The sequence below is a fragment of the Ochotona princeps genome, chromosome 2, assembly GCF_030435755.1.
Source record: "Ochotona princeps isolate mOchPri1 chromosome 2, mOchPri1.hap1, whole genome shotgun sequence".
In the NCBI taxonomy this organism is placed as follows: Eukaryota; Metazoa; Chordata; class Mammalia; order Lagomorpha; family Ochotonidae; genus Ochotona; species Ochotona princeps.
Window position 1 is genome coordinate 18,325,146 of NC_080833.1, and position 68,862 is coordinate 18,394,007.

General features: G+C 54.0%; 3 protein-coding genes across 3 annotated transcripts; 1 reads left to right on the forward strand and 2 right to left on the reverse strand.

Annotated features, from left to right (window-relative positions):
• The first annotated feature begins 14,360 nt into the window (after window positions 1-14,360).
• EXTL1 (exostosin like glycosyltransferase 1) lies at window positions 14,361-25,653 on the forward strand. Its single transcript, XM_004592370.2, has 11 exons — window positions 14,361-15,264; window positions 19,400-19,490; window positions 19,732-19,839; window positions 20,691-20,810; window positions 21,320-21,452; window positions 21,621-21,727; window positions 22,416-22,505; window positions 22,998-23,084; window positions 23,390-23,550; window positions 24,614-24,782; window positions 24,910-25,653. Exons 1-11 carry the CDS (start codon window positions 14,501-14,503, stop codon window positions 25,090-25,092), a joined length of 2,013 nt encoding a protein of 670 aa, XP_004592427.2. The 5' UTR covers window positions 14,361-14,500; the 3' UTR covers window positions 25,093-25,653.
• A 2,170-nt stretch (window positions 25,654-27,823) lies between these two features.
• Window positions 27,824-33,449, reverse strand: SLC30A2 (solute carrier family 30 member 2). Its single transcript, XM_058660800.1, has 8 exons — window positions 33,142-33,449; window positions 32,281-32,501; window positions 31,694-31,840; window positions 30,562-30,715; window positions 30,056-30,230; window positions 29,379-29,484; window positions 28,198-28,332; window positions 27,824-27,981 (listed from the first exon to the last, which is right to left on the reverse strand). Exons 1-8 carry the CDS (start codon window positions 33,189-33,191, stop codon window positions 27,836-27,838), a joined length of 1,134 nt encoding a protein of 377 aa, XP_058516783.1. The 5' UTR covers window positions 33,192-33,449; the 3' UTR covers window positions 27,824-27,835.
• A 5,780-nt stretch (window positions 33,450-39,229) lies between these two features.
• Window positions 39,230-49,744, reverse strand: TRIM63 (tripartite motif containing 63). Its single transcript, XM_004592368.4, has 9 exons — window positions 49,561-49,744; window positions 48,666-48,838; window positions 45,060-45,228; window positions 44,341-44,436; window positions 43,226-43,459; window positions 42,562-42,584; window positions 42,109-42,233; window positions 41,119-41,193; window positions 39,230-39,800 (listed from the first exon to the last, which is right to left on the reverse strand). The coding sequence occupies exons 1-9, from the start codon at window positions 49,717-49,719 to the stop codon at window positions 39,790-39,792; spliced, it is 1,065 nt and encodes a 354-aa protein (XP_004592425.3). The 5' UTR covers window positions 49,720-49,744; the 3' UTR covers window positions 39,230-39,789.
• Between the last annotated feature and the right edge of the window lie 19,118 nt (window positions 49,745-68,862).

A 68,862-nucleotide genomic window follows, 5' to 3' on the forward strand; every position in this document is an offset into this window, starting at 1 on the left:
CCCCTCCCGTCCTCAAGGGCCTCTGCTGGGACGCGTCTGTGTCCTTCTCCCTGGAACCTCCACCCCACGCCCTTGTGGCACCTGCTAGGTGGAGGTTTTAACTCCCCCAAACCAGGCGCACCCGAATTCTGTGCATGTTCTTCTCACCCACTTTTCCAAACCCTCCCAAATCCCAGGGGTCCAGAGCCCTGCTTTGGACGTCTTGAGGCCCACCTGTCTGTGTGTCTCCAGGCTGCCTTCGCCATTCTTCCAGGAGCCAATATAAAGTCATTAGGAGAGAGTGAGGGTGGCACTGCATTGTAATTACGCCCTGGATTTAATTAAAGCTGTGGTTGGGGGTGGTGGCCGCAGCATATTAAAAGCTGAGTGCAGTTCAGAGACCGGCTCCCTTGAGCTCATTCATTGAGCCTGTGCAGCTGTCCTGGAACCCTCAGGGCACACCCGAGTTTCCTGCCAGGTCAGCGACAGCTGGAGCCATTCCTTCCCATCTCCTGGTCTGAGGCCAGACCATGCTGCAGCCGGAGAGAGAGAGACAGAGAGAGAGAGAGGAGAGAATCTTCCAAATGCTTACAATGGCCAAGGCTGGACCACGCGGAAGTCAGGAGCCAGGAACTCTGTCTGGATCTCCCACATGGGCAGCAGGGACCCAAGGATGTGGGCCATGTTCTGGTGCCTTCCCAGGCACATAGCAGGAAGCTGGAGCAGATGTCGAGCTGGTTGATGGGGCAATGCCCACCTGCCCTGCTCTATCTTCTTTCTCTGTCAATGTTAGGCAGAGTTTACTTGAGCCCAGACTCTCCTCGGGCAAAATAAAGCCATTGAATTACATTTCCTTTTTAATTTCAATTTTATTTGTTTGAAAAGCAAGAGAGACAAAGACAGTGATCTTCCACCTGCTAGTTCACGCCCCCCCCCCCCCCAAACGCCTGTAACAGCCAGGACTGGGCCACGCCAAAGCCAGGAGCCTGGAACTCAGTCCTGGTCTCCTACATGGGTGGCAGGGGCCCAAGGACTCGAGCCATCACCTGGTATGTCTCCGTGTGTGCATTAATAGAAAGCTGGAATAGGAAGCTAATCTTCTCTGTGACACGAACCTTTAGGTTTTCAGCAACCCACTGATTTTTCCAGCCTTTTCATCACAGATCTTGTCCTCCAACACTCCAAGGTTGCCTCTAAGTCATACACCAGGCCGACGTGGTTTACTTTGCTTGCTAAGTTAATTTACGCTGGTATTTGGGTGACTAGCTTTGGGTTTTCTCTTCTTCCCTCTACCTGCCAAAGTTGGTAGAGAATAGTTTTTAGTCAAAGTGTAAAAGGTATACAATAAAGTGCACTAGTCTGAAATGTACAGCTTCGCTTGTTAAAAACATTTCTTGTAACCATCCCCCAGCTCAAAGTACAGAAATGTCTCCCGTGTTCCCTGGCACGGTGCCTCCTTGGTGTGAAGTCAGTCCCCGCCTCCTGTCCCCTGGAGGGAACTGCCACTTTCTGTCTGTCATCATCAACTAGTTTTGGGGGAACCCCATGTTGTAACCTCTGACAGTGATTTTTATGCTAAGCCATCCATCAACAGGTGACACTGGTGTTGATGTCACTGCAAGTGAAGAGTGCCAGGAACATACCTGTAATTCAACCAGTGTCTTGCCTTTACTGCTCTGCACAGTACAGGAAAGGCGGGTGTTCAGGAAACCTAGTGACCCCTTCGTAGGAGGGGACTGGAAAGCACCTCACGTAGACGATATCTAGGAGGAGGGGGGACAGGCCCAGGGTTCAGGCTGATGTTAGGAAAAATAGAGGAGGCCTCATGTTAGCCAGGCCAGGAGGAGGACCAGCCTTTTCTGTGGCTGGGACAAGGATGATGTCTCCATTCAGACAGCATGGGATGGCCCATCACTGTCGAGTGTCCTTGCACGCCCTGTCGTTCTGGGAACTGATTTCCATTCAGTGTGAGGCCACTGGGGCCAGCGAAATGCCAGGCAGAGTCTACAGGGCACAGCTGCCTCTTGCTTTCGTACTGATGGGGTGCAACGCAGTGGCAGGGAGCTAGAGTCAGGAGATGGAGCCAGGAACTGAAGCCAGACATTCCACTGAGGGATGCAGCCATCTTAACCACAGTCCCGGGCACTCTCTTGGCGTGGGGTGGGGAATCCCAAGGAGAACTTCACTGGGCAGCAACGAGCTCCTTGTCTTGCTTTCTCCCGTCCTCACCTCTGCTACTTGGAATCACCTCCCACATGTTGTGCTGGCATCCCAGCCAGGGTTGGCTGAGGAGGTCCCAAGCTAAGACAGAACCCAGTGTCTCATCCAAGGTCACCCAGCCAAGTGGCCGACCAGGTCCCCATGGATCACGTTCCCACAGTGCTACTGCCTCTGGTACCTGGGAACTCAAAGACAGAGCCCTTGCCAATTAGCCAGCCCCTAGGGCCCAAATTACCCTGATCCCACTGATCTTCATCCTTGGCCACCATGCACCCACCTTTGCCCGCATGCCCTCTCCTCTGCTGTGTTTACATGTGTTGAATTACTAATGTTGAATGCATGTGGCCAAGACCCTAACTACTTTACTCCATACCTGCCAAGCTGCAGCTGATAGGCTACTAACCTCTGTGCCCAGGTGCTGGGCACACACCATCTCACTCAACTAGCACTAATGGAGAGGTCAGGGGCAGGAAGTGGAGGTCCACTGCAGCCAGTCAGCTTCTAGTTAATGACAGCCCCCAGGGCAAGGGGAAAAGCAGGCCCACTGCACTGCTTCCTGGCCTTGATGCCAAGGACAGGAGCAAGCCCTGCTAAGGCTGTTTCTGTCTCCTGCTGTCAGGCCTAACTCTAGTGTTGGGGGAATGCCCTGGAGGCAGCCAATCCCTAGAGCTAGGGGGAGAGGGTCTCTGGAGTCCAGAAAAAGGAGGCCAGGTGGGGGCAAAGGACGGGATGAGAGCATTACTACCTGGCTCCCCCTGCCTGCCCTTCCCTCCACCCTGCCCGCCCCGGACCGGTGAGAGTTTTGCCTCAGCAAGCTCCTGCTTCCCAGAATCTCTCATCAAAAATGCTTCTCGGAGGCTGGGCTAGTTCAGGAATGCCCAGAGGCCAAGGCGGGCCTGAATTTCCACTTTCCAACTTCTCTTTCCTGGCTCCCAGCCTGGTTGTCATCCAGTCCCATCACACATCATCAGATGAATGCTTGCCAGTTACAGAGCACTGGCTGACCTGGTGAGCACTGCGCTGTGGGTAGGTTAGGGGAAATGGACATGCAGTGGAATAGGCTGGCGTAGAAGTAGTCCTTACCCCTGCTTGAAGTCCCTCTAGGGGCTAGCACTGTGGCACCATGGGTAAAATCACAGCTCATAATGGTAACATCCCATATTCATCAGAGTACTGCTTCGAGTCCCCAGAACTCCATTTTTTTTTAAAGATTTATTCATTTTATTACAGCCAGATATACACAGAGGAGAGACAGAGAGGAAGATCTTCCATCCGATGATTCACTCCCCAAGTGAGCCGCAACGGGCTGATGCGCGCCGATCCGATGCCGGGAACCTGGAACCTCTTCCGGGTCTTCCACACGGGTGCAGTGTCCCAATGCATTGGGCCGTCCTCAACTGCTTTCCCAGGCCACAAGCAGGGAGCTGGATGGGAAGTGGAGCTGCTGGGATTAGAACCGGCGCCCATATGGGATCCCGGGGCTTTCAAGGCGAGGACTTTAGCCGCTAGGCCACGCCGCCGGGCCCCCCAGAACTCCATTTTTAAAAAGATTTATTTATTTATACTGCAAAGTCAGATAAATACAGAGAGGAGGAGAGACTGAGAGGAAGATCTTCCGTCTGATGGTTCACTCCCCAAGCGGCCACAACAGCCAGAGCTGAGCCAATTGGAAGTCAGAAGCCCAGAGCTTCCTCCAGGTCTCCCACATGGGTCCAGGGTCCCAAGGCATTGGACCATCCTCGACAGGCCAAAAGCAGCGAGTGGATGGGAAGTGGGGTCTCCAGGATTAGAACTGGTACCCATATGGGATCCTGGCACGTTCAGGGACTTTAGCCTCTAGGCCACCACGCTGGGCCCACAACTCCATTTTTACTCCAGCGTGCTACTAATGTAGGAAAGCAGCAGCAGAAGGCTCAAGTGCTTGGGCCCCTGTGTCCACTTCAACCTGAATGGAGTTCCTGGCTGCTTAATTTAGACCTGGACCATGGCAGCCATTTGAGGAGTAAGCCAGCAGATGGGGGAAATCTCTTTCTCTTTCTTTTTCTCTCTCTCCCTCTCTTTCTCTATAGTTCTGTGTAAGGAGTTAGACTGAATAGTAGGCAGTTAGGGCATTCTGGGTCCCCGAGCCATTTTCTTCTCAAAGATAAAATGGCATTTTCCCCACCATGTCTTAGATACACCAGAGTTTCTTCCAAGGGACAAGGGCAACATTAACATACCAATTTCCCACCTGAAGCATCAGCCATTGTCTCCGGCCATTGTGGGGAGAACCTCAGACTGGTCTCCTTATCATTGAAAAGGGACCAAGGAAGTCTCAAAGCCAGGCACCATGGGAACCAGCAACTTCCTTTAGTCTTTGGAGAAACCCCTTTGAAGTAGAGCTTTAAAAGATCCCGACACCCTGTATGTGCGGGTCTTTTCTCCACTTTTCCTGCTGCCACTATGGCAGGGGACTAGGGTCTTTTTACTTTTCCTCCTGCCACTATGGCAGGGGGTAAGGGTCTTTTCTATCTCAGAGCCCCCTCCTGTCACTAGGACGGGAGTCTCCTTTTTCAGCTTTTCTAAGAAATCTTGCTTTAAAACTAAACTATGTCCGCATGAAAATTCTTCTTTCCTGCAAGACAAGAATTGAGGTTGCTGCCATGTTCGGGGTTCAAAAACCCTACAACAGTTCTACGTTCCAAAATAAATGAACGAATCTAGGGCTGCTTGCAGTCTCCACAGCAGAGGCCATCCTCATGGGAGACCCTCCAACGGGGGGCACGCCCCACAGCCAGCTGCACTCCAGACCCCCTCACACCTGTGTGACCAGCCTGTCCCCAGTGTACACACACTTGCTACCCTTGCGCTTGCTTATGCAGCTCCCACTACTTTTTTGCTGTGTGTTTCCCATCTGCCCAGTCTCTCTATCCTGGGAAGGATGCCACTTTCTTTGGGAGATCCTCCCTGGCTCTTGGGCGCTCACCTAACATTCAGAGACGTCTCTGTGACAGTATAGGCGATGGGATAGGTAAGCTCCCTGCATGTACAGTTAACCCTTCTGCCCCAACCCTTGTCCAGGGCAAAATGGTCTCACTCCTCTCCATGAGCCTAGCAAAGGGCCGAATGGGTGCAGCAAGAGTGAGTGAGTCAGGCACCATCATATGCAAGCATGAGTACCTGCAGGGTCCAGGCAAGTGTGTTAAGTTGGTGCAAGACAGTGGGGAGCAGCAGAGACCTCGGCAAACTAGACAGTGAATGACTTTCCAGCAGTTGTGAAAACTGTGAGATTCAGAGAGAAAATCCAAGAAATTCAGGCAATGGTACAAACAACAGTAATGATGTTGGTGAATGTCGACGGTGAACAACCTCCTCTCCACTGGGAAATGCACTGCTGGGCACAGGTTCTGGCTGTGGCTCTGTTGTAGGGTTTTTGAACCCCGAATACTGCAGCAACCTCAATTCTTGCCTCTCAGGAAAGAAGAATTTTCATGCGGACACAGTTTAGTTTTAAAGTAAGATTTATTAGAAAAGCTGAGAAAGGAGACTCCCGTCCTAGTGATGGGAGGGGGCTCTGAGATAGAAAAGACCCTTACCCCCTGCCATAGTGGCAGGAGGAAAAGCTAAAAGAGAAGAAAAACCCGTATTAATGGTGGGGAAAGTATCTTTTAAAGGTTCCCCTCAAAGATGTTTCTCCATAAACAAAGGAAATTCCTGGTTTCCATGGTACCTGGCCTTGGGACAAAAGGCCAGAAAGGTGTCACTGGCCAACTTCCTTGGTCCCTTTCTAATGATAAAGAGGCCAGTCTGAAGCCCTCCCCCTTGGCAATGGCTGGAGACAGAATTGGGCGGAGGCTTCAGGTGGGGAATAGATATGTTAATGTCACCCTTGTCTTTGGAGAGACGTGCTCTAGTGAATCCAAGACATGGTGGGGAAAATACCCCTTTATATTTGGGAAGAAAAATGACTTAGGGACCCAGAAAACCCTAACTGCCTACTACCCAGTCTAACTCCTCTCACAGCTCTCCGTTTAAGATTCATTGATTCATGTGCAGTGCAAGGTGGATTGATAGAGAGAGAGGGAAAGGAAGGGGGAGGGAGAGAGAAATCTTCCATCTGCTGGTTCACTCCCCAAATGCTTGCAACAGCTGGGGTGGGTCAGGTCTAAGTCAGGATCCAGGAACTCCAGCTGGGTCTCCCATGTGGCTGATGGGGCCCAAGGACTTGAGCCGTCATCTGCTGCCTTCCCAGGCACGTTAGCAGGGAGTTAGAGTAGAGCAGTCGGAACTCACACGGGTGCTCCAATATAGGATGCAGGCTTTGCAATCAGAGGCTTAATATGCTGCACCATAATGAGGCAGCTGGGGCTGGGGCAAAGGCACTCAGAGGGAGCATGCCCCTCTGGAATTGGCCGGATGGACAGGGCCATCCCTTCAGGGTTGGCAAGGACCTGGTGACAAAGCACTTACAGCACGGAAAGTCAGAGGACGTGCTGAAACGTGAGGCCCTCAGCCTCTCACATGGGAGTCCCTGGCTGTGGTCCCAGCTCCTCCACTGCCCATTCCACTTCCTGTACCTGTGTACCCAGAGCAGCAGATGGTGACTTCAGGACTCCGTCCCTGATGCCCAGGTGGGGAACCCCTGTAGGCCCCGGTCTCCCAAGGGTTAACTCCACAGCTTAGCTTGTTTCTAAAGGGTAACAGGATGGGCAATCTTGGCCAAATGCATTTTAGCCCCTGGCTTGACTGCAAGTTACTCTTCCCTGCTTCCTCTTTGTTAAGATGCCCCCAGGGGAGCTTAGGAGTTGATTGAGCATTGGGATAATACTGGGAGGAACTAGGAAGACTATAAAACATGCAGGCTGACCCCAAATAAATGGCATTCTGTTTACAAGAGTGACCCACTGCATGTTGTCTTGTGTTGTCTTGTGTGTTGTCTGTTTGTAACCCTAGTCCCTCCGCTCAGCGTTGCCGACAAACCCCCGCTGAGTCGTGAGCTCCTGGCTTCGACATTTGAGAGGGTAGATGGACAATCTCTCTCTCCCTTTAATAATAATAATAATATTAAAGACATGGTCAATCCAGAACTAAAGTGAAGTGGGGAGCAAGTGTTATGTTCTAACAGGATGCTACCCTGCTGTGTGGGGAAAGTGCTTTAGTGAGATTAGAAGAAAGCAGAGACCAGAGGCCAACATTGGGACATTGAGGGTGACTTGGCCGGTTTAGGGGCTTGTTTGCTGGGATGGGGGGACCTGGTGAATATGACTGGGCCTGATAAGACCCAGTGGGGACACAGTTTGGATGACCAGGGATGACATCCTTATTTCTGGATCTTATTTCAATTCAGTGCCTCGCCCTCCAATTACCGACTCTACAAGGGAATTTCAAAGAGTTCTTGGATCATGAAAAATGCTATGCATGGACTTCCAGAAATTTTTTTTTTTTGCATCAAAATGAACTTGCGTTTGAATTCCCTTCCCCCAGGACCTTGGTGAAGTGCCCTCAGCTGCCTTATTCTCCTCTGCAGCTAATGGTTTAGTGAAGGGTTTCTGGGGAAAGACGCCCTGAGAGTTAAAACTCAACGAAGCACAAACTAGGTGTTCAACCAGTCACGTGCATTTTCTTCCCTAGGAGAGAGCTGAGAGCCCTTTTAGTCCAGTATCAGGCAGATCATGGCTGAGGTCCCCTGAGTGGACAAGCCTCGGTTACCCCTAAACACTCTCCCTCCCTAATCTCGAGTCAGGTGAGCTAGCCCAGCTGCCTCATGGTGCTGAAAATTCCATAAGAGCAGGTCTGCAGGGGCGGGCCCAACTTTTGCAGAGGTTTAAGCAGTTACCATCCAGCAGGCAGGAGGGATCGAGACTCCTGGAAGCCCAGCTTTCCCCTACTGCCCCCAGACCTGCTCTCTGCTGCTGCTCCCAGCCAGCACGTGCTCAGAGAATCTTCACTCTGCCCAGAGGCAATGATGGGGAGAAGCAGAGATGTGAATTTTCCTGCCTGGGCTTGGAAAAGCACACCTTCAGTCACCTATCAGCTTGCTAGGCAAACACTTGCCAAGCTGGTTCCTTTAACTCCTAGTTGCCCCCAGGGAGAAGTGGATGTCTGAGTGTGGTCTGCTCCAGGACCCAGCAACTAACTTACTGGAGGCTGAACACGGCTTCTAGAACATTCTGAGAGGGTCAAATTCCAGTGAAGCATCTGTTACCAGAAATGCCCGGTGGGTTCTTTCCTCAGCTTAGTATAGAAATAAAAAGCCAGGAATCTGTTGTAAACAGAAAAGTTTATTTGTGAAGGGACCAGGTGAGCAGGGAAGGGAGAGGAAGGGGAAAGCACCTCCCAAGAGCCAGAGGTGGGGTGCCTCTCGAAAGGGGAGGGAGAGAGAGACACCAAAGGTTTGAGAAAGGGTCTTGGGGTTTTATGCCTTCCCTGACCCCTCCTTGTTGGGCGGGGAACCTACAGGTAAGATGTTCCCCATTGGTGGTCTCTTAATTAATCAGAAAATGGGTGGGCAATGCTGGTGCCGCCCATCTGAAGGCGTGGCCAAGACTTCAGAAGACCTGGATGGTCTCAGCATCCAGTAGAGGTGAATGGCCCCCAAAAAGCTTTGGAACCCTGCACTCACGTGCGAGACCTAGAAGAAGCCCCTGCCGGCTGGTTTTGGCGGGTCCTTATCATTGTCGTTTGGAGAGTGGACCAGGAGGTAGAAGGTTGGCTCAATTCTGGCCATTGTGGCCACTGAGGGGATGGAGAAGGAGAGAGAAGCCAGCAGATGAACGCTCTTTCTCTCTGTTCTTCTCTCTGTAAATCTGATCTGCCTTTTCAATAAAAATAAAGAAATATTTAAAAAAAATAAAAAGATGCCTTGATCCTAAAACCTCAGGAATAAAAGTCAAACAAATGAGCCCTCAGGAAGTCTCAGGGTTTAGAGAGCCCTCGTGGCTGCTGGAGGTCACCGTCTCCTGGGTCCCTCACTTCTGAATTTAGTATGCTTTCCCAGCTAAGCCAGGTGTTGGGGGTCAGTGGTAGTGCATCTGATTAAGCCACCATCTGCGTTGCTGACTTCCTGTAGCAGAGCAATGGCTGGAATCCTGGTGACTCAGCTTCCAATCCAGCTCCCTGCTGGTGCACCTGGGAAAAAGCAGCAGGGGATGGTGTGAGTGCATGGGTTCCTGCACCCACACGGGAGTCCCAGACAGAGTTCCTGGCTCCTGGCTCTGGCTTGGTCCAGCCCTGGTGTTGCTGCCATTTAGGGGGTGAACCAGAGGATGGAAGATTTTTCTCTCTGGCTTTCAAATGAATCAATACGTCATAGATAGATAGATAGATAGATAGATAGATAGATGAAGCCAAGTGTTGACAGGATGGGAAATCAAAGGAGGACTGACCTCCCACCTGTCAGCATCCTGGTCTTGATGCTCTAGAAAGCTTATCCCTGGAGCCAGCTCAACTACCTAATCCTCCACCTGCAAGTGCTGACATCCCATATGGGCACCAGTTTGTGTCCTGGCTGCTCCGCTTCCCATCCACTCGCTGCTTGTGGCCTGGGAAAGCAGTAAAAGATGGCCCAAAACCTTGGGACCCTGCACCCATGTGGGAGACCCAGAAGAAGCTCCTGGTTTAGGATTGACTCAGCTCTGGCCATTGTGACTATTTGGGGAGTGAACCAAAAGATGGAAGATCTTTTTCTCTGTGTTTCCTTCTCTCTGTAAGTAAATTTGCCTTTCCAATAAAATAAATGAATTAATTAGAAAGAAAGAGAGAAAGAGAGAGAAAGAGAGAGAAAGGCCTAGTTCTGCTACATGTCAGGCTGATTCCAAGCAAAGGAAGGCTCAGAAAAAGGGGTGACCTGTTGGAGGTCACATAGCCATGCCAGGAGATGAGCAGTGGCACAGAGTCTGACTCCCCTGCCCACCCTGCGTGGTACGCCCCTGGGCTGCCTCCCTGGCTCTGTACCCAGTGGGTGAAGGTTGTGTCCCTCGTACCTCACACATGAACCACACCATGAACAGAAACTGCTCTGTGTGGTGCAGGTGGGAGCAACTGGTTCCGCTGGAGCTGGTCAGCACAGCAGAGTCACATGAAAAACACACGTGTTCTGGGATTATCTGCATCACACAAGTATGAGGGCTTAGGCCCCAGAGCCTTCAAACCCCTTAAACCTGCAGGGAGCCCCCAGAGTTGGGGGAAAGCTGGCAGCTTCCGGGATGATGGTCTCTCTGTGCTTTCTTTCATGCTGAAGAAGGTGGGGGTGCAAGAGGAAAATGGACAAAGGTGAAGAAACCCCCGAGTCCTGGTCCTTCCCGCCAGGGTGGAGAACATGGTGCCCCTGGGGCAAATCATTGCTTCCTGGGGTAGCACTTGCTAGATGCTGTTCACCGCCTTACTGCACCTTCTTCCCAACATGCCCTGAGAAAGGTGCCACCACCTGCACCCTGCCCTACAGACAGAAGCCCAGGGCCACGAAACCACCTGCTCTGGCACGCAAGGCTTGTTCAGAGCTGGGCTGTGCTCTTGGCCCAGCACCCTGCAGAGCTCCAGGCCCCTTCCCCTTGAAGACTGGGAAGGAGGGGAAGGCCCAGGCAGGGTGCAGAGAGGATGCCTCAGGCGGGAAGCAACCCTGGTGCAGGCAGCCCAGGACCCTGAAATAAACAAGGTCCCTTCAACCCTGTCCTGCAGGAAATAAGGCCTTGCCTCCTCCTGAAAGCCTCCCATGCTTCCAGGGGGCTGCCTCCTCCTGCTCCTCTGCTGCCTCCCATCCCTCACAGTGGTGGCATCTGTCCTGCCCATCGGAGCCCAGTTACAGCCCAAAGACTCCTGGTGGCTATGATGCTGACAGAAGAGCCTGCTAGAGGCCTTGGAGCACTGGGCAGGGCCCAGAGACCTATTTATAGAATGAGCAGGGCTGCCAGGATGCCCGTCTTCTTTGCTTTCATGCAAGCCCCAGGGGCAGCCATGTGAAGCCCAGCACAGACAGGCCTGGGCCTGCAGGCTCGAGCTCCCCTGCAGGGAGAAGGCGGAAGAAGCTTACATTTATGCCCAAATGTGGGCATGTACTGAAGCCAGCCCAGGTGCCTAGGGCTGGGGTTGGGGAGCTGCAGCAGGATCAGGGCCTCCCACCCCAATACCCCAGTCTGTACCCAGTCGCCTACCCCTCCTCTCCCTCCTCAGGCACTGTTGGACTCTGACTATCTTATACTAGGGATAAGAAGGACAAGGGGACCCAGCCCCTTGCCTCTCGTGACCTTCCCCAAGCTGTCCCCCTCCATCTCTGTCCCACCTGTGGCTCATAGCCAACCCCCCTGCAAATCTGTCCTTCTGCCCCAGAGCAGAAAACTCTGGGGCTCAACGCCTTCTTATGCCTTCCATATACACCCACCCCAGATGTTTTCTCCCCTGCCCCAAAGCCCCACACCTGCAGGCTCCCTGCTTTGTCTTCCTTGGGGCCTGAGAGATGCTGAGCCCTGAAGCCAAGTATTGCCTGTCATCTGCTCCTGCCCACAACTCATGTCCTGGCTGCCTCCTGGCCGGACTCCTCTCCCCCAACATTCACTCTGAGCCCCTCCATGGCAGGCTTTGCTCAAATGCTGACAGCCAGGGAGGCTGGTGCCCTGTGACATTGTAACCTGTCCTCCGCTCCAGGGTGACGACTGCCAAACAGTTCAGTGGCACTTCATCTGTCTGCTGCTTTCTCCTTGTTGGACTGGGAGCTCTGAAGGCAAGGGCAAGGATGAGAGCGTTGGAGCTGCTGTTTGTTGCCTCACTCAGGGGTTAACAGGTGGGCTGTATCCAAACCCTAGCTTAGTTGTGGGAATGGAGACAGGTGGTTTAAGCTCCCTGATACTCAGTTTCTTTATCTGTAGAATGGGATGATTGGATTATCCCTCTTCAAAGACGGAATTATCCTATTAGCCCTGAGAGCACACCTGCCGCATAGGAAAGTTAGCCATTCCCTTCCCCCGGGGTTGTGTCCCTCGAACCTCACACAGAACCTGGCTCAGTTCTTAAAAGTATTTAGGGTCTTAAAGAATATATTTATTTGAGAGTCAGAGAGCTTTCATTTCCCCCAAATGCTGCGGCAGATCAAGAAGCCAGGAGCCTTGCTCTCCATCAGGATCCTCCATAAGAGGGAGTGGCAGAGACTCAAGTACTGGTCCATCCCCTGCCCCTTAGGGTTCAGACGTGCAGGACGCTGGACTCAGAGGCAGAGCCAGGCCTGAAACCCACACACTCCGACATGGGACCTGAGAGTCCCAAGCCATATCTCCCAATGTCCAGCCCCATACTCTGAAGGATTTGCCACAGAAATGAATGAATGGATGGATGGATGGGCACAGGGATGAAGATGAGCCATGAGAACCTAGAGAAACCCAGTGTGGGAGCTGGGGCAGCTTCTTGCAGACTGGAGCCTCCCTGGACTGCTTTGGGAGGAGGAGGAAGTGGCCAGGAGCAAGGAAGGGACTGAGCCTGGTGGCACAGGCTCCTTCAAAGCCCTCTTTAGCTTGAGAGGGTCTGATGCAGGCAGGGACACCATCTGCGCTTCTGTGACCCGCTGTCAGTGCCACAACACCGTTTTCCCTTCATTCATCTTCTGGTGCTTTCCTACCCTCAGACTGGCTGCTCATGGGGGCAACATGGTCCAGCACAGGAAGGGAGCAGCTCCCCATCCTGAACCCAGGGGCCAGGCCAGGGAGTCAGCTCGCTTCCTAGGTCTAGGGCCAGAGGCCCAGCAGCCCCCAGCAGCTGCCAGATGGAGGCAGCGCTCTGTTCCAGGTCTTCTGAATCCCTGTGTGCCTCCCTCATCAGACTGGGGCTCTTGGCAGCCAGAATCTGTCTCCCCCATGAGAGGGGTCCTCAGTAAGGACAGTCCTATTCCCTACTTCCTGACTCTCCCCACAAAGCACACTTTGAGGAATTCACTGGGGGAATCCTCACTGGGACGTGGACTGGTGGAGTCAAGTTGAGGGAGAACCCACAAGGTCTGAAACAAAAGGCTGGGGCTGGGACACTGAAAGAAGGTGGGACCAATCTTGTGGGACATTGTCTGACTCACATTCTCCTATCCCTCACTCCTAGCTCTTCTGTAGGCAACCCCCCAACTCTGTGCTCAGACATCCAGCCCAGGGTGCAAATTCTGAACTGTCACTTCTTTGTTGGGCCACCGCAGCAAGGCTTCATTCCTCTTGGAGCTCCACTTCCTTGGGACCTGAGAGATGACAGCGCTCTGTCTCAGAGGGTGGCCGGAGGAATGTGGGAGCCAGAGGCTGCCAGGGCTTGCAGCCAGCAAGGAGGTGTGGTACTGGTCAGTTCTTATCCCAGCATCTTATGAAGCTGGTTTGGAAGGGGTTAAATTTGAGACCCTGCCTCCTAGCTGGGAACCAATCAGCGCTGGCTAGGGAGGAGCTGCAGCTGCTTGGAGAAAGATTGAGACTAGTTCCAACGCTGCCTAGAGAGGGAACAGAATACTTCTGGGACGCCGCTGGAGCTTGGGGCTGCATGGGACAGGAGTTTGGCATGGTGGCAGCCTTAGCTTCTGCATGGTGACAGCCAGGGGATGCCGGGAAGCTGCCAGGCTGGGCACAGGGGCGGCTGTACTGTCTGAACTGGGACAGTAGCAGACTGAAGAGAAGAGGACTTCAAATCCTCCCAGCACCACCTGCACCCCCTCCACCAGCCAGTTTGGGGGGGCAGCACTGGCTACACCCCAGCCCTGACCTCAGTTGACCCTGATGGCCTACATGGGATGTGGGGTCTAATTTAAGCTCCAGGCACAGAGCCACAGTTTGGGAGTGCCTGCTAGAAGGGACAGGGGTGGCTGGGTCTACCAGGACCCTGCTTACCACCAGCCCTGCCCCTAGCCAGTCATCCATTGGGGGAGCTCTGACCAATATCCCATGGCCTGGCTGACAGCCATCCTCTGGGTCAAGGGCGAGGTCAGGGAGTGTGGCCAGGAGGGTAGAGAGACGTGGTGTGGCCTTGCAGTCTGGATAGGGGTTGCATCAGCCTTAGCCGTGCTCAGAGGGCAGGGACCCTTCTTGGAGAGCCAAGCTGGCTTGGGTATCCAGAAGTGGAGAAGGCAGAGTCCTGAGTGAGCGCAGGAGGGCCAGGCCGGGCAGCTGGGGCTTCCTTCCACCTGGCCCATAACTTGCTTTTCAGCCTTACACAGAAAACCTGCCTCATGGACCTCATCTTTCCATCTGTACCGTGAGCGTGCTAGCCTAGGACGCTGACCCCAGCTCTGGGTGCCCACACTTGCTGCTCACTGCTTGCTGCTTGCTGGCAAGGGACCCCCAGCTCCCCTGAGCCATAGCTGGGGGTGCCCCATATGCAGTCCTTGGGTCGAAAGCCCCTGTGGCTGGCACTGTCAGCCTCCTGTCTCCTCCTCATTCTTTTGGAGATCTTCCCGCTTCTGCGCCCAGCAGTGCACCCCGGGCATGGCCCGGGATCCTCCCATGGCCGGCCCCGCTGGCAGGATGCTGAACTCTTGCAGAGTTTCTTCCAGCCCGAGGAACTCCTGGAAACCACCCTTCCACCTCAAGCCCCCACCGGAGGCAGCTGCTACCGGGGAGCCTGCTTTGATGCCCACAAGTGCAGGGCAGATGGGTTCAAGGTGTTTGCGTACCCAGCGGCGGGATCCACCTCGGAGGCTCATCGCAAGATCCTGGCTTCCCTGGAGGTCTTGCCCTACCACACACGGAGCCCGGCCGAGGCCTGCCTTCTCCTTCTCCTCCCAGGCCCTGACGGGTGCAGCCAGGTGCCTCTGCAGTGGAATGAGGGTAAGAACCACATGGTTCTAACTCTCCACCCAGCCCCCTGCCCACGCAGCTTCCAGCTGGGACAGGCAATGGTGGCGGAGGCCAGCCCCACAGTGGACACCTTTCGACCTGGCTTCGATGTGGCCCTCCCACGCCTCCCTGAAGCCCACCCATTGCGAGGTGGGGCTCCTGGGCAGCTGCGGCAGCACAGCCCCCACCCTGGGGCTGCCCTGTTAGCCCTGGCTGGGGAGAGGGGCAGGTGGTGCGCAGCAACGGCCAACTCCTCTGCCCGTTCCTGGAATGGGAACTGTGATCAGGACCCTGGAGGCGAGCAGTAAGTGACTCTCTCCCCTTGGGGGCTGAGTGGGAGGGGAGCTGACCTAGGAGTGTCAAGGGTTAAGAGGGAGAAACTGCCGGTCCTGTCTATATGCAGGTTTTATTCTTCTGTCTCAGGAAACTCCTTCCCTTGCCTTCTTAACTCCCTCTCCAGTAGTTCAGTCCCCTGTGCCCTGGCATTTTCTGAAACTGCTACCGTATGGCATCTCCTTGATACTTATTGCTTTGGTGATAATGATTGTGATAGTGCTAGTTGCTAACCCTGAGTATCTCTATCAGACATGACTGCTCAGGGAGGTTAAGTAGCTGGGTCAGAAGGGACACAGCTGGTGTTTTAGTCCAAAACTGCCTGTGTTTAAAGCCAGTGGTAGGAAAGTTGTGAGTTTCAAGCGAGAGTTCATGATCAAGCCTGTGGCATGCTTCAGAGAAGCCATGGAGATAAGCGGTAGGTCATAGCTGGAGGCTGCTCCTGCACCTGCCATGGGGAACGGCCCCTCCAAGGAAGCCACAGGCTTCCCTTCTAGCTGATGGGACCCAGACCCAGGTGGGATGGGAGGAAGAACTTGGTGCTAGAGGAAGTGCCTGATAATGTACAGGAGCTGGGGTTGTGCCACCTGGGGACTTTATGGGCTGCTCCAAGTGACACACTCAGGTGAGATGGTGGCCCTGGTCCCTCTGTGTTCCCAGAGGTGGTAGCTCTAATGGCTTGCTGGGCAGGCCAGGATAGAGGTCCCTCCGAGGTTGTCCCAGCGCCTAGGACAGACCTGAGCTGGAGACTGTCATGCGACTGTGTTCCCTTGGTCCCTCTCTGATCTCTACTGGAACAACAACAGCTATTCTAAGCACTATTTCCCTCCTGGGGAATTCTACCTGCCACTGAGCTCTGTTTCTGCCTTGGCTTGGGGCTCCTGTGGGAACGGGGTTCCTGTGTCTCCTGTGAGGCAGGGAGCCCTCACAGCCAGGGTCACCCCATGTAGCCCTGCAGTCCTTCTGCCAGGATCCACACATGGTGCAGATTCTCAGCTGACCCTCAAAATGTCAGGGCTCCGTCTGAAGCTCACCTTTGGTGACCAGGTGCTCCGTTCAGCATGCCCTACTCCCCTGTTCCCTTCATGAGGCACTCAACTCTGCTTGCTTGCAGGAAGTCCCTCTCTCAGCTAATTTGAACTATCACTATGTGCAGTTAGTCACAGGTGAATCTGACAGCTATGCAGAAAATTGAATTAAGAGATGTTTAGTTTGCTGCAACAAATTTGCCATTTGTGCGTAGTTTTGCCATCATGTGCATAATCCATGAATTTTTGAAGATCTTTCATATGCATGGATAAAATATTTTATACCAAAGCAAAGTTATCTTGATTTTTAAAAAAATATACTTAAAGGTCACAGAGCCGGCCACACACCTATAAGCCCCTCAGGCACCCTTTTAGTGGGATCCTTTATTCTCCATCTCAGGATTGGGAAGTTGACGTTCAGATGGAGGACATGTTGCCATCACAGGGGGCCCTTGTCCTCTGCTGCCTCTCACCTTTCAGATCGGGCACTCTGCAGCAGTGCCCCCTATGTCTCGCTTCAAACCTCGTATTTTCTTGTTGCTTTGGAATAAGACACCCATTGAAAATGGTTATTTATTCATCTGTATGAATAGGTAATTCATTCACAGCCCACAAAATTTCGAAGGTACAAAAGGGTACACAGACCAAAACCTCCTCCCTCTCCTTGCCTCCTGACCACCCACCAGCGTCCCTTGCTGGAGCCACTGCCAACTGCTTGTGCTTCTGCTTGGAGTGGCTGTGCCGCGGGCAGCCTGGTGCAACCAGGCCAGCCCTGGCCTGCTTTCCCCGCGAGGCATGCGTCTTGTCAGCCCCCTCTAACCTTAGCCTGTCTGGGGCCTGTGACATTTTTAGGACGCCAAGAAAATGTTTTGGATTCTTTCCTACACAGAAGCACACAATGAACTTTTAGATCCAAGAAAATCTTTTAATATAAAATACTAGTTTTTATGCCAACACAGTACTTTTTAAAAAGATTTATTCATTTTTCTTTTTACTTGAAAGTTGGAGTTAGAGAGAAAGAGGGAGAGAGAGAGATTTCCCACCTGCTAGTTCATTCCTCAGATGGCCACAATGGCCAGAGCTGAGCTGATCCGAGGGCTGGAAGCCAGGGTCTTCAAAGTGTCCCACATGGGTCCCACAAGGTGTCCCACTGCTTTCCCTGGCCATACGCAGGGAGCTGGATGGGAAGTGGAGCAGCCAGGACTCAAACCGGTGCCCGTATGAGATGCTGGTTGCAGAAAGAGAGGATTAGCGTGCTACATCATCACACCTGCTGCTGCTATTTTGCAATTGCAGAAAGAGCTGTCTAGGTCAAAGTGCCTTGGCCATGTGGAAGCCCATCATGCGGTGCTGCCCATGGCCAGGCCCCAGAAAAATCCTACAGTGGGAGAAGGGCCACATGACCCCATGAGTCCAGAGATCCTGAGTTTGTGTCAGACCCCTCCTGAGGGCAGTGAGTGCCACACGGCTCCCTCTATAGCACCCTCCCTCTGCCCCCTACACAGGGGTTTCCTTTATTTCCTCCTCTGACTCACAGCTTAGCACCACCTGAGAACACACTAAGTTGCGTCTCTAGGACCTGTGCAGAAACCGAACTCCCAGACCCTGGGTCCGCTGGCCTCAGACCCGTCCTTTAGGGCCGCACAGGGCAGGCATGCACTCAGTACCCAGTGAGTGCCCATTCTCCACCAGGCACCCTGCCAGGCTCTGGAGAGACTGAGACAAGGGCGGCATAGCCTCCTGAGGAGTTCAGCCTCTCAGGAGACAGACAAGTCAGGGGTTGGACACACTCTGCAGAGCAGGGAGAGGCTGTGTGAGCTGCAGAGTGGTGGGACACCTTTGGCCTCCGTTTCCTTGTCTGTGAAATGGGATATTAACAGTAACATTGCACAGCTCATGGAGCTGCCATGAGGCTGAGGCAAGCACTTAGCAGTGGAGCAGAACTACATGCTCACCAAGGGTTAGCCAGGATCAGGATGACCGCAGCATATGAAGGTGGATGCAGAGAGAGAAACAAAAAGGGCTTCCCAGAGGTGACTTCTGCACTTTTGAAAAGGGGCACTCCAGGATGAGCAAAAGGGCGTGCAAGGGTCCAGGGAGGCAGGGATCCCAGGGTTGAGCAGCGCTGCTCTCTGGTCTCCTTCAAACCTTAACTTAGGGCTTTGTAGCACTTATGGTTTGTGGCCTGTGCCTGGTTTTGGCTGGGGCAGATGCAACAGCTTTACACGAGCAGGGGGCCTGCTGTTTGATTTGATGTGGCTTCCTCCAGGAGAAAGAGGAGAAAGAAGGTTGGGGTCCAATGGGCATCAGGCAGCGGCTCTGCGGTGGTTCAGGTAGCCTGGGGTCAGGGGTAGGCTCAACCAATTCCTGGGACCATTGGCCAGTCTCTAGGTCTTTCCATCTCCCTATCCTTCAACTGGGGTTGGTGCAGAGGTTGACCCTCTGGGCCTGATGCCCCTGTGGCCCCCACTCCATACCTGCCCGGTGTGATCAGCAGCAGTGTTTCCTGCCACACCCCCGGGAGGCAGCGTTGACTCCTCTCCCACACACACACAGCCCGAGTGTGGCCCGGGGCTGGAGGAGGTGGGAGGAACAGAGTAGGCCTGTCCTCCACTCAGGGCCTCCGGGCAGCGGCTTCCTGTGCGGTTCTAGGCTTGCAGCCCAGTCGCCACCTCCGGACAGAGCAGCCTTTCATGGGCTGGGGGAGGGCCAGGCACCAGGCCTCTCAGGTGAGGCCCCCACCCAGAGCGTGTGTGCAGGGCAGTGGGAAGACAGACGTGTGCCCGTCTGAGCCACACACGGCTTTGGGGGATCAGGGCTTTCCCTGCTTCCCATTTTGCAGCTCAGGAAACAGGGAAGGGAAGGAGGTATTGGAGGCCATGCTGGGCTTCTACCTCCATAGCAGAAGAGAGGTGGTGCGTGGCTTGTGGTTACGGTGGTGCATCCACGCATGCGCACTGGTGTCGCTTACGTGGGTGGGCAATCACGCTGCTGTGGCTGCACCCGGGAGTGTTGGTGGTGGGGGCCTGGCAGGGGTAGGGGCAAGGGAGCACTGTCTCAAGTGTAGATGTCTCTTAGGAGCCAGCCTGGGGAGATGCTGCCCAACGCCACCTTCTGCCTCATCCCTGGCCAACTTCCTGACGCCTGGCGCTTTCTCCAAGCTCTACAGGTACAACCCAATGGGGGCAGCCCTCGTTGCCAGTGGCCCCTCACTCCTGAGCTGGAACTGGGTGCAGGGAACTAGGGAGGAGGCCGGGAGTCACCCACATCTTTACTCTGGGGCCCAGGGTGCACCTGTGGCCACATACACTGCCCCCTGTACCACCGCTTCCAGAGTCACTGTCCCCTAGAACTGGAAGAGGCAGGTCTGTGCAGGGTGGGCCTGGTTCCTCTTATGACTCCCCTGCCAGGCTGGCTGTATCCCTGTGCTGCTCAGCCCACGCTGGGAGCTGCCCTTCTCTGAGGTCATCGACTGGACGAAGGCATCCATCGTAGTGGATGAAAGGCAAGCCCTACAGGTAACTCAGGCAGCAGCCCGCAATGGACCCCAAGAATGCCGGGGCCCAGGCTGGCCTCAGCCCTCAGCCCTCCCCGCTTCTGATGCCTGGTGACGAGTCTCTCAGCCTTCCCACCCCACCCCTGACACCCCTAAAATCCCATGAGGACAGATACTCCTAGTGGTTCTGAGAACAAGTCCCAGTCCTCCTCCAGGTCCATTTGCCCTGGTTCTTCACTTAGACCAGATGATGGCCATGTACCCAGCTCCCATGGTTCATGGCCACCTCAGTACCCATCTGCTTGTCACTCCCCAAATGGCTGCAACAACCTGAGCTGGGCCAGCTTAAAGCCAGAAGCCAGGAGCTTCTTTCATGTCTCTCACTTGAGCAAAGACCCAAGCACTTTAGTTATCTTCTGCTGCTTTCCCAGGCACATTAGAAGGGAGCAGGATAGAAAGTGAGCCGGGACTTGAACTGGTACCCTTTTGGGATACCAATGCTACAGGAAGAGGTTTAACTTGCTATGCCATGGTGCCAGCTTTGTTACTGTCTATTTATTGGGCCTCTTCCGTGTGCCAGACACTGCACACATGTTATCCACTTTGTCTCATACCCACCCTATGAGGGCAGACCCTCCACATTGATGACGAAACTGAGATGGGGAGGTTGGGCGATCCGATGACAATCGCCTGGCTGCCATGTTACCCCAGCTCTGGTGGGCCCTGACCCCTTGGCTCTTCCATTCCCTGGGGCCTGGGCAGGGGTGGCTGCTGCTACCCACTTGAGATCATGGGGTTCCCCTGCAAGTTGCCCCACCAGTGAAACCAGGCTGGCTGAGGTTCCTCTGTACCTCCCCTGTCTGTGTCCTACAGGTCCTGGCTGCCCTCCGGGAGATGCCCCCTGCACGGGTCCTCGCCCTGCGGCAGCAGACCCAGTTTCTGTGGGCTGCCTACTTTGCCTCCGTGGAAAAGGTCATGCACACAGCTCTGGAGGTGAGAGACACTCCCCAGAGCCGGGCCTGGGCCCTGAACTCCTGCTTCATCCTCATCCCCACTCTATTCTCTCTTCCTGGGCTTCTCCTTTGAAAATGCTTCCGGAGTGGATCTGGGACTTGGCTGTGAGACGCTGGGTGGGTTTCCGCTCCTGTCTTGCCCTTGCTCTCCCTGGCTGTGGCAGGTCGATTTCCCAGCAGGTGCCCACTTGGTCAGTCAGCAGTCACTCTTCCTTGGCCAAGTGTTGGTCTCAGGGGAGGCATCCCAGGTCAGGAAAGAAGGTCCTGACCCACCAGTGAGGAAGGAAATGGGATGGGGAGGGGGAGTGGGGATGGCCAGCCTGTCCCCGTCTGCCACCTCTGCATCCTCATCTCATGGGTCTCCATGCTGGACCGCAGTTTCCCAGTGCTGAGGCCTGGCCATGCAGCTGCTGCCTCCCCGGAAACGCCAAGGGTCTGCGGCCACCACCAGACTGGCCACTTCCTCTGCACGGCCACCTGTCATTTCAGATTCTGCGGGCTCGCATCTTTGGAGCTTCTGTGCATGACTGGTTGCTGTGGAACAACCCTCCAGGGGCACTCTTGGCCCTGCCCACCTTTTCCATGAACCCCCAGGACTTCCCCTTCTACCACCTGCAGCAGGGTATGTGCTTGGGTGAAGGATAGCCTAAAGTCTCCCCATGTTTGCCCCATGGAGCTCCAAGCCTCCAGCACCTCTCCCGGCCCCCACCCCTACCCTCTTCCCAACTTTGATCACTCTCCAAGGAGTTCTGTCCCCTTCCTCCCTGATACCCACGTCTCCTCTGCCCAGGTTCCCGCCCTGAGAGCAGCTTCAGTGCCCTGATCTGGGTTGGATCCCTCAGCCAGCCACCCCTGAAGCTCATTCACACAGTGGCAGAGTCCCAGCACTGCGCCCAGGTCTGCCTCCTTGCCAGCCAGGGTCCTGGGATCCAGGGTGGGGGCAAGGGATGGGAGTGGGCCCTTGGATACCCGGAGGGCCCCAGGTTGGCCATACACCCAGGTTGGGGTGGGGGGGTAGGGACCCTGGCTGCCTTCCCAAGTCCCAAGCTCTTGTTCTTCCCTTCCCCACCCCCGACTCTCCTGGAATGTGGTGAAACCCATTAAAAAGCAGTTGCCTTTTCCGTGGGTGGGACTAAAAAAAAATAAGCCATTCATTCATTCACTCATCAGTCCAATTCTGAGGTCAGGGACTGGACCAGAAACAGATGGGAAAGGATTCTGTGCAGGGTGCCAATGCAGTTAGCCATCGCCTGGCATGCTGTCAGATCTCAGTCCCGGAGAAGTCTGAGAGAAGCCAGCTGGGGGCGGAGGGTACTTTCGAGCAGGTTTGGAGAGGAGAGCTCAGACAGCAAGTGGGGGTGGAGCACGGAGTCAGGCCTAGCAGGTGCCTTCCTGTCTCCAGAAGTGTCACCTTCCAGAAGCCCAGCCCTATGGAAGAACCTGGAGTCCAGCTAAGCCACCCTCCCATATGCAGCTGCTCTCCCACTCTTGTTCTGTCCTGGGAAGGATTCCTCCTGGGCTCCCCACTTCTGCCTGAGGCCCCAGACTTCAGTAACCACCCACCTCACCCCCATCTCCCTGCTAGATCTTGATTCTCTGGAACAGTGCGAGGCCATTGCCAACAAGGTGGCCAGACACAGCAGTGCCTGTGACCGTCATTGATGGGCTTAGGAAGGTGAGGAATGGAAGGGGTGGGCTCATGCTGGCAGCCGGGAGGATGCCCATGGGGTGTGTCCCAGGGTCCTGAGTCCACACTCATGTCAGGTTACACCAGGGGAAATCAGGCTGTGATTTTAGCTGTGGTTCTAGCAGAAATGATTCCCTGGTCTGCTTGGCCCTTGTGAACCTGGGGCTGGCCAAGGTTGGCGCCTGCCACCTGCTGGCCATAGACTCTTGGTCACATCTTTTCGCTCTGTAGCCCTGTTTTCCTTCAAAGCCCCGTCCAGGGTTGATATGAGTATCCATAAGCTGATGCTGGAAGAATCCTGAGATTCAAAGCTGGAAGGACCCCCAGAGACCAAACATCCCATTTTTCCCAAGGGGACCTGAAATCCACACAGGTCCAGAGTGGGTTCTGGGCAGGACTATGGATTCCTGCCCTTCCTTCTGGACTGGCGCGGGGGAGGGTGTTTCCCAGCTGAGTCAGGTCCACCCCCTCCCATTGCAGGCCAGCGCCCGCTTCCTCCCGTACAGCACCATCAGCACTGACGCTGTCCTCAGCCTGGATGCCCAGAGCAGCCTCTCCACAAGTGAGGTGAGGGCCCTGGCAGCACCCCCTCTACCCCAATTCCCAGAGCTGGCAGGGCCACACATGGCGGGTCCAGCTGCTTGGTTTTGACACCCCCTCTCTCATCCTCAGCAAGCCATGTCAGCTTGCTCTTGAGAAGTCAGAAGTTTGTCCTAGTCTTGAGAATATTGTTTTTCTAGACAATTCCAGCTCCTGTCCCCGGGAGCTTCATGCCCTAAGCCCTCAGCCAGGCAGGCTTCCTCTCCCTGTCTCTGGCTGTTGCAAGGTGTTTGGTAAGTCCTTTCTCATAGCTCACCTAAATTCCCCTGCAGGTGGACTTTGCCTTCGGGGTGTGGCAGAGCTTTCCAGAGCGGATGGTGGGCTTTGTGACACACAGCCACTTCTGGAACGAAGCTGGGGGTGGCTGGAGCCACACTGCTGAGAGGGCTAATGAGTTTTCCATGGTTCTCACCACAGCCACCTTCTACCACCGGTACCAACCCAACCCTGTCCCAGGGGTCAGAGCCGGGGGCACCAGGTCCTTAAGCACAGAGTCCAGGTGCAAGGCCTGCAGCGGCCCCTTCCAACCATGTGGCCCTGGGCAAGTCTCCTCTCCCTTGAAGTTTTCTGGTTTTTCATCTATAAAATGGGACATCCCCACCCCACAGTGCTGGTATGATCAGAACCTGGAACACCTGGTACATGATGTCCCCCAAATCCCAGCTGGTACTTTTGTAGGTAGAATCATAGCATGAGTTGGGCCAGCAGGCAGGTTGAAAGTTGGTGGTCACAGGACAAGATCATTGTTTTTAAAAAGATTATTTATTTGAAAGGGAGAGGCAGAGCTTCCATCCACCGGTTCACTCACCAGACAGCCACAGTGGCCAGCATTGGGAGCCTGGAACTCCAGCCACGTCTCCCATGTGGGTCACAAGGGTCCATACTTGGGCCATCTTTAGCTGCTGTCTTGGGTGCAGGGCTAGAAGTGGATCAGCTGGGACTCTGTCACCCTGATATGGGGTACCAGTGTTGGCAGGTAGCTGCCTAACTCACCGTGCCACCATATTGGTGCTGATGCTCCATAAATGTGGGTGTGATGAGTTTGAGGGACCGTCTCAGGCCTGTGGTGCCCCAGCCTTGCGGCAGTTCTGAACTCTGGAGGACTGCTTTGGAGGGGCTCCTTGCACAGGTTTAAACCGGGCGTGTATCTCACCTGGAGACCCCTGCGCACTGACCCAGAACCTCAGCAGGGAATTTTCTGGAGAGTGACCCAAATGCCTGAGGACTGTCCTCAGGCAGCCAGGCAGCCCGGGCTCAGGCTTTAGCTCTTTGAACTTGTGCTTATTGTGCCTGCTAGGTGGCTTTGAAATAAGCTGACCTCCCCCAACCCCAAGTCTGTCTGTGAGCTCAGAGCCCCAAGAAGCTGTGAGGGAGAGAGTGGAAATGCACAGTTGGCTGCACATGGGCCCAAGATAGGGGGAGCTGCTTGTCCCAGGGATGGGGCCCCTGGGGGACACCTTCTTTCTGCTGCAGTCTGTCCCTCCCACCCGGCCCAGGTACTACCACACCCTCTTCACTCACTCCCTGCCCGAGTCACTGAGGACCCTGGCAGATGAGTCACCTGTGTGCCTGGACATCCTGATGAATTTCCTAGTAGCAGCTGTCACCAAGCTGCCCCCGATCAAAGTGCCCCATGCCAGGTGGCACCAGGAAGCCGAGCTGTCGGTGAGTGAGCTAGGGGAACCAGCTGCCCTAGGAGTGGTTGAACCTGATTATTTTCTGTTTGGGGGCGGGGCAGAAGGTGTGTAAGGACAGAGAAGCCAATCAAGACATTTCTGCCTCCCTCTCTCAGGCACCCGGGGGCTCAGGGCCTGGACCAGAGTCGCAGCCTTCAGCCCAGGACTGCATCAACCAGGTGGTTGAGGGGTTCGGCTACATGCCCCTGGTGTCATCTCGCCTGCGGCTAGACCCGGTGCTGTTCAAAGACCCAGTGTCGGTGCAACGCAAGAAGTACCGCAGCCTGGAGAAGTCCTAGTGGGGCACCTGCCTGCAAGAAGGTGGAGAACCAACCCCGGGTGGCCAGGTAGCCAAGCCAAGCATCAGAGCCGAGCCAGTCGATCACAGCCGGGACGCCTACTCCCACGCTGACACCTGCTTGCAGCCTGGGTCCTTGACTGCTCCTACAGCCTTGTGTAACCCTCGCCCCCATCCGCTGGGGGAGTCGGGCTCCTTGGCGCTCTTGCAGCCCTAGCAAACTCTAGACTGTCAGGTTCCAAATGGCCAGAGAGCCCTGGAGGATGGATCCTGTCAGCTTCTCTCCAGCCTGGCAGGGGCACCGGCTGGCCACTATCTGGGGAACTGGTAGAGAGAGATGTTACCTGTGTGTTGGTCACAAATGAGTCTGAGACAGGGTGCACCGAGACAAAAACTGGTTCCCCAGTCCTGGGACTGCTAGGCATGGAGCGAGAGGCAGCTATCCACAGGTGCCTGGGTGAAGCCAGCGAGGAAGCCAGTAGTGTAGGCGCTCCCGCCCTCCCTGCGCTACCGGACCGGGCCACTAGAGGCCAGCGCCGCGCCGCACTGCCTCCGCCTAGTATCCGAGCAGAGTGCCCAGCCCCTAAGTGGTCGGGGCGTCCGCAGCCCCAGGCCTGGAAACCCACAGCGCAGAAGAAACGCAGAAGGCCAGCTCCGCCCCTGTGGCCTGTACACCTGCGGTTCAGCAAAGGGCCATGTCTAGGGGTGCTGCGCGGGAGTGGAGACGGCTGGAGGGGGAGGGGACCCAAGGTTCTCCAAAACTCACCCACCTGGAACTGGAATTATCACTTCCGAAATAAAGCTCATGTCCTTGCCCCCTCACGCCCAGGCTATAAATACCCTTGCAGCAGCTGCGCGGGGGCGGGAGGAGACTCAGGACTCGCCCTGGAGCGAGGGCGACTTTGGGAGGGTGGGGGTGTTGGGTGTGTTCTCGCTTTGATAGCCTCGTGGCTCTGGAAACTCCCGTGACTGGCCCGTTGGCTGGGCATGCCGTCCCCTAAGCCTTCAGCCTAGGGTGACTCAGGCTGTCTCTGGGGCCTGTCACAGCTGGGCTTACAGAGTGGGCTCTCCGTGGTGGAGTTGTGGGGCATGCAGCAATAGGTGCAGGGGCGTTGCAATGAAAGGCAGGTGAGATCTGGCTCAGAGTCAAGGCCAAGGAGGGTGGGTGTGCAGACACACAGCTGCAGCACCCGAGGCCTTCCCAGGGCCAGTGGCTCCAGGTGCCAGGCCCAGCCAGGAGATGGGCATCTTTCCAGTCACAGCTGCCCCACACATGGGGCCTGACTGCTTAGCCTGCAACAGCCCACAGCTTCCAGCCCTGACAGGAGCAGAAGGCCCTCTTGGTGGGTGAGGCAGAAACCCCAGACCTGCCTCCTGCTTGTTGTGTGACTTGAGGCAGTGAACTCAGCATCTCTGAGCCTTGTTTGAAATGTGGAGGACAACTGTGGCCATCTCTTCAGAGAGGGGTAAGGACTTGGCACACAGCAAAACTTAGGATCCTGGAGTCTACAGGCCCCATTCCAGGCCAACCCTAATGACTTCCTGCAGGCCGAGCTCATGGCACAGAGAGGCCATTTTACAGATGCAAAGGGAAAGGTAGATGGCCTGCCCCTCCTCCCTCTGCCCCTTGCAAGGACAGAGCCAGACTTGGAGCTGCCAAGGGCCCAGCCGCTCAGCAAGGCAGCCTCAGGCCGTGAGGTCCTAGCTTTCCAGGCCAATGATCAAAGCAGACAACCACTCTAGGTCCGTGACTGAGTTGACTTCTGTCCTCACCACAGCTCTGTGAGGTAGGCGCTGACCTCTGTCTGCAGGTGAGACGGAGGCACAGAAAGGCTTAGCAATGGCCAGGAATAGACCTTGGACCTGGGGCTCAGGTATGTGACCTCTGAGACGCTGGTTTTCCTTCTTGTGAACACACACACACACTCTCTCTCCCCCTCTCAGCCCAGGAGTCAGCGTCTTCCCTTGCAGATGGCTCTCTGGTCCCTGGGCTGTGTCCGGTACAGCAACCCCATCAGACCGTACAGGCAGTACAGCTGGCTCAGCCCGGTCAGAGTTCAGGTTTTGCAACTGGATAGGGAAGCGGCCCAGGGAGAGGCTGTATGTGGAGGATCCCGGGTGAACCCTGGATGTGCTCACACCATCCCGGGCAACTTTGAGGAAGAGCAAGCAAAGAGGCAAAAGGCGAGGTCCTTAGCCAGGCAGCTCCTGCAGCCCCTCAAGAAAGGGATGTGTCTGACCCCCACCCAAAGAGACTAAGGCTCAGCCAGGACTCAGACACCTGGTTCCCTGGCTCAGGGGGATTCTGAGGAGGATGTGGGTGTCTCACAGCTCTGCACCCCCTTAGGCTGGCTTCAACTTGACTGTTCCTGCAGAAGGAGGGACTCGGTCCCAGGGCTTCCTCCCAGCTGTGTGAGGGAATGTGAGGTGCCAGCTGGAGGACGCTGTGGTCTGCCTGCCCTATACTCCCACTCATGCTGTTGGGGAGGACAGCGCTGGCTGCGGGCACAACCAGTACACAGCCCTGCAGGGAGCTGTAGGCCTGGATCCCATCAGCTGTACATCTGTTGAGGAACCCCCAGGGCTGGCTGCAGTCGGATGGAAGAGGCCAGGAAGAGCTCCATTCATAGAGTCAGGCTGAAGTCCGGAGGAGGGCTGGTTTATAACATGGCCCGGGCAGGCACAGTCCTGGCTGAGCCTGGGGACAGTCAGGCTGGTTCCCTGCAGGGCCCTGGGCTAGGAGGTCAGTCTGAGGGGCCTTGGCATGCCTGGCAGTCCCTCATGTCCTCAGAGTAGTCCTCGATCTGGATGGTCATGGTGTGGAAGTGGAACTTCCCCTGGAGGCGGGCACTGGCCATCTTCAGCACAGCCTGGGCATCTGCATTCTCCGCTAGGGCATCAGAGAAGGTTTACTTACTCTTGGTCTCTGGTGACAATCAGGAGCCCAAGCCGTGCACCCATCCCTCCCCACCCCTCCCCAACAGAATAGGACGGGGGCCCGTGGCACACGGGTGTGCCAGTGACCTGGGCCAGGCTTGATGCATGGATGCCTCCTACAGCTGAGGTTATCGGGACTCGCCCCATCCTAGGTGTCCCACCCACTCACCAATGGCGATGTGGACGGAGAGCACAGGCTGGGCCATGGTCAGCGCCCAGATGTGCAGACTGTGCAAGGCTTGCACCCCTTCCACCGACAGCAGCAGATCCCGCACAGCTGTGAAGTCCATGCCTTTGGGGGTCCCTGAAGACGGCAGGGACCAAGGTAGAGCCAACAGCTCCCCTAACTCTGGCCAAGTGGCAGGGCTGGCTCCTCTTGCTTTTCCTCCTCCTCACTGGTCCCACTGGCCAGCAGAATTGTGTCTCCTAATCCCTACATGGGATCAGCCTGTCCCATGAACCCCGAAATGTCCATGGTGCTTCTTTACTACCCCCTCTTGAACACAGGGCAGTCTATAGTTCACCACTGTATTCTCCATTCCCAGAACATGACCCAAGGCCTAGCAGGTGCTATGTAAATGCTGATGTTTAACAGAAGGCAGAAAGGAAGGACAAGACAGAACCTGTGAAGCCCTGAACCCCTGGGGCATGATCATCATTGCCACTGTCAGCTGGGTCCCCCTTCTTTGGAGAGACAGCTCTAAGCTGCACCCCAGGCAGCAGCTGACTTCACTCCAACCTAAACCTGACTCCATAGAGGCCCACGACCCTGACCTACAATGCAAGGCCCAAGCGCCCCAGAAAGCCCAGGTGAGAGGTTATTGAGCCCCTCCCTAGGCAGCCAGGGCCTCCTGAGGCACAGTTTAGTCCCCAAGAGGTTTGAGAAAGGCCTGAAGTATAGAACACTCAGCAGTCTTGGTCAGGGCCTGCAGACTCAGTCGACCTCTCTGTGCAATGGGAAGCATGATCCTGGTGCCCCCTCTCTTTCCTGAGAGAACACAGCTGGAGGCAGAAAGTATATGGGGTACAGCTGGAGTGCCTGGTGCCAGACCCCAGAGGTAGCCACCGGACTTGCCAGGTGGATGCCTCAGCAGAGGGGAGGCATGAGCCGGGAGACTCAGGCGAGGGAAGGCATGGGCCGAGGAGACAGTTTCAGGAATAGTTTCAGCTATAGGCCAAAGTCATCCAAGGTTGGTCCAAGGTTTTCCAGCCATTGCCAAGTCCCAGATCATGGCTCCCCACCAACGGACTGGGATCTTTCAACACATGCATCTACATCCACACGTACACTTCTTTTGAGGCCTAGAGCTCGAGGGCCAAGCACCAAAGGGAGGCCCTGAGGCCTGTTACCTTCCATCAGCACCAGGATCACGTCTCTCAGGATGGTCAAGGTTGTCCCCAGGACCAGGATGGAGAAGAGGAAGGTGCAGATGGGATCTATGTACTTGTACTCCGGCTGCAAGAAGAGGGGAAGGCAGACTGCCTGACTCTCCCTAACTTCCTTCTCTGCTCCCACCCAGGCCGGGGTTGGTGAGAGGTGCATAAGCCCCCTGCAGGGTTGATGGGAGCCTCCCTCTGACCCTGCCTCCCAGCTTCTCCCAGCCAGAATCTGAACAGACAGGACAGGGCACAGTTCAGGAAACAGTATTGGCTGCTTCCCACGCTTCCTGGCCTGTGGGGCTGAGACATGGGCAGAGCTAACAAGAATCCTAGATACCTTGTGGGCCGCCAGCCCATTTTCTAGATGGAGAAATTGAGACGCACCCAGAGCATACACCTCACTCAACATCAAATGGCTGGCCGGGGGACAGCCAAGCTTCTGGACAAAGGTCTGATTCCTTCCATCACCCCAATACAGTAGGTCATGCCCAGGCTTCAGCCACACAGTCCTAGGTGACACATGCAAGTCACAGAACCTTTCTGAACTGTGGAAAACACTGTGGACTATGTGTGGACCAGGTGGGATCAAGAATCTGGGAAGGGTCTTGTGTCCCGCCTCCACCCCCTCCCACTGTCCCGGATCTGACCTTGAAATATAAAATATAGGCTGCCACCAGCACACCCAAGCTCTGCAGAAAGTCTCCGATCACGTGGACAAAAGCAGCTCGGACGCTGGGGTTCTCCTGTGATTGGCCAGCGTCATGGCTGTGCCCATGGCCATGGCTGTGCCCATGGCTGGACTGGTGAAGGATCAACCCCATGCTACAAAAGCAGAGACAAAGTTCAAGAGCTCTCATAGGTAAGCAAGGAGAGACTACCTGTCAGGGCTGGCCTCCCTGTGGGCCAAAATATCAAACCCCACATGCTGAGTGACCCCTGAGGCTCCCTAAGGAGCCAAGCTCTATAGTCTCAGGAACAAGGGCCCAGTTCCAAAGCCAGGACTTAAGCTTCTGACATCCTTGGCCTAAGCTTAAGGTGCACCCCAGGATTTCCAGGTGCCACAGCTTGGGCCTGTCACTGTGGCCCATGAAGGTTGTGGCCTAGCCTCCTTCCTGGGGATGCCTGGCACAGGTGGGAACCCAGTCACACTCACATGATGTTCACAGCCACAGCACAGCCGGATGTGATCAGCATGGTGCCCCCCTCGATTTCGTACTCCCCGGAGATCAGCCGCTGCACGGCCAGGTACACCAGCACTCCGGTCACCACCCAGATGGACAGCACGGACAACAGAGCTCCCAGGATCTCTGGGGAGGAACCAGACCACAGGACCAACCTCAGCACGGACCCTAAGGCTCCTCCTCCGCGAGCCACCCTCCCTCTGCCAAGTCGGGGCCTCCCTCTGCTGAAGCCAGGGCTGCCATCTCATCCGTGTCTGAGAAGGGGCTGAAAGGAACCTGGAAGGCATCCAGGTCAAACCTTTGTGCTTCACATGGAGAGAAACTGGCTTATTGAACAAATGAGGTACGGTAGGTAAAGCAGCCACCTACAACACCTGCTGTGTGTGCTCGAGTCCCCGACTCTCTACTTCTGATCCAGCTCCCTGCTAATGCACCTGGGAAAGCCATAAAAGATGGCCCAAGTGCTTAGGCCCCTCAACTACATGGAAGACCCGGATAGAATCCCAGGCTCCCAGCTTCAGCCTGACCCAGTCCCTGCTGTTGTTGCCCTTTGGGGCGTAAACCAGCATATGGAAGATCTCTCTCTTTGTCTTTCCCTCTCAATCTGTAACTCTGCCTTTCAATAAATACATCTTTAAAAAATAAGTAAATAATGTTCTTTGCTCAGCTGGCAACCCAAGGTGACCCAGGAGGAGTGGTTGGGTTATGTCCCACATACAGGACAATGACGGCGCAGTCCAGGGCACGGAGGAGTTTAAAGCCTGTCACTCTCACTAACCTTTCCCTCCCCCAGAGCTGACCTGTGTAGTTCTGAGCAATGTGAATGCCACTGTCATTTGTTGAAACCAGTCTGTTCCTCAGGATGATGAACTTGGCTTCCCTGCAGACTGGGAGCTCCTGAATGGCTCCCAGGCCCTGGGATCCCCCAACAGACTTGGGGGGACAAGGCCAAAGCTGACATCCCTTTCCTGGACTCAAGCCACCCTCCTATCATCACTTGGGGATCCACTGGCTAGAGCCCTTTAAGAGCCCCTGTCCAGCCCCTTCCCCCCACCCCATGTCCCCTCTCTTAGCTCCATCTCCAATGCCTGCAGGGACCCTCACCCGCTCGCTGCCAGCCGAAGTTCATGGTCTTGGTGGCAGGTCGGGAGGACATCCAGAGGGAGAAGAGGCTGACAAGCATGCTGGCAAAGTCGGTGAGCAGGTGGGCTGCATCGGTCATGATGGCCAGGCTGTGCGCCAGGTACCCACCTGCAGGGACAGGACCAGCAAAGTAGAGGATCCTTAGCAGCCTCCCAGAAAGCATGCACTTCTTGCTAGATCTCTCTCAACCCATTATCAGTACAACTATGAGTAAGTGACCTATTCTGAGTCTCGACTTTCACACTTTCTGAAAGGGCCCAACAACGTCCACTGTGAGAGGAAAGGTGAAAATCAAGTTGAATTAGGGCCTGGAGAGCCCATGCAGGGCCTTCCTTCCCTGATACTAACATGCCATTTAACCTGGACATGCCTCAATCTCATCAGAAACTAAGGAGAATGACAGTACAAGGCTGGTCAGAGAACTGGCACGCTCATGTGTCTGTAACGAGCACAGCACATGCTCAGTGGATGGGGCTGTTAGAACAGCTTTCACTGGGACACCCAGATGGTGGACGCACCAACTCCTCTACCGGGCACAAAGTCCTTACCAATGATTTCTCCAATCATGAACACCAGGCAGATGGCAGAGGCCGCATAGAGTTGGTGCCGGGCCTGCTCCCGCTTGAGGTCATGGTGACTGCGTGCACCCCTCTGGGCGTGGCAGTAGTGGTTGCTCTGGGCAGTCAGCTCCATGGCCTGCATGTCCGGGCCAGGCCCTGGCCGGGGGATCCAGCCCATCCCCTCCTGCCACAGAGACCCCATGTATGACCTGGCCAGGGAGGAAGGAGGGAAGAGGAAGCTTAGTTCTCTGATAGGGGCAGGAAGTACTGAAGGACCGGGAGGGTCTCGATGTTCCCACAAGTCCAAAATAGTCCCTTTGGAGCCACTGGAAGGTGAGAAGTTTGTGCGTGAAAGGAGTGGGGTGGGAGTTGGGGGGAATGAATGTCGTGGGGCTCTGGCCCTGGGTGTCCACCCTTCCCCCACCCTTCCCAAGGCATAGAGTTAGCAGAGACCTTGGGAAAGGGCCAAGGGACAGGCTGATTAGTGGAGCAGGGAGAAGGAGTGCAGGGCTCTGCTCCAAAGAGACAGAACCCCTTCCTGTGCGCAATCGGTGGTAGCCGCCTGGAGGCCAAACGCTGGGAAGCAAACAAGGTGGGTGGAGGAAGCCAAGCATCGGAGTCCCTTCCCCGCCTCCCCACCCCGCCAGCAGGAATCAGACTCAGCGTTGGGCCCAGGGGCAGAGATGATCCCTGGTCAGGTGGCTAGGCTCACTTTTCTCTTACCTAACCTTGCCCCACCCATTCGGCCTGGAGCTACTTCCAGCCGCTGCCAAAACTAACCACAGCCTGGACCGCAAAACAGGAGGTGCGGCCGCTCAAATTCCCACCCTCCCCGGGCTGTCCCTTTACCGGACTCCAGTCTTGCTGTCCAACAGGTGCCGCTTCTCGGTGACCTCCATGCAGGTCCTCGTGTCCTGCGCCGCGGCCCCTCCGAATGTGCGCTACAAGTTGCGCACCGGTCTCTCTGCAGCGCGCACCACCTGCGCCCAGGGCCCGCGCACTGTGCCTGTCCGCTCCAGCTCTGGGGCCCCCCAGGCCGCCCGCCGCTGCTCCGGTTCTCGTTCAGACTCGGACTCTGGCTCCGGCTCTGACTCTGGTTCCGCTCCGAGAGCTCCCACGTGTCACCGCCGCCGCTGCGCCCGCGCCCGCTCATTTTATCCAGCTCTCGCTACCTCGTGTGAAGCGGCCCGCGGCGCGTCGTGTGCAAAAGCCGGCGGAGAAAGGGCGGGGGGTGGCCGGCTGCAGAGACGTCCGGGCGCTGGCCTCGCGCACCGGACCTCTGCGCCGGTCCAGGGTCGAAGGAGCCGAGCTGCTCGCTTCGGGGACCGCTCCGGGGTTGTTGGGTTGGGGCAGCAGGTGGCTGTGCTGGCGTCTCCAGCACGGGATTCCTGCGTTGCACTGCGAAGTCCCAGGCCCTTGCTTTGTTGGTCCCAGAACGGGAAGGTGTCTCCTGCCTCGGGCTGCAGCAGGATCCTCTCGGCGGTGATGGACCCATCCTCATCCCGCCGTCTAGCGAATTCTGTGCAGCAGCAGCTGTGGCTTTGTCCCCACTCCTACTACCACCTGGGTGGCGCGACAGCGTTCGCCGACTCCCTCAGGGCAGCCCCTCCCCCCTGTTCTCCGCTGCCAGTAGGTTCTTTCCGGGTCCAGGAAACGTGAGAAAAACACAAAGGTCTAAGGACATTGTCACCACCAGGAGAAACTGATTTGGCCCTTATCCCACTTGGGGTCACAGTCACTTGCAGTGGCTCCGCACTTGCACACGTGCGCACCCGCACACACACACCCCACCTCCAACAGATGCCACTGTATAGAAAGCATTTGGGGCTGGCAACTGCCCTGGCTACACACTCCATCACTTTTTAAAAAGTGTGTCACACCTCTCTTATTCCCTTTAATGCAAATCACATTGTAAATTCTCAATTTACCACCATTAAGGTAGGATAGTGGTTAAGTTGTCACTTGTAACAAGGCATTCTGTATGAGCACTGGTTCACTGGTCCAGATCCTTGCTAATGAACCTAAGAAGGCAACAGAAGATGACCAAAGTACTTGGGCCCTTGCCACCTATGTGGGAGACTCAAATGGAATTCCAGGCTCCTTGGCATCAGGCTGACCCAGCCCTGGCTGTTGCAGCCACTTGGGGGTTGAACCAGCAGATGAAACATCTCTGTCATTCCCCTTCTTTCTGTAGCTGTATTTTTAACCAACATTTTCTTGTAATGCCTGTGATATTATGAACTTTTAAAAAAGGATTTAGGGCCCGACGCGATAGCATAGTGGTTAAAGTCCTCACCTTGCACCTCTGTCTTAGACACTGTGGCTTAGCGTTCCTGGCTCATGCAGACCAGTAGGTGTAAGAGCCTAGCTCGGCATGACCTGTGCTCCATCCTGGTCTCTAGTTTCACTTGTGAGCTAAGGTTTGCTCAGTCCTGCTCGGTCCACCCTGTTCCATTACCAATTGACACATTACCCAACTGCTGGAGCTACTTTGCCCAGCTTGTCCGACCCCCAGGTCTGGATCACATGTTCACCAGCGGGAGCTATGACTCGCCAAGGGAGTTTCTCAAGTTCCTCCACTTGATCCACTCCCAGACCCAGTTCCCATACATGCCATTGGGTTTAGGCCAGGTTCTAGCGCAGTCTGGCCTTCCATTTGGCATTGTATGAGCTGGTGAACGTTGCAGCCCGGCCCACCTCACACCCTAGTCAGGATGCACATTTGGGTGCTGCTGACTTGACCAGTCCAGACTGTTGCGGGTTCCTTTACCTGTGAATGATGGCAGGCTCCTTGGTCACACCTAGCTTAGTCCATCACCACCCCGACTCTCGAGCTAACCATTGGGGCTAGAATTTCCACAGGGTTTAGCCCACACATCCCTCACAGAATCTACCCCCAGATATGGTTCTCTAGTTTTAGAAAATGTAATGGCCCTGCTTAATGTGACCCTTCTCCTGATCCATCATCATGTCAGGTAACAGGATATGATTCTGCTGGACAAGCCCCGAGCCATAGCTTTTGCATGGACTGGTATTTGGTCGTCAGCATTGTTCAGTAATTACAAGTTTTTCAAAGGATGAGTTACTGTCATTGGGAATCTTTATGATTGATTTACATCCTAGAAGCTCAGTGGGTTCAACCTGGAGCTACCTAAGCAGCGATTCAAAGACTGAAAACCCCAGAGCTGCCCGGTCGGGCGGCCAGCAGGTGGCACCAAATGGCACACTGTCCGCCCAAGGACAGCTCACCACGTGCACGTGGTGGCTGGAGTCAGGGATCCAGGCATGAGACGCCCTGTCCTGAGACCCACCAGCAGCCAAGAGGCTGCTGGAAGTTTAAACTCTGTTTTTTTTTTTTTTTTTTTAAGATTTATTTATTTTTATTCGATAGGCAGATTTACAGAAAAAAAGACAAAAAAAGAGAGCTCTTCCATCCACTGGTTCACTCCCCAAATGGCTGCCATGGCGGAGCTGAACTAATTCCAAGTCAGGAACCAGGAGCCTCTTCTGAGTCTCTCACTTGGGCTGTCCTCTGCTGTTTTCCCAGACCATAAGTAGGGAGCTGGATTGGAAGTGGAGCAGCTGGAACATGAACTGAAGCCGATGTGGGATGAGGACACCCCCGGGGAGGGGGGAGGATTAGCCTTTTGAGCCACCACACAGGCCCCCCTGGGTTTCTATTTCTATTGTGAGAATAGCAAGGAGGCAGTGAGTGCACCATTCTGAGATTTTAGCTTATTGTGAGAATAAGCAAGTTATCAAGCACACCCTTCTAATGGCTAGATGGGATTGTTACTCCAGCCCTTTGAGCTTTGTCCCCACCCTTAGACAGGGGTCTCATGCCACAGCAGTCAGGAGTGGGCTCCTAGAGAGAAGAGACCCGAAAAAATGGTCCAAGATTTGTGTGTGTGTGTGAAGCTTCTCAAGGGTAAGTAAGCCTTTTCTGTGATTTGGGTGCATAGCCTCTGCAGTGTCCCCAAGACTCACTGGGAAAACCCTGGAGACCCGTTTTTCTCTCTCTCTTGCAGCACCAGCAGTATGTTCTCCAAGGCAGCTGGCGGCCCCAGAACTACACACACACACTAAAAGTGTGGCAGTTTGCAAGGACAGCAAAGTTGAGTCCCTCATGTGTAACCACCAGCTGTCTTCCTGGAATTTGATTGTTGAACTGACTGTGAAGACTTACTGTGACCCTCCCTCTTTCCCTCCCCAGAGGGACACATCTGTGAAATGCACTTTTTTCCATGTAATCAGTAACCTAGAGACATGAGTCCGGGGGTCGGGGGATTGAGTCCTGCGATGACTTACACCTGCTGGAACCTCTGTCTTTTCTAGCCTCAGATCCCTGAGGAGTTAAAACTGTCCAGGCCAGCGAGGATGGGATCACCAACAGACCAGATGGGGGCCTTCCAGAGATGGGGGCCTTCCAGAGATGGGGGTGGGCGGAACTGGGCCGGAGAGCTCGCCGGCAGGATGGAGAGCTGCAGAGGCCCACCATGTGTTTTTCTTGACCTGAGAGGTTGTGCCACAGGACTTCATCCTAACAATAATTTGTTGTTTACATTCTATGCAATTTTATAAAAATTAAAATGCTTCAGACATTGAGAAGCGGCTGGAAGTAAGCAGTCTTTTTTTTTTTTTTAAGATTTATTTATTATCATTTGAATGTCAGATACACAGAGAGGAGGAGTGACAGAGAAGATCTTCTGTCCATTGATTCACTCCCCAAGTGGCCACAACAACCAGAGCTGTACCAATCCAAAGCCAAGAACCAGGAGCCATCTCCCAGGTCTCCTACACTGGTGCAGGATCCCAAGGCTTTAGGCTGTCCTCAACTGCTTTCCCAGGCCACAAGCAGGGAGCTGGATGGGAAGTGGGGCTGTCAGGATTAGATGGTTCCCATATTGGATCCCAGTACTTTCAAGGCAAGGACTTTACCTGCTAGGCCACTGCACCGGGCCCTAAATTAAATAGATTTTTAAAAACTCAAAGTTAGGTACTGACCTAATCTTAGAAAAAACTCCCAGAAGTGGAGGAAACTTGGGGAAGGGGACTAGAAGTCCCAGAACCTATGGAACCATATCATAAAACAATAATAATAAAAAATAATAATTAAAAAAATCCTAGAAGTGAAAGCCAACCAAAGTGGGAAGGTGTGGAGCACGTATGCAGAGTGAATTTCACAGTGCGTTAGCTCTGGAGGATGCTCACTAAATAGGTACAGCACTCGGAGGGTCAGGCAGTGTTCTAGGCACTGTGGGTTGCATGGTCTTTGTCTGGGGTCCTTCTCTGGGCATGAATTGGCCTTTGCTATGTCTGGACTGCTCGCAGCCTGAAACCTTTCCGGCATGTCCTGCAGGTTGGCACAGAGGACAGGCTTGGCAGTGCTCCCTGGAGTTCAAGGCCACACTGTGTCAGCCTTTGCTTCTCGCCTCTCTGGCAGGTCCCTGGCCCTTTGCCCACTGAGAGCCCGCTGCCACTGTGGCCTCGCTATGGTGCCATCCCTAATGTTGGTGCCTGCCTTGGCCTTCCCTGAGCCAGTCTGGTTCCAGCACACCTGACATGAGGTGTGATAAGACCACGCAGGCCCTGGCTCCTTCTACCACTGCCAGCAGCCTCTGGGGTACCTTGCGGGCTGGGGATAGGGGAGTCATCAACTTCCCCACCCAAGGGGCCAAGTGACCCCACCTGGGAATGCCAGAGCAGTTAATGCTCTGGGAGACAAACTCACTACTGAGAGCTGGGACACAGGGAGGGCCCAGTAGGCAAACTTATGTCTTTGCCTCTCTCTTGAACTGTTCAGAATTTGTGTGTGTATGTGTGTGTACTTTAAAGATTTATTTGAAGGGCTAGTGCAATGGCTCAAGTGGCCAATCCTCTGCCTGCAAGAGTAAGCATCGTATGTAGTTGCCAATTCATATCCCAGCTGTTCTGCTTCCCTTCCAGCTCAGTTCTTATGGCCTGAAAAGAGCAGTCGAAGTCTGCCCAAAGCCTTGGGACCCTGTACCCACATGGGAGATCTAGAAAAAGCTCCTGGCTCCTGACTTCAAATCAGCTCAGCTTTGGCCATTGTGGCCATTTGGGGAGTGAACCAATGGATGGAAAAATCTTTCTTTCCTTCTCTCTGGATATCTGATTTATCTTTCCATTAAAAATAAATAAAGCTTATATATGTATATGAAAGACAGAGTTAAAAAAAAGAAGAAAGGTAGGAAAGGAAGGAAGGAAGAGAGAAAGAGAGAAAGAGAAAGAAAGAAAGAAAGAAAGGAAGGAAGGAAGGAAGGAAGGAAGGAAGGAAGGAAGGAAGGAAGGAAGAAAGAAAGAAAGAAAGAAAGAAAGAAAGAAAGAAAGAAAGAAAGAAAGAAAGAAAGAAAGAGAGAAAGAAAGAAAGAAAGAAAGAGAGAGAAAGAGAGTCATTCCCCAGATGGCTACAGGCCAAGCTGAAGCCTGGAACCTGGAACTCCATCTGGGTCTCCCCGGGCACTCTTCTGCTGTCTTCCATGTGCTTTAGCACGGAGCTGGATCATAAGTAGAGTTGCCAGGACTCATCTGGAATACTGCCAGCTTTGTAGGTAGGCAACTCAACCCAAGGCCCCCCAACATGGGCCCCTACGTGTATATTTGATGACTGGCTGGGACCCTCTCAGGAGAGAGCCACTGGTTATCAGCTCAATCTTGCAACACTTTGCACCAGCTCCTTGCTTCCTTCCACCTGCCCAAGGACTGCAGCTGCAGCCAAAGCCTCGCTACTTGGCCTGAGGCTCTGTCTCCCAGTGACCGCTGAGCACATCTCACACGCTGGGAAAATGTTGGGGGTAAAGGGCATCCCCGCTAGGCTGGAACCCTGGCCCTCACCTGACCCTTCTCCTGCCTGTTGGGCTTCTGTTCAAGCACCCTGGATTCTCTCCTCCAGGAAGACAAGTAGAATAAGCCACGATTAATTCTTCTGTGGTAACAGGAAGAGAGCATTGTGCATTTATTGAAACAACAGATAGCACAGAGCCAGGGGTCTCCCCGGGGCTGGGGATGGCCCTGACCTAGGGTACACGTTTCCATCTAGGCTTGCAGGTGCTTCCCAGTCCTCCCGCCAGGGAGAGGAAGTGGGCAGCTCTATCAACCTGGCTTCCCTCCCCGCTCTCTGACATGGCCAGTCACACAATGACCAGGCATTATCGTACAAAAGTTTCCATACAAAAGCACCAAATTGGCATACATATACAAGTATATACAAAAAAAAGTCACATTTGAAAAATGTACAAAATATTCCATTTTGCACTGACATAGAAAAGTGGCCTGTGTGGTGGTGTCAGCATGGTTCCAGTCGGGGTTCAACAGCTGCCGGACACAGTGGCGGGATGCTACCGAGGCCCTGCTTTCCCAGCAGAGAGAAGACCTGCTCGTCGCCCCTCCCACCCCAGTCCTGTCTTGAAGGCAGCCGGCCCTGCCCCACCCACCCGAGTCTCAGCATCTAGAGGGTCGGCCTTCTCCTCCAGCTCCTTATTGATGTCCTGCAAGAAAGAAAAAGACACAGAGGCCTATGGTGAGGCAGGGGACGTGGGGACCCCCACCCCGGGGGCAGTTTCTGCCTGGCCTCCTCCTCTTAAAATCACCAGAGTTCAGCTGTTCAAATACTCAAGCCTTTTAAGAGGCAGGCTGTCTGCATTTCAGTGGGTCTGAAATTTAATTTTGACAATGATGGAGTCAAAAATGACATCAGCTAACACATACTTTCTATGCACCAGACACGGGGCCAACTGATGACCTAGTTGCTGCCCACTACAACCTTGAGAAGCCAATTTCTTTAGGCCCTCACACACACATGGGAGTGTAGCCTTAGCAGAGTTACAAACAGCTCAAGGGCACAGATGCAATGCAGAATCTGACTTTCAACAAACTGCCAGGCTGGCAAACTCAGGGTGCAGGAAGAGGTGGAAGGGGAGCCAGCAGCCTTGGCATGGAGGACAGGATGCAGTAGCAAGGGCTGTTTTCATTTAAAGGGAATAGACAGGGCCAGTGTGGTGCCTTAACAGGCTGATCCTCTACATGTGGTCCCCACATCCCACTCAGGCACCAGTTTGAGTCCCAGTTGCTTAACTTCAGATCCAGCTCTCAGCTAAAGACCTGAGAAAGCAGCAGAGCCTGACCCAAGGCTCTGGGCCCCTGCACCCAGGTGAGAGACCTGGAAGAAGCTCTTACCTCTCTGCTTGGCCAGACCCAGCTCTGGCTGTTGTGACTTTTTGGGGAGTAAACCAGCAGATGGAAGGTCTCCCTGTTTCTGCCACTTTCTCTGCAATGCTTTTAAATAAATATTTTTTTTGTATTTTAAAAAAAATTTGTTTATTGTTTTTATTGGAAAGGCTGATCTACAGAGAGGAGAGACACAGATTTTCTGTCTGCTGGTTCACTTCCAGGATGACTGCAATGACTAAGGCTGGGCAGACCAAAGCTAGGAGTCTCTCCCAGGTCTCCCACGTTGGTGCAGGGGCTTGAAGACTTTGGCCATCTCCTTTTGCTTTCCCAGGCACATTAACGGGGAGCTGTGTTAGAAGTGGAGTACTGAGGATTAGAACTGGTCCCCATAGGGGATGCTGATGATACAGGCAGCGGCTTAACCCACTGTCTTTGACCTCTGTTTGTGTGACTCTCCATTAGGAAGCTCAATTAGTTGTGAAATGGGATGTTTTTAGTATGCATAGATGGGAGAGAGAAGATGTGCTGGGAGCCGCACAACAGCTTTCTCACAGTGGGCATCTCATCTTGTTATGAGATGAGTGAAGAAATGAATGAATGAATGAATGAACTACTGAAGGCGAATGGATTCCCTACCTTCTTCCTTCCCTGTTGAAGTCGCTTCCTCTTCCTGATCATCTTCTTCGTCCAGGAACTCCTCCTCATCATCATCTGTGACAAAGAACACGCAGGTAAGGGTGGGCTGGCTCCTCAGCCCCAGCACCCATTCCCCTAGTGCAGCCCGCAGGTGCGGGGGTGAGGACTGGCTAAGGTCACACTGCCTCTCCCCGCTGTAGGGTGAGAGACGCTGCACTCCTTTGTGTCCTGGCAGCTGCAGCGCCTGCCTGTTACCCCATGCGTGAACAGGACTAAGAGGCACACCTTCTCTGCTCCATGCATCTCCCAGGTAAACAAACAGTCCCTGGGAAAAGCGGGACAAAGCATCTCCTTGCACAACGGCAGGGGCAAAGTCTGTCCTGGAGGAATTCGTTCAGCTCTGGAAGGCTGCTTGCTCAGCACCCCTGCCCCGCCAGCTTCCTCATTCCTTCCCCACCTGTGGTGGGAAGCAGGCTGGAGCCATCTCTTCTCCATTATTCCCTGAAGCTGAGCAACAGGGAGGAGTGACTAGGGACACGGGTCCCCCCAGTTTTCTGTCCTGAGAAGTGGCCTGTAAGTTCTACTGCCAGAGACAATGGCCTATCCCCAACCCCCTTCCCCAGCCTCCTCCTTAGGCCTGTGGTCAGGGCTGGAGGTCACCAGAGTCACAGCTGTGTCTCCTCAACAAGGGCCCTCGTCCTTCTGCAGCTGGACCTCACCTCTCTGACCAATACATCACCTCGCCAAATCCCATACACCCATAAACCCTGTGAAATTCAGCAAATTAACATGTGGGCTCCTTTGAGGGTTTCCCTAAATCTCCTCCTTCCTTACTGCTCTGGTTACATTGTCACATGCGCTCCAGGGAAGAGAAGTGAGAATGAGACAGGAGGACGCTATGTGCGCAACTCCAGCTATCCAAATAGCAAGGCTCATGTTGGCTTTGGGACATCCAGCAAGAAAACCAGGCCAATGGCTCTGCCACTTTACCTGTGCCAAAGTCGATGGCCCTCAGGGTGTCTGCTATGTGCTCCAAGTCCAATGTGAAATAGTCCATGTTTTCAAAGCCCTGCTCTGTCTTGCCCAGCTGGCAGCCCTTGGAAGCTTCCACAATGCTGTGGGGAGAAGGTTAGAGGGGCTAGAGAGCAGGGTAAGGTTTCAGGGTTCAGGGTGGGAAGAAGGGTCTTCACTCTAATTCCATGAGTGCACGTGCTTTGCCCGCACCCCATTGCCACCCAGAGAACCCCGGCAGTGAGGCAGTGTTCCCTCTAGGCTCAAGCGGAAAAGATGGTCCAGGAAAATAGGGATGCCACAGCCAGGAAAGACAGGCTGGGGTGAGACCCTTCTTGAGGATGGTGTGCAATAGGACGGGGAGCAGGGCATTGGGCAGAGGCCCTGACAGGAGCCGGAGGCTTGGGCCACAGCCCTGGCAGACATACTGACCTTTTGATGAGCTGCTTGGCACTCTGTGGGAGAGGAGAGAGAGCAAGGGGTTAGGACTGCAGAAGACATACTGGCAGAAATGCCACCAGAGTGGCTGGGTACCCGCTTGTGCCCTCATCCTCCAGGCTGGCACACATTGGATCTTTCCCATCTGTCTGCAACCTGAACAGGTCCTGGTCATCACCCTGGAATCCCCCTGGCCCATTGTCTGGGTAGGAGCTTGACTTCTAAAGGCCTCAGTTAAAACTGCAGCCAAACCCTGAAACAGCCGAGCTGAGAATCATGTACCCCAGATACCCACTGTACCCACTGTCTGGGGCAAAGTGTGGCTCACAAGCGCTTTAAATGAGCTGAACTCAGTCTCACACAACCAGGCCCTCTCTGTTCTTCCCAGCAAGCCCTTGTGGAGTACAGTTGGCCTACAGGAGGGATCCTCACCCCCTCACTTACAGAAGGAATCCAGTTAAGAGTCTCCAGAAGGGGCATATGGTGGCTGAGAAGGGCATAACATTAGCATCTCTTTCATCTTCATAGGTTCAGTAAGAGAAGGGTAGCAATTGCTGCATGCCCATTCTACAGATGGGACACTGAGGCAGCTGCATGTCCCAGGATGCGTGAGCAGCCTGTGGAGGAACACAAGCTGGATTCTGCTGGTGTGACTCACCAGGAGAAAAGTGGCGCCGCCAGGCTCATCCAGGGACTGGATGGCCGTCTCCACCAGCTTAGTGGATTTGTCAAGCTGCTCCCGGTACTGCTGGATGAGGGCCTCGAGGAAGCTGAGTTTGCCCTCCTGCTCCTGCGTGATGCGCTGCAGCAGCTCGCTCTTCTTCTCATCCAGGATGGCGTAGAGCTCATCGAACTTGCGGCTCAGCTCCTCCTTCACCTGGTGGCTGTTCTCCTGTGGGCACAGACGTCACTGTCACATCCTGCAGGCCTGTCTCCTGCCTGCTTTGACAGGTGTGCCCAGGAGAAAACCCTAGGAGCCCCATCTTACAGAACTGGAGAGGCAGGCTTCCCAAGACAGCAACGGCCGAGGCGTCCCAGCTGCTCACAAGGCACACATGCACCCAGATGCTGCACCCTGACTGCCATGAGCCCCACATCACATTCGTCCCCACTCTAGGAACAAGCCTAGGTGCAGGGAGCTACGCGCTGTGGGACCCCCAAGGAGGTGGGCAGGCATCTTTCATGCAGCACAAATGTTCTGTTTAGTTTTTCTTTTCTGTGAAATGGACACAACCCTAGCAGATCTCCATCCGGGGGCCCCTACTGCCTCCCCCCAATGCACCTGCACATCCTCTTCCTTTACATCCCTCCTCCACATGACAGAGGAAGTCTCTGGGGCTGGAAAACTCCCCTTCCTGGACCCCACAGCTGGGCAAGCCCTGGGAGCTCATGTGGAGTGCACAGCTTGAGCCTGCGGTTGTTTTACATGCCCTAAAGAAGGGTCCACAGCACCCTGGGGAGCAGAGGTCTGTGGGCCGTTAGTGCTGTGTGCACACTGGAAACAGCCAGTCAGACGGTCCCTGGGGACCAAGTCTGTCTGGATCACTTCCCATCCCCAGAGCCTAGGCCAGGGCCTGACACCCAGTTGTGCAGCGGAAGCATTTGTTGAGGGCACGAATGGACCAGCCTGTGACTCCCTCATTGCCATCCCTGCTCATCCAGCCTGGGCTCCAGGCCCCAGCCTTCAGTCCCAATCTGTGAGTGTGTGTGTCCCATAGACCAGGCTGCAGTAGGAGGCCTCAACCCCAAGGTGAGGCCATTCTGTCCTCTCACCTTGGTTACTCGACAGGAGTCCTCCAGCTGCGTGATGATGGTCTGCATGCGGTCATTCCCTGCCACCAGCATGGAGATGCAGTTACTCAGCTCTGTCTACACAGCAGGGGAGAGAAATAGACTCAGGGCACTGCTCACCCCACCCCCACCCTGAGGAGTGTGGCCCCTCTTTCTGGGGTGCAACTCTCATCCAGAGCAGAGAATGTCAAGGAACTGCTGTTGTCTATTTCACAGACCCCTCTCATGTTACAAGACAAGGCCCAGAGAGGGGAGATGAGCTGCCCAAGACACACAGCAAGGTACCAGCCAAGGAGGGGTTTGTTCTAAGACGGAGCCAAGACAAGAAGTACATTTGGAGAGTGGGAGAAGAACGAACAGGCAGAGCAGCAGCTGGCAGTCTGAACAGGATGGTGGGGTGTCTGCCACAGTCTGGGGCCCAGGGACAGCACTCCCAGCTGCCTCCTGCTGCAGGCCAGTGTGAAAATTGAGTCCCAGTGCATGCTGGAGGCCAAAGTGTGGCCTGGCCCTGGGGTCTGACCTCGAGCCTGTGGCCACACCCAGGTGCTTCTAAGTATAACCATGAGCTCAGCCTGCTTCCCAGGCAGTCTCTTCCCCAGGGGTTATTCCTGAAAGGCAGGCTCAGCAGATCTGTCTCCTGAATCATCAGGTGTGGCTCAGCAGGCCCCGGGCTGGGGGGCCAACACAGTTGGAACCCATACCTTCTGGCCCTGGAAGACACTCTGCAGCGGGGCCACCTCGCAGGCCTGGTGGGCCCCGAACACCTTGCACATGGAGCACGTGGGCATCTCACACGTGAGGCAGTAGATGTTGATTTTCTCATCTTCGTGCTCTTTGCACATGGGATGGCTGTCCTTCTGCAGGGGCCGGCTGAAAAGAGAAGGGTCACAGGTCACAGGGTCCCTGGCTCCAGTGACCCCCCTTTTACAGCTGAACTCTCGGTAGTGAGCTGCCCCACACGTTTTTCCCCCAAGGTTTGAAAAGCAGAGTGATAGAGAGACAAGGAGAGACAAAGAATGAGACCTATTTGCTGGTTTACTCCCCAAATGACCACAATGGCTGACTGGGGCTGATTGAAGCCAAAAGCAGGAGCAGGTGCTCCATCTGGGTCTCCCTCATGGGTGCAGGGGCCCGAGCACGTGGGCCATCTTCTGCTGCCTTCCCCAGTGCATTAGCAGGGAGCTGGATCGGAAGTGGAACAGCCAGGTCTCGAACTGGCACTTCCTTATGGGCTTGCTGGCCTCACAGGCAGTTGTACCAGAGGGGCTGCCCCAAACCTTTTTTTTTTTTCTCAATCCTCTAAGAATTCCAACCCAGAGAAGCTAGTGGCATTGCAATTGTCCCCTCATCCTGGGACCCACATGTCTAGTGGGCTCTGCCAGGACTGAGAGTGTAGGGGAGGAGCCACAGGTCTGAGAGTAGGCATGCAGAAGTGTTAAGTGAGAAGAAGCTGGGACCCTCACCTCTCCCAACCTGGGAAACTGAATTGATTCAACCAAGGTCATCCTGCAGGTCAGGCCAGGGGAACTAGGAGTTGGTTGCTCTAATTATAGTCCCTCTGGCTCCTGGTGACTCCTGCTTACTGGGGGCTGGGCTGTTTACACGGATGGTGTCGCTCAGTTCTGCACTGAACCCAGCAGGCCATAACCCCCGTAAGCATAAGGAAACTTGCCCGCTGTCTTCCTCGCTGCATTGATGGTGCCTGGTGCCACAGGAGGTGGTAACAGAATACAAGAAGGACTTGGCCAGTAACCACACCACGAGGGTAGCCCCAGCCAGGCTTCAGAAGGTGGGAAGCCCAGCCCAGGCCTTGGCACCTCACCTGCAGATTCTCTTCCAGATCCGCTGCCCCCTTGCTGCTCCTAACACCTGTTTTTTTTTTTTTTAATAATTTATTCATTAATTACATTGTATTATGTGACACAGTTTCACAGATTCTGGGATTCTCCCCTCCCCTCTCCAAACCCTCCCCCTATGGTGGATTCCTCCACCTTGTTGCATAACCACAGTTCAAATTCAGTTAAGATTCCCTCACTGCAAGCATATACCAAACTAACACCTGTTCTTAAGGTGCCTTTTCCTCTATCTGTTTTCTCCACTGACGGCCTCTGGCGTGTCAAGGCCCTTTCCTAGCCTAGGTTCAATGTTCTTTAAGATTTGTCCTTTTATTTATTTCACGGGTTAGAGCAACAGAGATTCCATTACTGGTTCACTCCCTCACATGGCCCACAACAACCACATCTGGACCAAACCAAAGTCAGAAGCCTGGAATTCCATCCAAGCTTCCCACATGGGTGACAGGGGCCCGAATACTCAGGCCGTCTTCTTCTGTCTTCCCAGGCTCATGAGCAGGGAGCTGGATTGGAAGCGGAGCAGCCAGGACTCAAACAGAACTGATGCATGCTGGCATTGCAAGTGGTGGCTTAACTTAAAGCACTACAATGATGGCACAAAGATGAGATTTTTTTAAAAAACTAAGTCTCTCCATGCCAGCTGGACCACCCACTCATGTAGAGCCAGCAGTGAGTCCACAGTGACACCCACTCATGTAGAGCCAGCAGTGACTCCAACCCCTGACATCACCATTACGGAATCTCACAATGTTGGCAATGACTGGTTCCCAGCAAGCGTCAGGGGCGACCTCTGACTACCTTGAATGATTGCTTACTGGCCATTATTCAACCAGTCCCTGGCCACACTTGTCCTCTTACATGTTAGAGTCCAGGGACTGCCTGCTGACAAGGGCCTCCATATGCCACCTGTCTCCTCCCCTAAGGAAGGGAGCCCCTGGCCAGGCAGTGGTGCAGACAGACAAGCTGTCAAGGTCTGGTGCCTGTGTCCGCTGCCCTGCCCAGGCTTCCCTCTGGCTTTGAGTCCAGACCACTAGAACGAGTTCTTTGGTTTATTGCAGCTTTGTTCTCTGCTGTGGTGTCAGGTGCCCAGTACTGAGCAGGGGCCCAGCCAAGCACGGCTCCTGGGCTGAGTCCCTGATATGCAGAACCCCCACAGGTTCAAACACAACCTACTCTGCAGAGAGGACTAATATTTCAGCTCAGTTACAGATTTTGCTAACATCTAGAACATTCCACAGTCTGTCAACATTTCTGTGTGTGCTGTCCATAGGCCCTCTAGACTGGTGGCCCAGAACAGTCACCAGGGGACCTCTCAGCCGAGACACATGTACCCCAAAATCCAAGTGCTCAGCTTGATTCTCAGCTCCAGCTCGATTTGGGCTGCCTATGATGCAACTACTGGGAGGCAGCAGTGACGGCTCAAAGAACAGGGCTCCTGTCATCCACGAACACCTGGATTACATTCCACGCTCCTACCTTCAGCACCAACCCAGGCCCAGCTGTTGCAGACTTTTAGAGAAAAAAACCCAGCATACGGGAGCATGTATTCTTCCACCCTCCCTCTCTCTCTCAAATAAATAAGTAATATCACTTCAAAAATTAAAAAAAAATATTCACCACGCAGGCAGACTTACCTTTTCTCTCAGCTTCCCCCATTGTTAGCTGTGTGAACTTGGAAAAACCTCCCACCCTCTCTGAGCCTCCGCTTCCTTACGGTTAAGTGGGCTGAGCCAGGGAGGGGCATGGGAGGCACTCCAAACAGTGCCAGCACATGGCAGGTGCTTCTGTGACATTTCCCGTCACTACCCCAGTCACAGTGACACATCTTACCATCCATCCCCTTTGTGGCCATCAGACCTGAAGCCTCGGCAGAGCTGGGGCAGGGCAGCACTGGCAGGCCCCCAGCCAGGGTTTTTCCTCCGCAGGCCTGGGCTGGCAGTGCCACTGGGCAAGACGCTGCCCGCGGCCACGTGCTCGGGGAGGGTTTGAAACCAACAAGGCCGTGAGGTCAACAGCTGGGAGTGGTGTCAGGGTGTCCTCATGTGTACTGCCCTTCCCCCAGCTGCGTCTGGCCCCAGACTGAGTCTCAGCGTGGACGTCCCCACGGCTCACAGATTCTGCCTCTCCTATTGGAGAATACAGCTGGGCTCATCTCCTACTTCTTAGGGAGCCTGTGTTTCCTCATCTGTGAGATGTGGGCACCGTGAAGCATTCCCAGCGTGGGCTCCTGACTGCCCCAGGCATGGGAAGGAGTGTGGCTGTATTCTCATGGGTGCCAGTCCTGTCTCTTTCTCTCTCATCTCATTGCCCTGATCTGTGTCAGGATCTCCCAACAGAGCAGTCCCAGAGGCCAGCCTGGGGGAGGAAGGGGCTCTGCACTGGCTTACAGGGGGTGGGAGGGAGAGCTGGCCCTGAGCAGGGGGCAAGGGAAGGGGGAGGGGTGGGCCAGCTGACCTGGAGCACTCCTGCTTGTAGATGTCAATGATGTTCTCCACCAGCAGGTTCCGCTGCAGCCCGTACACGCCGTGGCGGTCCATGATCACCTCGTGGCGACAGGAAGGGCAGCGGAAACGGCCTCCGGACATGGACACCGAGCCGCCCCGGTTGGTCCAATAGGGATTGGCGGCCTGTGGGGGCCAAACGTAGAGGTGAGGTCTGCACTACCCACCCCCAGCCTTTTCCCTTACCAGCCCCCTGTTATTGAGGGTGAGAGCAGAGACCCCGAGCTATGGGACCCCCAGACAAGCAGCTGCACGGTCAGCAGACCTGGCTTCCATCTCTGGGTAGCAACCTTCTCTCTCCAAGCCTCAGTTTGCCCACTCATAAATGAGTGTTACAACCTGGGCAAGCTCCTCGGGGGCTACATGGAAGAGGAAATAGTGGAAGGACATTTGGGAAGGTGGCCCTGGAGGGCAGCTGAGTGCCAAATTCCGTCCCTGGTCTGCCCTCTGGTACCCTTCTTGAAGGCTCGGGGTGGGGGCTTTGGGGGCCTATGCCTGGCGTGCCTGCCTACTTCCCTCTGAATCTGAAGCTCTGGGTCCTATGCCACTGTGGCGCTGGCTGGCCTCTAGGGGTCTGGTTTCTGTTCCCTCTGCGCCCAATTCTCCCTTATCGCTGAGGCATTTGACTCTCCCAGCCGCCACGAGCTCGGGGCAGGTGGGGAAGCTGAGCTGGGGGCAGGGTGGGATCGACACATGCGTCATGGAGAGGCCCGAGGCAGGAGGGGCCCAGAGTCTCCTCCCCAGCCCTCACCCAGACCAGAGGCCTCTCTGCAGGGGAGCTCCAGGGAGCAGAAAGAGCCAGTCCCAGATGTGGGAGGGCCCAGGAGCAGACCATTCCCGGCACCCACCTGGAAGATGTCATTGGCACACTTGCGGCAGAGGTTATGCTGGCACGGCAGGATGACGACTGGCTTGGTGAACACCTCCAGGCAGATGGGGCAGATGAGCTGCTTCTCCAGGTTCTCCATTGGGTTCCCGTCTGGGATCAGGCCCGGCTTGTAATCCATATCTTTGTGGGGGATGGTCTGGCTCTAAAGACCGGGCTCTGCCCTTGCACAAACACCAGCTCCGAACCTCTCTGTCTCCTCCTGGCGCTGGAACTCTGTCTGGGTCTGGGGCCCCTTTGATATTTATAGCTGGGCCTCTGTCACATGAGCCCAGGGAGGGGCCCAACTCGGCATTCCGATGCCAAGCGCCTGGTGGGGCTTGAGTTTCCTCCAGGCCTGGGAGCCCAAGCCTCTCAGATCACATGCAAGGGTGAGCAAGCGCTGTTCCACAGGCATGAGGGCATGGGGAAGCAAAAACAAGAACAGCCTGTTCAGAGGCAGCCTGGTGGGGCGACTTGGGTACCTAGAGTTCCCTCCAGAAGTCAGGCCCCCATCGCGGTCAGGTCAGTGGGCCAGCAGTAGGGACCTGGACCTTGCGAGGTTCAGGGGTCCATAGCTGTTGTCCTCTCACTGACCTGACACTCCTTTGGGCTCCTGGGCAGCTCCCACGACAAGGGTCAGGGCTACCCATTTCTTTGCTCCACCCTCTGTGTCACCCTTGGGCCCAGCCCCTTACAAAGGCAGTGGAAGGACCCTCTCTGGAGCACCCAGTCCCATCTATGTCCACTTCTCCCCCTTCAGGTGAAAAGGGCTCTCTGGAGGTTAGGACCCTCATTTTGTAGATTTTGAACTGGGCCTAGGCAAGGGGAAGAATTGGTTCTTGTCAGGAGCCTTGTCCACTCAGCAGGCTGCCTTCCACATGTCAGGGCCAGCGGACAGAAAGAGGAGTGCTCTGTGTCCCTGCCCCAAGAAGTGCCCAGCCCAGGAAGCGAGGCAAATGGAAGTAACTCTTTTTTTTTTTTAAGATTTATTTATTTTATTGGAAAGGCAGATGTAGAGAGAGGAGGGGAGACACAGAGGAAGATCTTCCGTCCGATGATTCACTCCCCAAGTGGCTGCAAAGGCCGGTGCTGCGCCGACCCGAAGCCAGGAGCCAGAAACTTTTTTCCGGGGCTCCCGCACAGGTGCAGGGTCCCAAAGCTTTGGGCCGTCCTCGACTGCTTTCCCAGGCCACAAGCAGGGAGCTGGATGGGAAGTGGAACTGCCGGGATTAGAACCGGTGCCCATATGGGATCCCAACACATTCAAGGCGAGGACCTTAACCATTACTTCCGGACCCAGAAGTAACTCTTGCATAAGCCCAGCCTGGATGCAGCACCAGCCAGAAGCTGCAGGACACACATTTTTAATTTTCCTCCACTTGTTATCTTTTTAAAGATGTATTGATTTATCTGAAAGGTAGAGTAAGAGAGAGAAAGAGATCTTCCATCCACAGATTGCTGCAATGGCCAGGACTGGGTCAGGCCAAAGCCAGGAGCCAGGAGTTTCATCAGTCTCCCTGATGGGTAGAGGGACCCAAGCACTTGGGCCATTTCCCACTGCTTTCCCAGGTGCATTAGCAGAGAGCTGGATCAGAAGTAGAGTAGCCAGGACTCGAACTGGCACCTATGTGGGACGCCAGTATTGCAGGAGGGTTCTTAACCCATTGTGCCAAGCACTAGTTGCTTGTTCCACCTTTTTAAGAACATGTCTCCTGTTGGCAGATAGAAGTTCTCTGAGAAGGCCCAACAGATGTCTTTAAAGCAAAATCATACACAAAGAACTTAGGGTCACCTGACCCAAGGCTCTGGTGTAGAAGGCTGGTCTTAGGGCTTTGGTTAAGCTATAGAGCAGGGTTAACTGTGGTCCTGAGACTCCATGAATAGCTGGAATAAGAGGGTCAACTTGAGGACAGGGTGGAAACTAGAGAAAAAGAAGGGGGGCACTGGCAGAAAGAGGAGGCAGCCTTGGAAACAAGGGTGGGCAACATGGAGAAGGAGGTCTCCTGGTCCCAATGCCCTCCACTCGCTTGCTGAGCAGTGACTATGTGCGGACACTGTGTTCAGTACTTGGCAGGAGTCATTTCATCATCTTAGCAGCAGCGGGTGTGAGCCATGCTATCCTCATGCCCCAGGCAACAGAGGGAACAGAGAGGCAACAAAACTCAGTGCTGGTCACACAGCAAGCAAGACGTGACTCCAGGGCATGAACCTGGATTTGCCTGAGTCAGAAATCCCAGGTCCCCATGTATCTGCCAAACCCTATTTAGATCACTCTGACATTGCCTAGAGAAGCAGGAGTCCCCGGAAGAGGGAAATCGAAGAGAAGTCCTCACCCCTTCATTGCAACTGTTTCATTGGTGCATCAGGTAGCCTCATGGTCTGGGTGCTCTCCGCTGCCACAGGAGAGAAATAGCAAGGGATGGAGAAGGGGTGGTGTGAGATGGGGGTGGTCTTTCTTACTGATCCAATGCCTTTTGGCCGAATATACAGTTGTGGCCCATAAGGCCCAAGGGCAAGTGTGATCTCTGGGATTAAAGTTGATGCACAAGGAGACAGCTTTGGTCCCTCCTCAGAAGGCAGTGGGAGAACCCAGCACCTGAACCCTCCGTGCCATCTCTGTGCCTCTGGTGAATCCAACCCCCGACTGACAGAGGCATGGGACAACAGATGCCTTCGCTATGTCTACTACCAGGTCCTTGCAGCAGGGAACATTCTGGAAACATCTGTGACACCAGGACTCTCAAGTCTCTGGTTCCACTCCCAGCTTCTCTCTGCTTTGAGTTGAAGGGTCATTGGAGAATTCTCTTGAGACCCTCCATGGCATCCCTAAACTCACCACATCCCACCCAGAACACACTCAGCTAGCTCCCCATTCCATCTTCCCAACCCAGTGTGTGTCTCTGGGCACGTCATCACAGTCACTCCACTCAGGAGTCTATGTCAAGAGAGGCCGGGCATCCCCCCAGAGGTCCTCCATCTCTGCCACCCCACAGCCTCACTGATCATAACACACCATCACCCAGGTGTGGTCTGTCTGTCTCCCCATGGACTTTGAAGACTCCAAGGGCCTATAATGTGTCTGTCCTTGTGTGTGCCCCTGGCAGCTGGCACCCAGGTCCTCGGTAAATACGGCTGGGATGAATGGCTGAGTGCCAGAGTGTGGCAGATGAAGAAGCAGTCAGGCTGCTGGTTGACTCGGGGAAGACTGAGGTACTTGGGCAAAAGCTTTTGGTAAAGATGGTATAGCTGGTAGAAAGTACTAGAAGATGGGGATTGGGACATGGTTACATCTACAGCCTTGGGAAGGCATTGGAAGCACAAGAGAATGGGATGTGCTAGAGGGGAGGGCCAAGAAGTACCGGGAGGCGGAGAGAAAGGTGTGCAATTCGCAGTCAAAATCAACTTCCAAAGCTTATGCAGCTGGAAGGGTGGCCTGCGGGGTGGGGACATGGCCCCGCCAGTCAGTGCGCTACACAGCAGGGCGTGCCATAGAGGGAGACGCAAGACTGTCTGGATACAGAAATACTGGCCAATGTGACCCAACACCGATGTGTCACTTGCAAGGGGCCATCCACGTGGGCCTGTTGACTGTCCCCAGTCACAACGCTTGGCCAACACTTGGCAGTATAGGTACAGAAGCTGAGCAAATGGACAGTGGGCTGGAGTCCAACCCCTGGGATTGGCAAGGCCAGTCCTGCTGAAAGGCGAGGGCTGAGGAAGGGAAATTCCCACATGGGCCGTGCCGGACATCAACACTCGGTTTGTCATCTGACCCCTACAGCAGCCCTGCTTGGAGGCAGTGTGATCTATGCTGTTGCCCAGGAGGAAATGGGGCCCAGAGAGCTCACGGGCCTGGGCAAAATCACACAGCCATAAATGGCAAAGCTGATGTCCACGTCCGCAGAACCTGCGCTCTGCTCACAGGAGCCATTACTGAGGGCTTGCTCCATGCCGGTCACTGTCCGACCTTCCATCCTCCAGGTGAGGCAGGCCTTGGGATTTCCCCTTTTCAGCTGAGCCACAGCATCTCAGAGAGGTGAAGTCACTTGGCCAGGGTCCTCCAACAGTGAGGGCCAGCAGGGTGAGCAGCTGTTAGAATTGACCGTCTGGCTGTGGCACCATGGTGGGGTGCAGCGGGTGTCTGTGCCCAGAACTCTCAGCCGTGTTCCAGTGTTTCTCTTTGCCTTCCAGCTTGGTCACTCTTTTTGACTGTTTATTGACAAAAACATCCAGCCCTCTGAAGTACATGAAAGACTCATGAAACCCAGCCTCTCCTCTGACACTCCCCATATCCGATTTTTTTTCAAGATGTATTTATTTGAAAGGATAGAACGAGAAAGAAGGGAGATCTTCCACATGCTGGCTCACACCCCAAATAGCTGCACCACCAGAGCTGAGTCAGGCTGAAGCCTGGCATCAGGAGCTCCTTCTGTACCCTCCACACAGGTGACAGGGCTCAAGCACTTGGACTGCACTTCACTCCCTTCCCAAGTGAACTAGCAGGAAGCCAGATGGAAAGCTGAGCATCCAACACTTGAACTGGTTCTGCAGTGTGTGATGTTAGCATTCCAAGCGGCAGCTTGGCGAGCTGTGCCACAATGTTGGCTCCCTCTTTTCCCGACTTTGTTTTCTCTATGCCCCCCCAACGTGCTTACTTTTTTTTTAAGATACAAAATATTTTAAGATTTATTTATTTGTATTGGAAAAGCAGATTTACAAAAAGGAGGAAAGCCAGAGAGAAAGAACTATCACCTGCTGGTTCACTCCCCAAACAGTCACAATGGCTGGAGCTGAACTGATCTGAAGCCAGGAGCCAGGCACTTCTTCCGGGTCTCCCATGCTGGTGCAGGGTCCCAAGGCTTTGGGCCGTCCTTGGATGCTTTCCCAGGCCACAAGCAGGGAGCTGGATGGGAAGTGAAGCATCCAGGATAAGAAGTGGTGTCTATTAGGGTGTCGGCACTTGAAGGTGGAGGATTAGCCAATTGAGCCACTGCACCAACCCCAAAATGTTTTATTTTTATTTAAGAGATGAAGAACACCCATCTTCTGGTTTACTTCCTAAATGTCCACAGCAACTCCCAGCCACAGCCAAAGCCAAGAGTCAGGACCTCAAGCCAGGTCTCTCTCCCCCAAGGGAGGCAGGAGCCCAGGTTACCTGAGCCATTCACTGCTCCCTCCCAGGGTCTGTACTGACAGGAAGCTGGAGTCAGGAGCCAGGGCTGGGAGTCAAACCCAAGTACTATGATGCAGAGGATTTGTGTCTAGTTGCTAGTCTAAACTGACTGTCCCTTTTCTGAGATATTTTAAACCAAGTCTTAGACACTGAATTGTTTTACCCACCTACATTCCAGTATCTTGCCAAGGAGACTTTATGTTATCATCTGCCATGATCACACTTAACAAAAATGACAATCAATAACTTCTTTTTTTAAAAAGAAATATTTTATTTTTGGGCCCAGCTCGGTACCTTAACGGCTGGAGTCCCTACTTTGCATGCACTGGGATCCGATATGGGTGTCGGTTCTAATCCCGGCGGCCCCACTTCCCATCCAGCTCCCTGCTGGTGGCCTGGGAAGGCAGTCAAGGACGGCCCAAAGCCATGGGACCCTGCATCTGCGTGAGAGACCAGGAAGAAGCTCCTGGCTCCTGACTTTGGATCAGCACAGTTCTAGCCATTGTGACCGCTTGGGGAGTGAATCAATGGATGGAGGCTCTTCCTCTGTGTCTCCCCTCCTCTCTGTATATCTGACTTTCCAATAAAAATAAAATTAAATAAATCTTGGGCCTGAAGCCGTGGCCTAGCAGCTAAGTCCTCACATTGAATGTGATGGAATCCCATGTGGGCGCCGTTCTAATACCGGTGGCCTCGCTTCCCATCCAGCTCCCTGCTTGTGGCCTGGGAAAGCAGTCAAGAACAGCCCAAAACCCTGGGGACCCTGCGTCTGTGTGGGAAACTAGGAAGAAGCTCCTGGCTCCTGGCTCTGGATTGTCTCAGCTCCAGCCTGTTGCGGCCGTTTGGTAAGTGAATCAAGGGACGGAAGATCTTCCTCTCTGTCTCTCCTCCTCTCTGTATATCTGATTTTGCAATAATTTTTTTAAAAAAATTAAATAAATCTTGGGCCCGGCGGCATGGCCTAGCGGCTGGGGTCCCCGCCTTGAACATGCCGGGATCCCATGCGGTCGCCGATTCTAGTCCCTGCGGCCCTGCTTCCCATCCAGCTCCCTGCTTGTGGCCTGGGAGGGCAGTTGAGGACAACCCAAAGCTTTGGGACCCCACGCCCCGCATGGGAGACCCAGAAGAGGTCCCCAGCTTCGGATCAGCACAGCACCGGCCATTGCAGTCACTTGGGCAGTGAGTCATTGGACAGAAGATCTTCCTCTCTGTCTCTCCTCCTCTCTGTATATCTGACTTTGTAATAAAAATAAATAAATCTTTAAAAAAATTTAAATAAATCTTAAAAAAAAAAAAGTGGAGCAGCCAGGACTCGAACTAGAGTTCTGATGTGGAATGTCACCATTGTAGATAGCAGTTTAGCTTGCTGCACTACAGCACAGTTCTATGAAAACATTTTTTAGTTGATGAATCAAAATGTATATATTTATTGGATGCAGCATAATGTTTGCAGATGTATGTACCCTGCAAGGGTTCAATATAGCTATCTGACATGTACATTCCCACACATACTTGTGCCATGAGAACACATACAATCTCTCCTAGCCTCTTTCAAGCATATAGACCAGGCTTATTATGTCCGTTTTACAGATGGGGAAACTGAGGCACCAATCAGTGCAGGGAGTTGTTCCCATCCCACAGTCAGTGTCTGCAGAACTGGAGTGGGTGTGTTTAGCTCCCAGGTCGGGTTGCCTTTCTCGGTCACTAGAAAGGGAACTTTGTGGAGACCTGAGCATTTAACACCTCTCAATTTAGGAGGGAGTGTGCTGGGCTGGTGCCCAAGCCCTTGCAATCTGTCTCCATCTCTGCCTAGCACTGGCGACATGAGGCAAGTACAGCCAGTGGTCATTTAGAGTCCTCCTATGTCCCTAGTGGCCTGGTTCTCCAAGGTCCATGTCCAAGAGATGACCCCAGAGCCTGGAGGGGCTGTCAGGCTAGGAAACTGTCCCCTGGTTCCCCTGTCACTGCGCCCGACCTGGATTTCTTTAAATGCTTCCTGGCCTGGTCACGGAGCAGAAGTCCTTCGCATAATTGCATGCCTGTCCTCCTCATGGGCCCCTGGAGGGCAGGGTCTGCCCTGCCTCCACTCCGCACACCTCCTCCAGCTGCTGAACGGCACCTGGAACACCCTCGGGTGGGGGCCTGGATGGCGCAGGCCCACTTGTCTGATGATTTGAGATTTCCTGTCACATGCTTTCATGTCATCCTCATCCCAAGCTACAGGGACAGATCGATGGGTCATTTGATCCTGAGGCTGAAGGCACAGCAGTGGCAGAAGCAGGTTCCTGGGGTCTGAGGCATGGTGCAATGCCCTGCTTGCCCTGGCACAGTCCACTGGGCCTGGCACGTGTGCCAGAGAAGTGGAACAGAGTGTTCTGAGCCCTCCTCGCTCCAGAGCCTATGCCGGGAGCCCCATAGCCTCCTCCTGCTGTCCCAGGCACAGCCCAGAACTCCCAGGAGAGGCTGGTCCCTAGAGGCCCTCAGAAACCACAGGGGGCAGTGCCTTTCTCCTATGGCCCACGGGCACAGGGCAGTGAAAAGGCCTGAGGACTGAGGACCCTGGCCCCTGGTCAGCCCTTGTGCTCCAGGGCAAGTCGCTTTCCTTCCTTGGGTGTCCAAATTCCTCATCCAGAAAATGAAAGCCTGGGGTCAGAACGATGGCTCAATGGGCTAGTCCGCCACCTCCTGGCTCCAGATCAGCTCTGCTCCAGCCATTACAGCCATTTGGGGAGTGAACCAGAGGATAGATCTTTCTCTCTGTCTCTCATTTCTGTAAATCTGTCCTTCTAAGAAAAATAAGCAAACATTTTTTAAATAAATAAATAAATGTTCAAAAAAGAAAAGGCAAGACAATGGAAGCTGAGTCCATGGACGATCTCACTGGGCCCTCCCCACCCCAAGAGCCTGGTGTCCAGGGTCACACTGTCCCTCACTGAGAGATGATGGCATGCAGGTGGTAGTCCCTTTGTCTAGGTACGTGGCACCCGGCTGGGGCTCGCCCCTCAGCATCCACAGAGCAGTCACCGAAGGTGACTCCACGGCCTGGATCTTCATGACTGCTGTTGCATGGTGAATTCTGCCCAAACGTAGCCACTTCTACACAGAAAGCACTCATTGTGTCACACAACCTCCTCATCAGGGCTTCCTCTGAGGGACCGAGCTAGGCAGGTGTGTTTAGTTTAGGGTCTCCAAGGACACTGTAGTCGAGAGGTCACGCTGGAAGCTGCAGCCCTGGTCACCTGAACGCTCAGAGGGTCTGCTTCTAAGCTGTGACACACAGTTGGCCGCTACACTGGTGGGCGGCCGCGGCTTCTCAAAGGGCTGTTGGAGCATCATCCTGACATGGGGGCGAGCTTTCCTTCAAGTCAGGGAGCCTAGAAGAAGCAAGGTACAATGATGACATCCTGATGACATACCTTCAAAAGCCACACGCTATCACTGTGTTTGGACGGGCATACAGAGCAGCCCAGTGTGGGACGAGACAATGACATGGATATCAGAAGGTGAGAACTGCTAAACGTCATGGAGGTGATCGCGGTCTATGTGTTTTAAGTGAGCTAACTCATGTATTAAATCAGGAGGTCCATATCATTGCCATGCCCATTTTACAGGTAAGGAAACTGAGTCAGAGTAATCAGGAAATGGTGGGGTCATGGGCTGACTGCTTGTGTTCTTTACAAGTAAAATAGGATGGGACTTCCAGGGGGCGTAACTGGGAGGTCTCAGCTAGTTGAGAGTGGGACCCTAGCCGAACGGAATTAGTATTCTTGTAGAAAGTCACTTTTTCAGGACTATAACAAAATGATTACTTAAGAGCAAAGAGCTTTATTGGGGCTCACAGTTATGGAGGTTCACAATTGAAGGCTCACAGGCAGACGGTCACCACCTGGCAGCCAAGGGGGGCCTCAGAACACAGCCCACTTCGCTCCCACCTTGATCTCAGACATTCCAGTCACCAGAACCTCGAGAACTTTCTGTTGGGGAAGACTCACAGTCAGATGCAGGTGTTGGACTCAGAAGGTTCTAGATTGGAACTCAGTGAGTTGGGTTGTCTCTCCTTGGCTCTCAAACTTTGCCTCCACTGACACTCTGACTCTCTCTGCTTGCTGCCTGGGAGCTCAGGGTGGCCCTAAAAGACTGGGAAAGCAGGACGGGACGAAGCCTTTGTGGCAAGCTCCGGGGCCCAGATGTTCCTTGGTTCACACTCCAGAAACAGAGAGACAGCAAGAGTCACAGGGGCCCAGCTGCCCACCCAACTGGGCCTGCCCACCCCACCGGGCCTGCCTCACCCCACCCCTGTCACAGGGGCCCAGCTGCCCACCCCACTGGGCCTGCCTCACCCCACCCCCGTCCCCTCGGACCTGGGGTTTACCAGACATGCCCTCTGGAACCAGCCAGATGATCAACAGTGAGCAGATGGAAAACAAACTATATTTAAACCAGCAGTTGCTGCAAAGCTAAAAGACAAGTAACCAGCTGGGAGAAAACACTGAAAACACAGGTAGAACTAAGGGTCAGTACCCACAACTTTAAGAACAACAAAGATACACACACACACACACACAAAGGCAACTCACAAAAGAATGAAGCCCAAAGACCCCCAAACAAAAGCCCCACAGAAAAGTGTCATCATTAAAAATGTAAAGAATCAAATTAAAACACAATGGAACCTGATTTTTCTCCTATGGAATAGGTGGAAATATTAAAGATGAATAATACCCAAGTTTGGTGGCCTTGCCACTACTCTTGAACTTGACGTATGCAACTTGACAAAATCAAAACATAAACTGGGCTGGCGCGGTAGCCTAGTGGCTAAAGTCCTCGCCTTGCATGTGCCAGAATCCCATATAGGTGCCAGTTCATATCCCAGCAGTCCTGCTTCCCATCCAGCTCCCTGCTTGTGGCCTGGGAAAGCAGTCAAGGACAGCCCAAAACCTTGGGACCCTGCACCTGTGTGAGAGACCAGGAAGAGGCTCCTGGCTCCTGGCTTTAGACCGGCACAGCTCTGGCCGTTGTGGCACTTTGGAGAGTGAATCATCGGACACAAGATCTTCGTCTCTGTCTCTCTTCCTGTCTGTGCAAAACTGCCTTTCCAATAAAAATAAATAATTCTTTTAAAAAAAACTGTACAAGGTAAGTGGATTCTGAGGAATCTGTTATTGTATCAAAACAAATCTCAGAAAGTTATAAAGTAAGATGATAGAAACAGAGAGAGAGGAAAGATAGATAAAACATATCCACCTGTTTATGTGTCAGGATGTTCTGTGAAAGCCTGCTTGAACAAATAGAATCTTGGAAACAACCCCGATGTCCGCTGTGGGCTAATAAATAAGTTGTGGTGTAGTCACACTCCACAGAGCCAGCACACATCGCCACGTGTGGGTGGGTCAGTCACAGAGGGTTGAGCAAGAGAACATTCTGTGTGATCCTGTGTATACGAAGCGTGAAAGAAGTGAAGCTACTCCAAGCTGCAAGGTGTCAGGACCGAGGTGCCCCTGGGGGGTGGGGGTGGGGAGGAAAGGGGTCCCTTTCTGAGCTGAGGTCGGAGACACAGGGACACCCACTGTGGAAGTGCTTGGAACTGGATGCTTTTCTTCATGACGTTCATACCCAAGGAAAAACATTTCTGGAGAATAAAACTTAGGCACACACTCCTATCTGCACCCCCAACACTGCCTGTGCAAAAATGTGAGAACACAACACAGACTTTCTTTGTTTCAGAGTGGTCGGTCACTCAAAGGTCCTTCAAAATGGTAGAAAATGGGACACAAAGATGTTTATTTTGGTACAAAAAACTAACATCTATTTGTTTTTTTTAATATGTAATCTGCAAAGCTTTTGAAGGATATTTCCAGTGTGTGGCTTTCAAAATTTTTGTGAGCCAAAATAAACCTCTCTTTCCTTACCATCTTTAGCTAGGACTTTGCAGGCCTCACGCAGTCAGGCACCCATGGAAAAATCAACCCCAGTTGCATGAGCCTATCTATTAAAAAGTGTAGATAAAGGAAGGTAGCTCTATGTGGCCCCGGGCATAGATGGCAGCCTAGACAAGCAGTTCCTCCTGTGGGTTCCATCTCCCTCCCGGGGTCCAGCTCGGTCACAAGGCCCTTTAAGGAGGCCCCAAGGAAAACATGAGTTATAATTGCACAAAGCTGGGCCCTTGCACCTGTCTGTCAGAGCTCTGCCCTGGCCAATAGGCCAAGGGCGCTTAGGATCAGAGATCCTGGACTGGGCAAGGGTGTCCTAGGATCCTCAGGGCAGCCAGATCAAGGCCTGGGGTTCTTCAGGACAGGGCGAGAACAGGAGGAGGGGTCTCAATCTCCTAGACTCCAGGACAGAGGGAAGGGACCCCAATCAGCCAGCACAATACTCAGGACACTGAGGCGGAAATGTTCAGTCCCGCTGATAAACACAACAACCTTGACCCTGAATCTGTGGGCATCTCAAAAGAGGGGCTCCCAGGATGGGGAGGGGGCAGCAGAGTGGCTCTGCAGGGGCTTGGAATAGCAGAGGCACCTGTGTGCAGGGTCTGGGGTCAGAGCTTGGCCTCTAAGTCTGGCCCGGGATAGTTCTGCTAACCCCACCCTGACACTCTCGTGCGACAATTTCCTGCAGCTTGGAGGCTGGCACCTTCGATAAGCACAGGACCCCAAGCGAGTGCCTCTTCCCACAGCTGACCCCTAAGACCCAGCTCCAGCCGCACCCCCGCCCCGCCCCATCCCGCCCACCTCTCTGGGTTCTGAGTCACACAGACAAGATGTCTCACTGTCCAGGAGGGGCAAGGAGTGAGGGCTGCGGGCAGCCTCAGTCCTAGATTCCAATCCCTGGCGCCTGAGCTGACTGCGGCCCAGCTGGTCAGCCTCAGCAGCTTCGCGTGTGGAAGGCCGGGACACAGCGGCCATGGCCAGGAGCCTCGGAATCTCACACTGTGAAAGGTGGATTGTGTAAATGTCCCCATTTTACAGATAAGGAAGCTGAGGATCAGGACAGCCCCAAGCTCTCCCTTTCCTTGGACTCTGGCACCAAGGCAGATCTACTGGAAATCAACAGCGTGGCCTTGGGCAAATTGCTTAACCTCTTTTAGATTCCATTTCCTTAATCTATAGATGATCAATTAAAATCCAAACCTAGGGCCCCGCAGTAGCTTAATGGCTAAAGTCCTTGCTTTGCATGCGCCAGGATCCCATATGGGTGTCAGTTCATGTCCCAGCTGCTCCACTTCCCTTCCAGTTCCCTGTTGTGGTCTGGGAAGGCAGTAGAGGATGGCCCAGGGTCTTGGGACCCTACACCCATGTGAAGCTCTTGGCTCCTGGCTTCAGATCAGCTCAGTTGTGGCCACTGCAAACACTTGGGGAGTGAATCAGCAGATGGAAGATTTTTCTGTCTCTCCTTCTCTGTGTAAATCTGGCTTTCCAACAAAAAAATAATAAATTTTTAAAAAATCCAAATCTAGAAGAGTTTGAGAAGATGAAAAAAGGATAATGTTAAACTCTGAGCTTGGTATTAGGGATATAAAGGCCCTTGGTCATGCTAGTAGGATTGATACAACTGTCTAGCCAATAAGAGAGAGTGACTCCTTTGCTTGGGCAAGTGTGACCTCTGGGACGCACCCAGGACACCTTCCTGAAATAAGCAGTATTTCGCACCCATCTTAACCACGGGCACAGATTTCCTGGGCGGGGGTGTGGGGTATGACTAGGGGAAGGCGGTGGCACAGTGCCTGGGAGAGCTGGCGTGGTCTGGCCGAGGGGGTCAGGTCAGGTCCCCAGGCAGGCAGACCTCCAGGTCGTGTTCCTTTCCTTACAGCCTTTCTCAACAGCCGGCTTGGGCACCTTGCATGATAAACAGGTTCTCACCCTCCGAGCCCCAAGCAAAGCTGACAGATGCTGGCAGAGCTGAGCGGGCAGAGGAGGCATGTCTGTAAATAGACCATGACTCAGGCCCCGCCACTTGCTAGAGGAGCCACTTGCGTGCATGGTTCCTGGGTCGGCAGGGCGAGGAAGGGGGCTCCAGCTTCTGGAGGAAGGACTGTGTGGCCCTGGCTCTCTGACCCCTGCCTGGGTCTTCTCTGCTGCAGCAGGTTTGAGGCCTGGGACAGGAGTCACCTGGAGTCTTCAGTCCAGGTGTTCAGGTTGTCTTGGGACTCTGAGCAAACTGTCCCCTCTTGGGCTTCTGGCTCCCTGCCTTTGCCCAGTGGGCTGTGTGGCAAGAGGGCTGGTGATTGGGCTCAGGGTCTCAAGTGCCAGAAAAATGCAGACTAACTTCTAGACATGTGACACAGTGGGTCACCCTGAGCCTCAGGTGCCTGAACGATACAGTGGGATGGAGAGCCTTGATCAGGTCGTCACAAGGATGAAAGGGTTGGTGGTATACAAAGCACTGCGCATACGGTAAGACTCTTATTTGGGGGTTTATTTGTTATTTTTACGGGAAAGGCAGATCAGATTTACAGAGAGAAAGAGAAATAGAGAAAAAGCCTCCATCTGCTGGTTCACTCCTCAAATGGCCACAATGGCCAGAGCTGAACCAATCTGAAGCCAGGAGCTTCTTCTGGGTCTCCCACATGGGTGCAGGGTTTCAAGGCTTTGGGCCATCCTCTATTGCCTTCCTAGGGCACAAGCAGGGAGCTGGATGGGAAGTAAAACAACCAAGACACAAACCGGTGTCTATAAGAGATCCTAGTGCCTGCATGTGGAAGATTAGCGAACTGAGCCATCATGCCAGGTATTATAACAAATTATTACTGAAATATGCCAACCTTGTGGCGCAGTGGGTTAAATACCACCTACAACGCTGGCATCCCATATAAACATCCGTTTGCATCTCAGCTACTTTACTGCTGATTCAATACCTGGGAAAGCTTGGCCCAGGCTTCCACACTGTGGCCATTTGGGGAGTGAGCCAGTAGATAGAAGACAGATTTCTCTCTCTGCTCCTCCTCTCTCTGTAACTCTGCCTTTCAAACAAATGTTTAAAATCTGAAAGACTTAGAAACAGAAAGATTTGGAGATGTTGAAAGATATTTAGGGGGCCCGGCGGCGTGGCCTAGTGGCTAAAGTCCTTGCCTTGAATGCCCCGAGGTTCCCATGTGGGCGCCGGTTCTAATCCCGGCAGCTCCACTTACCATCCATCTCCCTGCTTGTGGCCTGGGAAAGCAGTCGAGGACGGCCCAATACATTGGGACACTGCACCTGCGTGGGAGACCCGGAAGAGGTTCCTGGTTCCCGGCTTCGGATCGGTGCGCACCGGCCGTTGCGGCTCACTTGGGGGGTGAATCATTGGACGGAAGATCTTCCTCTCTGTCTCTCCTCTTCTCTGTATGTCTGACTTTGCAATAAAAATAAAATAAAATCTTAAAAAAAAAAAAAAAGATATTTAGGGAGTTGGTGGTTATCCCAGAACTTGAAACATCTCTCCAATTCCCAGACACACACAGGCGAGCAGTGGGACACACAGACAGCATCAAGGTTGGTGAGGGGAGAAGAGGGTGCTGTCCCCGGTGAGAGCCAGCCGCTGCTGCCCACACCATCGTCTCATGGGACTTTCCTATGCCCTTGAGACTGGAATGCCAGACCCGGTGACGTGAACTCAACGGCCACGCTGGAATCTGAAGCCAGGTCTGAGCACTCCAAAAGCTGTGTGTGACACCGATGGGACCCTACGGCCCCTGCAGTGACCTTGGAGGTGGCCAGGATGGGGCGGAAGTGAGAGAGGAGGGAGGAAGGAGGAGGTGCCTGGCAACAGGCAAGGGGCGGGTGCAGGGGTGGGGTGTTGGAGGGGACTGCCCCTGAGGTATCAGGCTGCAAGACAGAGAGCCCAGCCCCAACCTCGGAAGGAGAGCAGACTGGGTTGGGCCTGGAGTCCGAGGTTCAGGATGCTCAGAAATGACTGTGGAACTTTCAGGCCTGGAGGAGCCTCCATTGCCCGCCTTTGAACACCCTCTCTGCAGTGGCCGATCTTGGGCCTCTGTGCAGGCTGTGTGTGCTGCCCGTGGCCACCCTCCCCTCTGAGCTGCATGGAAGCCTGCCTGACCACTCTGCCCAACAGCCCCTGTCCTGGGACTCTCTCCGTGTCTGGCTCTGCAATTCATCACCATAGATCACTGTTTACTTAATTTTTCTGACTCTTTGTTTTCAAAAATTCATTTTACTTTTTTTTTTTTTTTAATTTGAAAGGCAGATTTACAAAGAGAAGGAGAGACAGAAAAAGAAAGGAAAAACAAAAACAAAAACAAACTTCCATCCGCTGGTTCCACTCCCCAGATAGGCACAAATACTGCAGCTGAGCTCATCTAAAACCAGGAGCTTCTTCTGGGTCTCCCACTTGGGTGCAGGGTCCCAAGGCTTTGGGCCGTCCTCAACTGCCTTCCCAGGCCACAAGCAGGGAGCTAGATGGGAAGTGGAGCAACTAAGGCACAAACTGGCACCCGTATGGATGCCCATATGGGATCCTGGCTGAATCTGATGTGCCAGGATGCCAGCTCCTTTTTGTCATATGTCTGTCTCCTCACCCCACAAAGAAAGATCTACTCTGTAGGTGTCGGGATGGAGAGCGCTTGTTTACTCCAGGAGGAGCCTGGGTAGCACACAGGCCCCGCCCAGTTCCTGCCGCCCTTCCCCTCCTCCCCACCGGGGCTGGCTTCCCAGCCCTTCCTCCTCATTTGCCCCTTGGCTTGCCCTCCCTCTTCAGACAAACCCTGCCTGAGGCTGAGTTCCTCTGGGATCCCCTGCTTTGGGCAGCCCACCAAGCTCCGGGTTAGAGACCTTGGGGAAGTGAATAAGCCACACAACGAACATCTGGGGCAGCCTTGTGTGAGCACCGTTGTAATGCGAACAGGTCCAATCAGCTCTCTGGGCACCATTTTGCTCAGTTAATTCCACCCTTGGGCTTGTACCAAAAGGAAATCATCTAGAAGCAGAGAGAAACCCAACATGCCCAAAAAACATGACACATTATTTAAAACAAAAGGAAAGATTTAAAGCAACAGAAGCATTCAATGTCAACAGCTGTAATAAAAATGACTCTTACTGAGTGCTTGAACCAGCCAGGCAGTGAGCAGGCCAACAGGAGCTGTGGTCAGCGGCCACTGCCATGGTGCAGTGAGTTAAGCTGCTGCCTGCACTGGCAGCAAGCCACATCAACACTGGTTTGAATTCGACGGCTCCCACTTCTGATCCAGCTTCCTGTTGATGCACCTGGAAAAGCAGTGGAAGACACCTCAAGTGTTTGGGCGTCTGTACCCACAAAGGAGACCCAGAAGAAGCTCCTGACTTCAGCTTGGCCCAGTCCTGGCCATTTGGAAAGAAAATCAGCAGATGAAAGATCTCTGTCTCTCTGTATAACTTTTTGTTTTTAAAGATTTATTCATTTTTATTACAAAGTCAGATATACAAAGAGGAGGAGAGACAGAGAGGAAGATCTTCCATCTGATGGTTCACTCCCCAAGTGACCGCAACAGCCGGTGCTGCGCCGATCCGAAGCCAGGAGCCAGGGATCTCCTCCAGATCTCCCACACGGGTGCAGGGTCCCAAGGCTTTGGGCCGTCCTCGACTGCTGTCCCAGGCCACAAGCAGGGAGCTGGATGGTAAGTGGATTAGCCAAGATACAACCAGCACCCATATGGAATGCATGTAAGGTGAAGATTTGTCTACTGAGCCATCATGCCAGGCATGGGAAAGTATAATATTATATTTGTTCTTCCAACAGACAAATGAAAGTGTTAGCATCACATGGAGAGGTTCAGACTTGTTACAATTCCCACTTAGCCTCTGAGGAAGCTGAGTCTTTGGACGAAGTATCCCAGCCTTACAGGTGTCTCAGGGTGCAGAAGCTAAGCCCTGAACCATTCGCACAGGCTGGGGTTCTCGCAGCCCACTGCTAACTTGGGGGTTCACTATTCCACCAACTGGCTTGCTCCTCCAACTCCCTCAAGCACTGGATTCCTGGAAGGCAGGAATGGTTCCTAAGGTGACAGCGAAGCAGCTGCCTGGCTGAGCTTGACTCCACACAGGAATTTCACACCCTCCCAGACCCTCGCCTTGCAGGTACAAGGTGTCTGGTGTGGCAAGTGGCCACGTGCCAGATGCAGAGGCTGGGAGGAATTGCTCCACCCAGAGGCAGGCTCCCCTGGCCCACCACCTGTTCCCCAGCCCATGCTCTCTGCTGCTCCACCTGGTCTCTGGCAAGCTGAATCTAAAGCCAGTGGGGCCGACTGGGTATTAATAACTGGGCTCTGACGTCTGTGCCGATAAGGAAGCATTCCCACTGCCAGCCAAGATCTGGGCACTGGGTCACTCCCGTCTCTTGGAACCACAGTGACCCCAGAGCACAGGAAGGTGGCTGCCCTGCATGGAGCGCCCCCGGGTGCCAGGCCATGGTGCCACGTGCAGCTTCACTCTCCTCCTTGGGTGCAACCCTAACAGCCATGCCCTCACAGTACAGGGTCTTTGTGCAGGGAAACTGAGGTTCATGACAATCCAGAACTTAGGCCTAGACCACGCAGCTTGTGAGCAGTAACGTGGAACGCCAGCACCTGTCAGGCAGCAGGTCCTTGTCCTCTCCTGCTGGGGGTGGTGACAGGCGGAGAAAGGCTTCCTGCTCCCGGCAGACACAGGCCCTGCTGTGGCTCAGCTTCCTTAACTTCCAGGAATGCAGGTGATTGGGACGGGGCCCAGAAGGGATGGGCTGAGCTTCCAGGAAGTGGCCTTTCCAGTGGACAGAGAGCAGGACCAGACCTGTTGGCTCAGGTCTGGTGACAGCCCCAGGGGGCAGGGCCAGGGCCAGCAGCAAGGGGCCCTGTCCAGGCTTCCAGAGCTGGGAATTGAGTGACGAGTGACAGGGACATGTGTGCCTGCCCGGAGAAAACAGCTTTGCAGGGAGTAGGCAGAGCCTCTGCCTTCCCTCCTCCCCACTCCCTGGTTCCTGCCTCTCTAGCCTTTGCTCACCTCTCAAACTTTGAAGGGCTCACGTAGTCGAATTCTCCCAGAAAACAGGGCTAGTCAGGGATAGAGAGGAGAGTTGAGGGACCCATGTGCCCAGACCCTCTGAGCCAGCAAGGCAGCAGATTCCTGCATTGATGTCTACTTTGGAAGGCAGTGTGGCATCATAAGTCAACCCTCAGGCTCAGGCAAATAGAGATGGCTGCTGGGTCACTCTCCTGGGCCTGTGTGACCTCGGGCAGGCTTCCAAGCCTCTATGTGCTTCTGTTTTTCCATCTGTAAGATGGGGAGAATTAGCTACCTCCTAGGACAACCATGAAGATCAAACGTCAAGTGCACATTTCTGGGAGTGGAGAGCTTGGCGGGAGACAGGTCTCGATCGATGTTGGTTGCTGCCTCCCAGGATCCCGGGTGGGAGTCAAGGGGGACGTCCTCTAGTACAACCACTAAGGAAGTCAGGATGGAGAGTGCTAAGAGAACTGAAGACTGACCTGCCATATGACCCAGCTATCCCACCCCTGGGAATATATCCAAAGGAAATGAAATCTGCATATTTACATCAGCACAATCTATAATAGAAAAGACATGGAAACAAGCCAGATGCCCATCAAAAGAGGAGTGGATAAAGAGGCTGTGGTACTCAGCCATTAAAAAGAATGAAATTCTACCATTTGCAACCAAATGGTCCCAACTAGAGACCGTTATGCTCAACGAAACAAGTCAATCCCAAGAGGACAAACAGCACATGTTCTCTCTGATAGAAGGCAACCTTCACACAAAACACAAGATCAATAGCCCTTTCAATACTGTTGTGCTACATCTCAGGGAGTCTGATATTTTTGTTTTTATTTTCATTCATTCAAAAAAAATTTTTTTGCTGTTTTTCTTATTAATTTCCTCCCTGACTCATCGGTCACACAATAGCCTGGTTGGCTTCAGGAAGGTCTTTGTCAGCTCTTCAGTAACACATTGGACATTCAGTAGCATGTTATTGAACTTCATGTTGTTGCAAATTTTCTATTTTTCTCTCTGTTGCTGATTTTGCTTCATGGCTTTTCATATGGGGGGATGTATAGCTACTGTGTAGTGGAGACTATCGCATACAGATGTGAGGATACAACGCAGTGTGCATCTCCGCTTCCAAATCAAAGATGGGCTTCCAATGAAACTG

Bases quoted from the DNA above. Each gene is read 5' to 3' on its own strand.
- TRIM63 (XM_004592368.4), bottom strand. From the start codon at position 49,719: ATGGATTACAAGCCGGGCCTGATCCCAGACGGGAACCCAATGGAGAAC. The intron at 44,437-45,059 runs GTATGGGTTCCA...CCTGCTGTGTAG, and splicing joins GTGTCTTCCAGGGCCAGAAG to ACAGAGCTGAGTAACTGCAT. The intron at 42,585-43,225 runs GTGAGTCACACC...CCTCTCCCACAG, and splicing joins GCGGCGCCACTTTTCTCCTG to AGTGCCAAGCAGCTCATCAA.
- EXTL1 (XM_004592370.2), top strand. From the start codon at position 14,501: ATGCAGTCCTTGGGTCGAAAGCCCCTGTGGCTGGCACTGTCAGCCTCC. The intron at 21,728-22,415 runs GTCTGCCTCCTT...TCTCCCTGCTAG, and splicing joins AGTCCCAGCACTGCGCCCAG to ATCTTGATTCTCTGGAACAG. The intron at 22,506-22,997 runs GTGAGGAATGGA...CTCCCATTGCAG, and splicing joins TCATTGATGGGCTTAGGAAG to GCCAGCGCCCGCTTCCTCCC.
- SLC30A2 (XM_058660800.1), bottom strand. From the start codon at position 33,191: ATGGAGGTCACCGAGAAGCGGCACCTGTTGGACAGCAAGACTGGAGTC. The intron at 31,841-32,280 runs GTAAGGACTTTG...CTGTCCCTGCAG, and splicing joins CATGATTGGAGAAATCATTG to GTGGGTACCTGGCGCACAGC. The intron at 27,982-28,197 runs GTGAGTGGGTGG...CTGATGCCCTAG, and splicing joins CTCCGTCCACATCGCCATTG to CGGAGAATGCAGATGCCCAG.